General features: G+C 47.2%; 1 protein-coding gene across 1 annotated transcript; it reads left to right on the top strand.

The window, feature by feature from the left end:
- The first annotated feature begins 15,050 nt into the window (after positions 1 to 15,050).
- On the top strand, positions 15,051 to 43,593 carry MXRA5 (matrix remodeling associated 5). The gene is made up of 7 exons (XM_082680620.1): positions 15,051 to 15,164; positions 17,578 to 17,793; positions 23,108 to 23,237; positions 23,484 to 23,874; positions 27,610 to 32,601; positions 35,967 to 36,867; positions 40,551 to 43,593. Exons 1-7 carry the CDS (start codon positions 15,118 to 15,120, stop codon positions 42,457 to 42,459), a joined length of 8,586 nt encoding a protein of 2,861 aa, XP_082536746.1. The 5' UTR covers positions 15,051 to 15,117; the 3' UTR covers positions 42,460 to 43,593.
- The last annotated feature ends 28,496 nt before the right edge of the window (positions 43,594 to 72,089 follow it).

Here is a 72,089-nt window from a genome sequence, read left to right as displayed (position 1 = left end):
TCTGTCTGACTTACTTCACTTAGTATTGATCATCTCTAGGTCCATCCATGTGGCTGCAAATGGCATTATTTGATTCTTTTCATGGCTGAGTCGTATTCCATTGTGTATAGGCACCACATCTTCTTTATCCATCCCTCTGTCGGTGGACATTTAGGTTGCTTCCATGTCCTGGCTATTGTAAATAGTGCTGCTGTGAACATTGGAGTGCACGTATTCTTTCAAACCATGCTTTTCTCCAGATACATGCCCTGTAGTGGGATTGCTGGGTCATACGGTAGCTCTTCCTTCATACAGTATTACTTCTCTGCCCTTGAATGGTGTAGGTCATCGGGTGCAGACACTGGCTTCCTCTGTTTAGGGTCAGAACTCTTGCTGGCATCTCTTTGGGTACACCCTGATTTTCTAGGTGGCTTCTGGGAATTAAACAAGGCATTCCTTGGGATGGAATTACATGGAAAAAAAATATTTACTGTCCCTTTGGGAGCTAATAGGCAAACACTGCCTACACACTGTTTCTCTTTATAAATTTCAATTTACGTGCGTTCCCACAGACAATTAAAATTCTGTCAGTCCCCCTTATGTCTGGACCACAGCCAAAAAATGGGATTGGCTTCAAATCAGAGAAAATTACATTTTTTCCTCTAGGGCGCTGAGTATAAAACACTGTGAAATAAAACAATTTCAGAAATATAAATTGATAGTATAATGACTCAAGTCCTTAAGGGATAAACACACACACATGCACACACACGCACACACATTCTAACTCAGGTTAAAACTTGAGTTCTTTTTACCCTGTAGAAGGAAAACATGACCACCTTGATTTTTTAAAATTAATTTATTTATTTATTGGCTGCGCTGGGTCTTCGTTGCTGCGCACGGGCTTTCTCTAGTTGTGGCGAGCAGGGGCTACTTCCCTGCAGTGCATGGGCTTCTCATTGCAGTGGCTTGTCTTGTTGCAGAGCACGGGCTCTAGGCGTGCAGGCTTCAGAAGTTGTGGCTCGCGGGCTCAGTAGTTGTGGCTCGCGGGCTCTAGAGCGCAGGCTCAGTAGTTGTGGCGCACGGGCTTAGTTGCTCCACGGCACGTGGGATCTTCCCGGACCAGGGCTGGAACCCGTGTCCCCTGCACACATCTGGTATGTGGGTGTCCTCTGATTCTGGTTTCCAATGGATGTGCTTCTTCACCCTTCGTAAGAAACCCCATGGCTCTCTCAGTCCGTGATTAAACCTAATTTGTTTTCCCTCCTTCCTGAGACGATACTTTGTACTCATTTAGCACTCCACCCCCTAAACCTGGGCACGCCCATTTCTCCCTCCAATATAGACTGATGGTTCCAGGCACGTTCTTAGAAAAATGCAGTGAGAATGCTGACAATCCCGTTGACCTCGTGTTCCAGGGGGAGCGGTTAGAGACGATGCAATAAATACCAAATCCAAGTATTCACGACTGTTTCCAAAAGTCCATCAGGCCACAGGGAGGGGGGAAGCTTATTCTGGAACAAAGGGAAGCAGGAGAGCCACTCTGAAGAGACGGTATCTTTTTTGTTTGTTTGTTTGTTTTTGCGGTACGCGGGCCTCTCACTGTTGCAGCCTTTCCCGTTGCGGAGCACAGGCTCCGGACGCGCAGGCTCAGCGGCCATGGCTCACGGGCCCAGCCGCTCCGCGGCATGTGGGATCTTCCTGGACCGGGGCACGAACCCGTGTCCCCTGCATCGGCAGGCGGACTCTCAACCACTGCACCACCAGGGAAGCCCCAAGAGACGGTATCTTAATAAACCATTCAGCATTTGGAGAAAGAGGCTTCCAGTAGGTTTAAAGGGGCTGAAGGGATCTATCGTGTGCTGTAGCTTGACCGACAGGATTTAAGTCTATTGTCTCCTGGGGCTGCTGTAACAATACCGCCACCGCTTAGCAGCTCAGAACAACACAGATGTATTCTCTTCGTGCTCTGGACACAAAGTTCTGAAATCAAAGTGTGGGCAGGCTTGGTTCCTTTCGCAGGCACCGAGACAGAACCTGTTTCTTATCTTTCCAGCTTGTAAATCTGTCCAGGGACTTCCCTGCTGGTCCAGCTGTTAAGACCGCGCTTCCAAGGCAGGGGACACAGGGTCGATATCCGGTCGGGGAACTGAGATCCCACATGCTGCGCGGCCAAAAAAAAAAAAAACTCTGTCTGAAGTCCTTGGCTCACGGCCCCTTCGTCACATCAATCCAACCTGTTTCTCAGATCACATGTCCTTTTCAGGCTTTGAGTCTCTGGCCTCCCTTTTCCAAGGACCCCTGTGATGACGTAGGGCCCACCTGGAGAAGACACGTGCTCCCACTCTGCACAGCAGCACTTGTTATCTCCACACCCGATGCCCAGAGACTGAAGCTGAATCCAGCCTCTGTTACCCGGACACTGAATTAATTCTCGGAGACACAGCTTTGGGGTGAAGTAGAAGAGAATAGCTTTCTTGCTTTGCCAGGCAAAGGGGGCCACAGTGGGCTCATACCCTCAAAACTTTGTGTCCTGACCTGGAGGGGGTTAGGAAAGAGTGTAACAGTCATGGTTCAAAGGGGGCGTGGTCAGCTTGTGGACCTTCTTCTCATTGGTTGGTGGGGAGGTAGGTGGGAGTCGGCATCATCAACCTTCTGGTTCCAAGCGTCTGAGGTGTGCGTGCTGGTGGGCAGCATGCAGTTAACGTCTCTTGCCTGGTGGAGGTTTCAGTATCTGCAAGACGGCTCAAAGATATTGTTCTGTGTATCCCTGGAGGGGGAACCAGGACCTGCCCCAAGGCTGCACTGTTGTTTCTTCACTGCTCCTCCCTTGTCTCTGCATCCCCTCCCTTCCCTGATTAACATCTGTCTGAAGCTGCCCTTTGGAACTCAGGGAAGGCTGAATGAAGCCTACTTCCTGTAATCAAGAAACGGGGGACACAGAAAGGCTTTTATGCCCAAGAGCCCCCCAGGGCCCTGCTTAGTATCAAGATTTCTAAATGCCTCTGAAAGCTTTTACAAAAATCTACAACGGATTCAATGAGAATTGGTCATAAGAAACACCTTCCCAGATCAGATGATGTATTTTGGGTTGGCCAAAAAGTTTGGGTTTTTCCGTAAGATGTTACAGAAAAACCCGAATGAACTTTTTGGCCAACACGATACTATGACACTCAGCTCCATCCGCTGAAGTGTATAGATACAGCCCTCGCGTCCCTACCTAGCCCCACCTGGATACCCATGAGCGAAGAGTACTCTTAGTTTGAAAGAATATAGAAAAGCGAAGCCTGGTACAAGGGCTTTTAACCAGGACGTGCACGGACATGTATGTATTCTAAAGGAAATAAAACACAGGAAGCACAGGGGGTTTTTTTTGACTTTCAAAGGGCTGCCATGGAGATGAAGTACCACAGACATCTTAGATGTCCACTTGGGGCATACCTGTGACCCATGAAAGTTACAAAGAGATGGATTGGGGGCTGCATGTGATAGATTTTGGCATGCCTCTCACAGAATCAAGCCCCCACCATTGGAGGCAGTCAACTCATTCAGGAGCTTGGCGAGGATGGTGTGGAATTACTTTAGCCATTAACGGGGTGATAAAATCAGATGGGGACTATCTAAACAAATAGGAAACTGCCCTCCTTGAAGTTTTTCCTTTTGAAGTACACTTATCTGTTCTCTCACTTTTTTCTGAAATAGCCATCCTGAGTTAAGCCCATGGGCTATTATTTCCCTCTCTTTATAGGTTTCCTAACCACTAAAATTAAAGAAGAATCTGGGTCATCTGACTTCCGCTGGATCTGTACCCATTTCCCGCCCCGGTCAAGGTGGTACTTGGTATTGCAGCAGTGTATTCCTTTGCAATTAACTTAGCTCCCTAGATTATACACACAGACTATCATTTCCATACGTGGAAAGTATGTAAATTGTATCTATTCCTTCAAAAAATATACAGTGTGTGTGTGTGTGTATATATATATATATATATATATATATAATTTTCCAGGTGTTTAACAGGTGTGTTGGCCCCAGGGTTGAACTTTATGTATGAACATGTTAGTTGCTTTTTCCTTCCTTAACAGTCATGAAATGTTTTGTCTCTCTTGGAAACACTGTTATATAATATCACTGCACGGTGTGTGTCTCTTAAGGATACAGGATATTTGGCTAAGTAAACAAAAGTAGCTTCTCTCAGATACCTTGCAAGACGCGTGGGGAGAAGGTGGGTGGTCCATTTAGAACGCAGACCTCCTATTTCAAGATTCCAATTCACATGCGCTTAGCACTTTTTTCCAGGACGGGCTGAAGGAGGCACTCAAAGGATGTTCTTAAATTCATGTCGCATTTAACGGTTCAGTTGTCGAATCAAATTTGCAGTAGCGAGTGGCTCAGTAAGCACTTTTAAAGAAAGAAGGTTTGAGGGGAAACTTGGGAAACTGGAAAACTAGGATCATTAGATTGATGTTGTCCTCCTGACAGTGTGATCCTTAGCTTAGAAGAGTATCCAGGTGGTAAATCATCACCAGGGTTGATAAGTTGGTGTAATTGAATTATATGGGGAGAAGCAAGTCTAGGGCAAAGCTTTACAAAGCTAGATTTAGCAATGATTTCTTGGACAGCGTACCAAAGGCCCAGGCAACAAAAGGAAACATAGACAGAGTGGACCTCATGAGAATTAAGAAATTTTGTGCATCAAAAGGCAATATCAACAGATAAAAAGGCAACCCTCCCAGTGGGAGAAAACATTTGCAAATTAAATACTTGATAAGGGACGCACATCCACCGTACATATCAGACTTCTAAAACTCAACAACAGCAACAAAGCAATGGCAGAGGACGCCACATTGGTGATTTTGACTCAAAATACGCAATTAAAAAACAAGCCAAGGACTTGAATAGACATTTCTCCAAAGAAGATATACAGATGGCCAACAGGCACATGAAAAGATGCTCAACATCGCTAACCATCACGGAAATGCAAATCAAAACTACAATGAGGTATCGGCTCACACTCCCTAGGGTGGCTACTGTAAAAACAAACAAAAAAATACAAGCACACAAACAGAAAACGACAAGTGTTGGTGAAGATGTTAAACAATCAGCATTGTCGGTGGGAATGTAGAATAGTACAGTTGGTAGAGAACACACTATGGAAGTTTCACAAAAAATTAACCATAAAACCACCATATGAGCCAACAATTCCACTTCTGGGTGTATAGTCAAAAGAACTGAAAGCAGGATCTCATTTTTTTTTTTAATGTGGAATGCAGTTTATTATTATTTTATTTAAGAAGAAATCATCAGACTCAAAAATTTCAAGCAAACCTTTGGATAAGGCTATTTTTTGGGTCAAATGAATGGAAATTCGTTGCATTCGTTTATCTTAGGTGTACTAGGTATAGGCAGGTAGGTAGATGAGAGATAGACAGAAATGATGAATCGATTATCTTACTCCATTCAGAAAAAAAATAGACTACAGTGAGAAGTAGTAATAGACAAAGTCTGACAAAACCCACACTTGCTGGGGTAACGTTGTTTCTACGAGGCTTTCGTTATAACTTGACTACTTGATTCTGGGGGTAGACCAGTGACGTTGGGAGAACAGCCAACCGGGTGATGACTCTAAATGGGTGCTTCATTGGAGAGCTTCTCTGAGTCCTTTCCAGGAATGCGTCTTTCACATGTTAGGAAAGTGCAGAATACAGAGTCATCTGCTCGTCCACGACCTCTGCTTGACGGGGACTCCTGCCCTCGAAGGTCTTCTGGTAGAGGCTGGAAGGAGAAGCTTCCTGGGTATTCCTATGTCATCCTCGTGGGGCCGAGACTTCACCAAGTACCTGGGATTTCAGAGTCTGGTGTTTGGACTCGTTCAATGACAAGATATGTCTGGGATCCTTTTCTCCTCTTGCCAACGCGTACGGCAGCGCAGCGTGGCATCCCTTTGGGTCCAGAATCAGGTCTCAGAGCTCTGAGCTTTTTTGTTTGTTTGTTGCTTTATCATTTTGATGTATTTTATTTTATTTAAAAAAATTTTTTATTGGAGTGTAGTTGATTTACAGTGTTGTGTTAGTTTCAGGTGTACAGCAAAGTGAATCAGTTATACGTATACATATATCCACTCTTTTTTAGGTTCTTTTCCCATATAGGTCATTACAGAGTATTGAATAGAGTTCCCTGTGCTCTACAGTAGGTCCTTATTAGCTATCTATTTTATATACAGTAGTGTGTATATGTCAATCCCAATCTCCCAGTTTATCCCTCCGCCTCAGAGCTCTGAGTTGCATCGGGGTTATGTGAGTACGTATCCACCTCAGGACGGATTCTATCTTTATTCTACTGAGACCTTAAAGTCCTGACCATGGCTCATCGGTGTGAACCTTGGTGGTCAAGGCATCCACAGCCATAAAGTATACTTTTCCTTGAACAAGTTACATCTAACTTAAACTACTAGCAAGCAAAGGGATATCTGTGTGCTCTCATTCTCTGTTCTCTGATTTAGAAACTCCTAAAATGGGCAGAATTCCACCTAAGCTATAGAGAAAAGTCTTCATGCCAGACACACTTTGCCAGTTCTTCCTAAATATCGTTTTATCTATGCAAATTGTAAGTTGACATAACCCTTGCCCCTAGGCAGGAAATTCGGAGTCAAATGCCTGTAATTGAGTCAAGTCAGCGGCTAAGTACAAGTCAGCAAAATCCAACACAACTATGAGAATCTTAAAAATGATTTTGTCGTCAGTAATTCTATGGAATGATGCTGCACGTGGGATCCAGAGAGATTTCTCATGCATTCCATCCCTGTGGAGAGGAGAGACATTAGGAGCAAAGCTTGCCTTTCCCTGCAAAAAATACAAGAACTGTGGGTGCAAGGTGTGAATCGGAGTCTCTGCGTGTCACAGTCACCCGTGGTCATTTGCTGACCTGCAGAACCATGCCTGTTTCACTAGGTCTAAAGCAGAGTCCTACATCTTTGGCTCTTTTCTAAAAAGCATTTCACTGAATTCTACCTATCCACCCGTGCATGAGTGGATAAACAAAACGTGGTCCAGCCATACAGTGGAAAGGTATTCAACCCTAAAAATGAATGAAGTATGAATACAGGCTATAACATAGATGAACCTTGAGGACATTTTGCTGAGTGAAAGAAGCCACACAAAAAAAGACCACATACCCTATGATCCCACTTATATGAAATGTCCCAACTAGGTAAATCTAGGGAGACAGAAAGCAGATGAGCGGTTGCCAGGGGCTGGGGGTGGGAGGAGGTGTGAAAAATGAAGAGTGACCCCTTAATGGGTCTCCTCTGGGGATGACGTAAATGTTTTGGAAGCAGGTAGTGGTGACAGTTGCACAAGATGGTGGACGCTCTAAAGCCACTGAACTGTGCCCTTTAAAGTGGTTTAAAATGGTACATTTTGTTTGGTGTGACTTTTACCTTGATAAAATAAAAGTGGAAGTCAAAGAATGACTAAACGTTGGACACGTTTCATTTGAGCAAGAAACAGTCCTTCTTAAAAGATTATTCTAAGTTAAAAGAAAAAGGAATCCCCCAAATTAAAAGCATTATATGTCCTGGATCTTTTAATGGACTGGGCTTTGCCTGGGCTCGCATCTTTGACTGGGCTCACATCATAGTCCTTAATAGCTTTACATTTAAATTCCAAGACAATAAAACATTCCACTGTATTGTTATAAAAATCAGGAGACATTTCTAAACCAAACAAAGGCCCCTTTTGGTATAAAACTAAAAACTCATATTGCAAAAAAATAAAGAATACAAACCCTAAACGTTTTTTGTCTACCCCCCTTGTTTTTCGGTCTTAAATGTCAGAAGTAACAATTAACGATTTCTTTTAACTTCTTCAGAATTTTTATATACAGTCAAGCACGTATATATGGGTGTATGCCATTAAAAACACTGTAAAACATGAAAGGTAAACATTAATGCATACGCTTATATTCATAACGATTATGCCTGAGAAACAAATGGGGAAGGACCAGTTGTAAACCGTTACCTTAGGAATTATTTTCAGGAAATCCTGAAAACCCTTTTCAGGAAAAAAATGAAACTCATGGATAAATGACTATGTGTTCTAATAATAATAAAACATAGCATCATAATGAAAACAAAGCAAACATACATTTTTCTTTCAACCATACAGGTTTTGTTGATTCAGAAAGTGATGAATCTTACATTGTCATTTGTTCTAAGTGGTGCAATTTAAAAAAAAACAAAACTGGGTTAACATTTCAACGGTGATTGTTATATCACTGAGAACTTTTTTCACTGCAAGTAACAAAAACCCAACTCAAGTTAGGAAAGCAATAAAGGTGCCTGTTGGCTAAGTGTGTGCTGAAAGGTGATGGAAAGTTGCCTGAATCAAAGGGAAACTATGCAGTCCGTGGAGATCACAATGACCTTGAAACTCAAAGCTGCCACCCACTTCTATCTGCCTCTCCTCAGGTCCACCTGTCTCTTCTCAGCTCCAACCTGTGGAAGAATAAAGCTGGAAAGACGAGTGAAAAGTATAGGGGGGAGTGGTCAGAGGAGGACTTGCTGAAAGGGACCCCCCTGAGCAAAGACCAGGAGAAGGTCCAGAGGAAGGCATGGAGGAATCTGGGGAATGAGCACTCCAGGGAGCAGACACAGTCAGTGCAAAGGTCCTGAGGCAGCGTCTTTTGTGATAGTTAATCTGTAGTTCCCCACAAAAAACCAACGCATCTGAGGGCAGAACATCTGTCTTTATGGGGCTTGGAGTGGAACACCACCCATTGGGCATTTCTGCTTTGATCCATAACAGGAAAAGCTATCAACTCAGCTGAACCAACTCAGGCAAGACAGGGAGGTTACTGGAACCCACATGAACCTTGAGAAGGAAGCAAAGGTGAGAATTCCCTGGTGGTCCAGTGATGAGTACTCTGCGTTCTCACTGCCGAGGCTGTGGGTTCAGTCCCTGGTCGGGAAAGTTAGACCCCCCCCCCCAAGCTGCACAGCAAGGCCAAAAAAGAAAGAAAAGAAAAGAAAAAAAAAAGGCAAGTGCTCTCTGCTGCATCTCCCCTTTCTGGTTCTCCAAAATGTTGACCTCACTTTCTTAAACAGCCTTCCTCACCGGGACAAGAAATATGGCGGCCATGGGTCTTCACACGTGCCCACTGGGCATCACCAGGAACTGCATCTCCCTCTCTGTTTGAGAAATTCTGGGCATGGATCGTGACTGGCCTGGCCTGGGTCATGTGCTCACCTGTGCACCAATCGTTTGTATCCGGGAGCCAGGCATTTTGATTGGTGCAGAAGGTCCATCAGCGATTGCTCACCGTGGTGCCAGCCAATCATGGCCCAGCATTGTAGGATGACGTGAACCTGGCCAATCCCACTTGAACCCAGTTTAGGACTCAGCGAAGAGCAATGCCAGGAAGGACTGTGTTTCTGCTGGGTCTGGAGGTTCTAGATGCTGGAACAAGAAAAAAAAAATCCATCTTATATCAATGTGCCCCACACCAGGGACCTACATTTTCAGGTTGGCACTATGATAGGGTTCTAGTTCCTCTATCACGATATTTCTATCATTACTTTAAAAACATGACATTTTAAGGTTGTTAGGGGCTGATTTACTGCTTCCATGGTCGATGTCAATGTGACACATTTTACCCTCTTACAGGGCAAACAGGTAGTGCTGCAAGGCAAACAGTATCCCCTCAAAATTCATGTCCAACTGTGACCTCAGAACGGGACCTTATTTGGAAAGAGGGTCTCGCTCTGCAGATGTGGTGCAGGGAAGGGTCTGAGATGAGGTCCTCCTGGAGGAGGGTGGCCCTACATCCAATGGCAGGGTCCTTCTAAGACACAGAAGAGGAGGGACCCAGACACAGAGGAAAAGCCCTGGGAAGACAGAGGCAGAGACGGGAGGGACGCGGCCACAAGCCCAGGGATGCCTGGAGCCCCCAGGAGCTGGAGGGGACGGGAAGGACCCTCCCCTGGAGCCTCTGGAGGGAGCGCGGTCCTGGGACACCTTGACCTCAGACGTCTGGTCTTCAGAGCGGAGCACAGTCAGATTTCTGTTGTTTTAAACCACAAATTTTATGGTAGTTCATTACAGCAGCCACTGAAAACTCATATAGGTACGATCCAAGTTTGAAGGCTAATTAGGAGTCCTAACGATACCACGCAGTTTCTAAGTATTTTCTTTGCCGTGGTGTTCTTTGGAAAACCATGAACAGAACATGATTTTCTGCTTCACACTTTCTAATCGTTTTGAGTCATGTGTTCCTTCCACTTTATTCCTAAGTAAATTCTCTTTGCATCTTTAAAGACCATGTCCCAAAGCCTGTTGTAACTTCTTTGAACTCAGTTTGGGTTTGGGTGCCTGTCTAAGCTCTTCTGCTTACAACGCGTGCCTGTGTGTTGTCCGTGCCCACGCCACTGACAATTCGGCAAATCCGTGTTTCTCTTCCGCGATGTGCAGGGAGGACTGACGGTCACCAGACACAAGAATGTCTTCCTGCTTGTCTGTTTTCAGAATGACTTAAATTCTCTGCATAACTCATCTGTTGTCCGTAAGTGAGGCTGCCCGTCCTAGTTCATGAAAGAGGCATGTTCCCAAAGCAGAAGAGACCTTACCTGGTGTCTTGAATGCATCCACAGGTGAGAGAAATACCCTGGGATCTAGCCTTATGAGACCCACGGAAGGGCCAGGGATCCAACCCTCGCCCCCTGCAGTGGAAGCGCGGAGTCTTAACCACTGGACCGCCAGGGAAGTCCCAGAAGTAGCTTTTAGTGACCTTTCATTCCAGCCTTTCGTGCACCTGCCGTATGAAATCCCAGAGAAGCTACTTGATTTGTATTCCCAGAGGCAGGATGTAAAATCAGCGTAAATGCAGGTCAAAATGCTTTGTCAAAAAAAAACAAAAAAAACAAAAAAAACACCGAAAACCACAAGTCTTGACACTGCGTAGAAGGTTGAATAGTCGCCATCACAGGACATCTCTCCGGCATGAATAGTTTCACCTTGAGGTAGAGACCCCTGGTAACTTTTATTTCGAAACGGAAGCCCGATCTTGGTTTCTGCCGCGTTGCCATCCAGAGCTGAGGTCTTTGAACGGGTGCCGTGGCGTGGGCTGCTGACCCCAGTCTGCATGGGATCCCGTGGTATGGAGGAGAGAGCTGAAATTCCATTATCTTATCCCCCTGCACTTGGTTTCCTACCAAGCAGAATCTGGAGACCCAGAGTGGAAGAGCCTGTGTCTGTGACTTGTTCTAGATGCTTCCGGCTCAGATAAGGGGGAGGGATGGAGAAATAGCTTCCAGTTTGCCGAGCAGTCCCCTTCAGCGCGTCCCCCATGGTGGGTCGGACTGAGGTCACGTCTGTATCTGATGCTTTTTCTGTAGATTTCTACCCTCCCCGCTGAGCAGAATTTGCTCCAGCCCATTTTGCAGATATAATTCAACTGTGCTTGGGAGATCTGGGGAGTTCCTCTGAGGTGTACTTCTTATTTTTTTGTTCTAAAAATTCGCTGTTGAGAAAAATCTGGAAGCATTTTAGTAAATGCAGCAGAATGGGAGACTTCCACTGACTGTGGTATGAAGGAACGAGGTGAAACAAAAATACCCCCTCATTTTCAGAGAGGTTGCCAGTAGCTTGTATTCTCATTTAAGGCTTACCCTAGACAGACCGGGGGCAAGTTTCACATGCAACATTCCTGAAAGCCTCTTTCTGCTCAGATAAAGATACATCCCCACTAGCTATTAGTCTACCCCTGGGATTTCCCAGTTATGCAAGGAGACGTTTCCTGTGCAGACTTTTTTTTTTCCTTTCTCTCCAGTCATCCTAAAATATGTAGGGTCAGTCCTTCATCTGATTATGGAGGCTGGGTAGCAGCCGCTGACGCAGGATTTACTTTTACAATCCCTGTTAAGCAAAAAACCATATAATCCCGTGGTCATGCACAGCCCCCCCTGGAACATGAAACTCTCCCATTCAAGATTCAGAGCGCCTGCTCTAGCAAGAAACAGCCACTGTATCCCCAGAGACCCTGTCTTGGGGAGAAATCAGGTAAGAGGATGAAAGATATAAGAAAGGAGTAAAAAATAAAGGAGTGTGGGTTCCACAGATCCTGTGTATTAACCACGGGTACGACACAGGTACTGTGTTCGGGTCTTTGTCTACAGGATTGCATCCTGCGGTCACAGCAGCCCTGAAAGATGGGCATCATTGTTTTTATGCTACATTTGGGGAAGCTGATTTTAGGGAAGGTTTCTGCCCAGCCAAGGAAGAGTGGGAAGGAGGAAAGGGGGGCGTAAGCCCAGCTGTCTGTACTCTTTACCAGTGGCTCTGCTGTTAAGGGGGTCCAATGAGAAGAGTGGATGGGAGGGCTCTTACGGTGATGCAGACAGAATCCTTCAAGAAGACAGATGCCGCTAGAATGAGAAAGATGGAGAAGGAATTGCTGATAAAATCGTGGGGCGCACCGTGCAAGGAGCTGCCATCCCCCAAATCACATGGCGTTTGGTGACTCTGATGGACTCCAACCTCTTGTCGCTTTGGAGGTCAAATCACTCCTTGCCTCAGAAAGCACGTTCCGCGCTGTCCTAACTTACCGACCTGGCCCTTGTCCCCTCTACCCTCCGCAGCCTCCACCTTGTGGAATTGTGGGGAAACAGATACATTTAATCCAACCGATATGTATTTAAAACCCTCCGTATTCAAGGAATTTTGTTGGCACTTCTGGGGATCCAACAGTAAATCAAACATGGTTTCTGGAGCTAACCACCGAGGGAGCAGAATAAATGTCGAAACAAAAGGAATAAATACACCAAGCTATTTTTTTTTTAAATTATGGAATCATGGAAAAGCCGTAAGGCTATATTCATGGAGTTGTCATATCCGTTATGCACTGTGACTTTTTATATTTACACATTTCTTAGTAGAATTGAACCTCATTCATTCCCTCACTCACTTATTCATGCATTTGACTGAGCTCCTAGTGTGTGCTAAGCTCTGTGCTAGTTTCCGGGTTTCGAAACGTAACCGTATAATTAGACAAGGGCAAGTAACTGGCCATAAGACAAGCAAAGGGCCACATGGATGGGCAGGAATGTTGGAAAGTGCTATGAGATGGAGGCTGAAGAAGAGATCATCAAACAGCGGCAGGGAAGGGACACACGATGGACTGAAATACGTACCTCAAGATGAGAACGTGCATGGACGTCACAAGAAGGAGGAAGAGAAGAAGGGAGGGGTCTGCTACCATTTCTTCAAAGCCGGAACATCAGCAGATACAAGGTCCCTGGACAGGCTGGCAAGACCCTGCCATGTCATGTGTCACCGTGGACAACTTCAGAACTTGTTTTGAGGATGGGGCAGCCCTCCAGGTTGGTGTGGGACAAAGAAACAATGGATGAGGGAAGAGGCAGGCAGAAGCTAAGACTTGAGCACCAGACTACCGTACCGAGCGGGCAAGGCCGTTGGGCTCAGCAATTCTCAGGAGTCGCAATCCACTAGACTTGGCCACCAGTTGGCTTCAAGGTCCTAGAGGAGAGGCACATGGGGACCGTGACTTCGGTTTCCAGTTTAGCTGAGTAGGTGGATGGCAAAGCCACGCAAGAAAGCTAAGGAGATGTTCTGGGGACAGGTTTTTAATAAATGTAATTAAAGGGTTTGGGGCATGTCAAGAAAGAGGATCCCTAAAACCAGTCCCTGGAAATATGTCAACACACATTATTGCTAATGGACGCAGTGAATGGACCCACTTATGACCTGGCCCCTGATCTACCTGGTGGATGCCCGCCGCCTTGGGCAAGGGGCAGTGAGGAATTCCTAGACACTTTTTTGTTGTTGTTTCTGGTTGCAGTGGGTCTTAGTTGCGGCATGCGTGTGGAATCTAACCCAGGCCCCTTGCCCTGGGACCACAGAGTCTTATCCACGGTGCCACCAGGGAAGTCCCTCCTACACACTTTTCAGGAGAAACCAGGCCAGTCCATACTGGGTGCATCAGAAGCAGCTCATCTGAAGGTTCATTTCTGGACACCTCCTAGCAGCTCTTGGACAGGTACCAGGCATGCCGCAGGCTCACTCAGGACACCTGGCATGTTCCCCTCCTGGATGCCGGCCCTGGGACACCCCTGTTTCTTTCTCTTCACAGTGGGTGCTCTTCCTAGCTCTGCCCAGGGGGGCTCTGCTGATGAAAGTCCTCACCTGACCCCTTGGTCCCCTTGCCCAGATCTGATTCCTCCTGGGAACCAGGATACCTCCTTCTCTCCCTTTCCCTTCTGCGTTGGGGACGCAGGGTCCTCGCCAACCTCTGTTATTTCACCCTGTCCACAAGCGGTTCTCACTTGCCCCAGCAAGTACCACCGGGCTCCCCAGAATGCCGGCAGCGGCCCAGCCCCCCTCGGGCTCTCCAAACGGGACGAGAGCGTTCCACCTTTTTGGCAGGAAGATCCTGACAGGGGGAGGGAGGCTGGCGGCCAGGAGCCACAGCAGAGGCGGGAGGGCGTGGCCGCGGGGCTCACGTGGCAGCCGCGCCTGCCCCTCCGGGTCGTGGGGGCGGTGGGATGCCGGCGGGCGCAGTCGGCTCTTGCCAACCCCGGGGTTCGGAGGCGCGGCCAGAGAACACTCCGACCCGCCCGGAAGAGTGCAAACCCTGTTCCCTCTCTCCTCTGCGGAAAGAAGGAGACCCTATCCAACTCTGCTGGGAAGGGCGCTCCGGGTGCGGACTTCGAGCAGCAGTTCGCACCGCGCTCCGGACCTCTGCCCCTCCCGCGGGTCCCCAGAGTTCGTCTTGGACCCGCAGCCCTCCTTCCCAAAGCCGTGTGCGCTTGGCCCCTGCCGGTCCTCCCGGCGGCGTGGACGAGGCGTGCCCACTCGGGACGCGGCGCCATGAAGAGCCGAGAGGAGGGCTGAGCGCAGAGCGGCGCGGCCAGGGTCCCTGCGCCGGGGCCCGCGCCCCGTCTCCCCGGGGTGGGGCAGGGCGGGGGTGGGCCGAGGCGTGCACTCGGGGAAGTCTCTGGGCGACGCGCATAAAAGGGCGCCGGCTCGCCGCGCCGCGCTGGGAAGCCGCGCCGCCTCGCCCCCGGCCCCGGGAAGGGCATGGCCCCGGCGGACCCCCGGCGGTGACGCGCGCGCGCCGGCCCCGCGGATGCTCTGGGCGCAGCGCTCCCGTGTGCCGCGGCTTCCGAAGGACAGGTGAGGACCGAGGGCGGCCGGCTCTGTCTGCCAGGGGCGGGTGACGAGAGTGCGGGACGGACCTGTGCCGCGGGGGGCGAGGGCAAGCAGACGGGTTGAACTGTTTCCTGGCACTACAGTGGAGGGGCCGAGGGGCCGGCTTCCGTCCAGGCGAGAGGCTGACGGAATCCTCCGGGAAGATGCGCTGAGTAGGTCTAAGGAACCCCCGAGCCTTTCTTCTCTCCTCCCTCCCCCTCGCGACCTCTCATTCATCCCTCCCTGGTTTCCAGGGCGTCACCAAGGGGATCCCCCAGCGTAAGCGATTGCGCTGTTGCGTTGGCGGAGGACACCGCCGCTGCAGGGCCGCCTCGCTCCGGGGGCTGAGACTCTCGTCCTTCTCCCCCTTCGTCTTCCCCTGGAAAGGGGGAGACGCGAAGCCCCCCTCAGCCGGGGGCTGAGCCGCGCGGGAGCTGGGGAAGTCACCGTCTGGGAGAGACGTCCTTCGCTGCCCGGGTGCCAGGCCTCAGAGACCCGCGGGGCCACCCGAGCCGCGCTCGGGGAAGGCTCGGCGTTCACCGCGCCGCCTGCCCGCCGCGTGAGCGCGGGCGCTGGAAGCCGGCCAGGGGCGCAGGGCCGCGCGCCCGGCCCCTCCAGGTTGTCTATCGCCTGGTGTCCCGTGGCCAGCCTCCCGGGGTTCTCCGGGCGTGCCGGGAGGTCCTGCAGGCTCAGGGCGCTTTCCCTCGAGACCTCGGGACCAGGGTTCCCGGGGGAGCGTTCCTGCGGTCTTCCGGGGGGAGCCGGGTGGAAGACAGGATGCGGAGCGCGGCGGGGGAGGGGGCATCGGGAGGCCGTCGGCAGAAAACCAGGGCGGAGGTCAAGCGCGCAGGCGGGAGCGGGGGAGGCCTGGGCTCAGCAGAGCCAGCCGGCTGCTCTCCGCAAAGCGGCAGCGGAGGAAGCTGCGCTTGCCTGTTGCGCGGCCGCCTGCACCGACAGCTCTGGAGGGGCAGCTGAAAGGCGAGACGCGTCCGGATTTTAGAGAGCATCTCTTTGGAGGCCCTGTAACGGATGGAAGGGCTGCGGCCTCGGGGTGTCCCTACCGCGTGTCAGCGGAGGGAGAGTTTATGATCAGAAGTGAGGGCTTGCCCAGAGCAGGGACGAACCGACAGGCGCGTTTCTCTTCCGTGCCCTTTACTCTCCATGTGTGTTACTTATCTGCAAATAAACTTCATGCAAGAGTTGACAGAAATATGAGTCGATGAAGGAAGGCATGACCGATGCATGAAAAAATAATCACGGACATTCTAAATGAGGTAGCTGATGCAACCTAATTTTTTTTTTTTTTTTCCGGTACGCGGGCCTCTCACTGTTGTGGCCTCTCCCGTGGCGGAGCACAGGCTCCGCAGCCATGGCTCACGGGCCCAGCCGCTCCGCGGCATGTGGGATCTTCCCGGACCGGGGCACGAACCCACGTCCCCTGCATCGGCAGGCGTACTCTCAACCACTGTGCCACCAGGGAAGCCCACAACCTAACATTTATCTGACCGTTTCTTTCCTTCCCTCCCTTCCTTGCTTCCTTCCTTCCTTCTCTCTTTCTCCTTCTTCCTTTTTTTTTTCTTTTGTCTTACTGATCTTTTTTGTTTGCCTCAAGATTCTTCATCAGGAAATAATTCCTTTCCTCTTTCTCTAGTGGCAGATTTTTCAGAGGTTTGCCCCAAATTTCCTCTCCGGTAACTATGGTGCTGCACCATCTCAACATTTGGGCTCTTCCAAGGAAAAAACAATTAAGGGTCATAAACAAAACCACATATAATGGAACATATTTCGCTTTAGTGAATGCCTCTGTAAGCACTTGAAGAAGATATAATTAAAACTTTAAGGAATGGCATTAAAAGAAGGAAACCCTTCTGATAATAACGGCCTTCCTGAGAAGCTTTTTATTCCGATATATACAATAAGCAACGGCTCGGCAATAACGTTGGAGGCGGACGCATAACATTTACTTTTATTATTCATTTTATTATAGAAACATGAATGTATCTCTCCTCTCTCTGTATCTATAAGCACACACATATATACACATTTATACAAATATATATGTCTGTGTATGTATACCTTTATACACGCACATATGTATGTAAGTACATTTATGGGCGTGTATGTGGGCATGTGTATTCCGTACCCTCCTACACAGCATAGGGAGATCTCCAAGTCATCCCAAAGTCAGGAGGGAAGGTTATATTCTATAGCAACGATTAAAGTGAATGGCGGAAGATTTTAAAAAATAAATTTTCTGTTTCTTGATGCACATGTTTTGTGTCACTGACATATACTGTGTGATGTCTTGCGAAGCTTACCCCCATGGTGCACATTCAAGTAAGATCCGCTGGAAATACGGAAGCGCTACCTGACATCTGGTTTTGTGGTTCCACGACAGGTGTCCTGGGATGACCCACCCCGACAAGATGCCAACGCGGGCGCAGTGGCGAGCACTCTCCGTGGTGCTGATTCTGCTGTGGGGACATCCGCGCGCCGCGCTGGCCTGTCCGTATCCTTGCGCCTGCTATGTTCCCAGCGAGGTCCACTGCACGTTCCGCTCCTTGGCTTCCGTGCCCGCTGGGATTTCTAAACATGTGGAAAGAATCAATCTGGGGTTTGTACCACGTTCTTTCTGAGCCATCGCAGCCTCCTCGCATGCGTGTTGATTTGGTTTTTCGTTATGTGTGTGTGCGTTTACGTAACTGCGAATACATGCTCCTTTATGTGTCACTGTGTCTTGCGTTATGTGCTCCTATATGGGCTGAATCGAGGGGGCGTTTGTAACTATACTAAATGTGGTCCTTTGGGGGCTGTTACCTGAATTGATCCGTCACCGGAAGCTTCTGTCACAAGGCTGAATAACGAACCGTCTCGGACAGCTTCAGTTGCTTGCTAAGTCTCCGTTGATAAGAGTTCTTTAATGCAGATATGAAAGCATATGACACACACATAAATATACTAATAGTATTCTAAATGGACTTCAGGAACTATTACATAATAATAAGAGGAGTAAGTGAGGCATCTGTGACACTTTGTAGGTTATCTGCATGACGCAGTTGTGACATTGAGGAAATAAGAGTTCTTTCAGATTTTGCCTATTTAAAATATTAGTATCTTTTTTTTTTTTTTTTTTTTTTTCGGTACGCGGGCCTCTTACTGTTGTGGCCTCTCCCATTGCGGAGCACAGGCTCCGGACGCGCAGGCTCAGCGGCCATGGCTCACGGGCCCAGCCGCTGCGCGGCATGTGGGACCTTCCCGGACCGGGGCATGAACCCGTGTCCCCTGCATCGGCAGGCAGACTCTCAACCACTGCGCCACTAGGGAAGCCCAATATTAGTATCTTTTAAACAGATATTTTAATGCAGCATTTCAGGGTAGAATTTTTGTATTTTTAGTTTCCTTTTGTACCCATATATGCTTTCTGTACATTAGTGTACATTGCTATGAATTACAGGTACTCATGTGCAATTTTCATATTAAACAATGTACAACTTCAATAGTAAACAATCATTTGGACTGCTTCAACAAAACCTATTCGCTACTTTCTACCACCCATAAAACAACAAAATTAATTAGGGTTTGATGAATAGCCACTGTGGGGACATTTTCATAAGATGAAACAAAAAATTGTAAACCTGCCTAGACATCTCTGAGTACAGAGCTTCAACCGTTCTTGCATTTATCGATTATAAAGTCCAGTAGTAGAATAAAAGAACGGGAAGTTAAGACAATAAGAAAAAACACTGAATCCGTAGCAGTAGACCATTAAATAGCCTTCTCCAAAAAAGTTTGGCAAACTTTACGATTTGACACTCTGAAAAATCTAACACAGTGATGATGGTTCCATGGGGAAAACAATTTGGCTTTGCCAGCAGAGAGAACAGTAACAGTTTCCTTGTTGCCATCTTTAAATCATTTTACAATTTTAAAACCAGTTTCCTTTTCACAATCTTACAATTCATTCAGAAGGGGAACTGGGGCTGCTTTGAGTCAGGCCAGGATGGGCTGTGCTAGTTTGTGGAAAGGAAAATAGAGCTTATCTATGATTTCTCTTCTTTCTTACACCTCCTGGGGTGCAAAAGAGCTCTGTCTATAGGGGTCGCCCCTTTCATGAGGCATTTTCAGCATAGTGTCCCTCTTGCGGGTTAACCACCTAATCCCTCAAGGCTGACCCCTTGTCAGGGCACAGAATCGGGGCTACTGTTAGGCCTTAGGGGAGCCCCCTAGACAGTGTGGGATTGAAGGTGCAGGGGGACTGTCTTCTGCTGTGTTTCCTGTGTAGGAGCCCCGAATGCCTCACCTGTTGTGTGTTGAGGGTCTGGGCTGTCAGGTTGGCTGGGGGGTTGGGGAAGACACCGCATGCATCCTCTCCCAAAAGTTAGCTGTGTGATAGCTTGAGACTTGCAAGACCTATAAACTGTTTTTTTGTGGAGCTGTTTGCATCTCATTCACAGTTTCCAGGAGGGTTCTCTTCCGCCCATCTTTAAAATGACGTGTTTTGTAAGCGTGGAACCTACGTCACGTCTCAATGAGAACATAGTTCTTGGTGGTTTCATTTTAAACAATTAATGCTGAAGATAGTGAATTACAGTGTCCTAAAGACTTTGCCACTCGAATGAAAGACAGATATCAAAATTATTCTTTTTCCTACCATCTCCAATAAGATCTTGAGATGGTTTTGTGTGATATTAAAGATAAAGGAAAAAAAAAAGGAATAGCTTCACTGCACCCACATATATTACTTCCATCTGGCTTAATTTGTAACATTATTCAATGTGCCACATTTTAAAAATCACTCTTATAATATCACAGCACTATTTCTGGAAACCAGTCTCAAAGCAGATAAGGAGGCTGGCATTGTGCCTTTTGTTGGGGAAAAAAAAAAAACAAACGAAAAAACAATAGCAACGTCTAATACAGATAGAACTCAGGGTCTGAGTTGTCTGTTCGCGGTCTGGAAAGGGTTTAAAACTCTCAAGGAATGAGGGATTATTGGCAGAGCAGTAATGAAAAATTTTCATTCCCACACAGATGTTTTTAGGGTTCTCACTCAGCACTGAAAGAAAGATCTGCTGTCTCCTGTTTGGACAGCCCCAAAGCTTTTTCAGAAATCACTTTCCAAAGATTTCTGAGTAAGAACATATCATGCAGTTAAATGTCTGATTTATAGACCTTTAAAGATTTTCCCCCCTTTGATTGAAAGATGAGTTTTGATGACATCTTGCTGAAATTTCTCCCATGCCCATTAGCTCTTTTTCATTTAAAATTTTGCTTGGGATCCTAACGGGTATCCGTGAAGCAATTTTACATATATTTGTTTTTTTCTTTTTTATTGGCGACATCATTGACACCCTTATATGAGTTTCGGGTGTAGAACATGATGATTTGATATGTGTATATATTGCAAAACGGTTCTGTGTTTCTGATATAAAAATCATTCCAGTTAGCTGGTTATGTAGTCAGTTATTGCCTGTCAACAGATGAGGAAGACGCTTTGGAGAGAAGGATGGGTAGCTGACCAGTTAAAGGATGGGACTGTACACCAGGTCCTTTCAGTCTGCCGGTCAAATTGTTTTCCTGACTGCCACGTGAGTTTCCCCGTCTCTCTGCCGGCTTTTAGACAGATGCGGAGAGAATTCACCCACACCCCTTGGGTGTGCAGAGAGAATACAATGCTTCCTGCATTTGCCATTCACGTGATTCCCTTGTCTTTTGTCTGTCCTGGAAATGTCCCCCCCCCGCTCCCCCCCACCCCGCATTCGTAACCTTGACACCAGCAGCTCTTGCATCTGTCACTCTCTTAAAAGGAAGCACCAGGAAGGTGATGCAGGAAGGAGGATTCCTGAGCTGACATGCCCCCCATCCAGGACTTTGAGGGGATTTACTCAGGTGGGGAGGGAATCCAAACAAGGTGACCTTCTGCACCCAAACATCTTCCTCCCCTTTATCTTCCGCCCACCGCGGCATCCACCGTTGTAGCTGGACGTCAAGTTGGAAGTGAGGCTCTGGGGAGACAAAAAAATTCCAGGAGAGGAATAGCACAGCCTTGAACGAAAATGTGCTGCGGAACATCAGACTCTTTCTGACCCACCTGAGAGATGGAGCCTTTGACTTGCACCCCCGCTGCCTCCGAGTCCAGACCTGCCTCTTCCCTCTGGCCTCTCTACTCTTCTTTACCTCTGGGGTCTTCGCAGGTGGTGTCACCTCCCCCCAAGCCCTTAGTGCATGCGTCCGTTCGGGAATGCTTCCTGCATGTGCACATCTCAGGTCTTGACGTGCCTGCTGGGTCCCACCCTCACCGTGGCGTCTGCCAAGCCTCTTCAACATCCCATGGCAAATAGAACTTGCAAGTGTTTCCGCTGCAAGCCTTTCCTTATCTGCAGTTCCACCCCTCAGCCATGCCTGTGGCCTCTTGCTCTAAGCACGTCTGGAAACTTCCCACGTACGTTGATCTCCACGGCGGCCACCCTGCCCGCGGACACCGGCGTCCCTCCCCGGGATTCACGTGGTCTCCTCGTTCCCCTCTTGTCTGTCTCTGACCCATTCTGCACAGATTGGAGCTTTGCTGTTTTACCACGTGACTTTCTTCATGCCACAGCCTTCCTGAAAACCCTCTAGTGACTTCCCGGTGGACTTGGAACAAAGGAAGCTCTTTCCTCTCTACATCCTCCCAATTCTGAGATTACCTGGTCCCTGCCAGCCTCACCGACTTCCCCTGAGAATATTCTCCCACAAACTGTTTCCAGACGAGCGTCAGGCAACAAGGAATGGAAAAGGGTTTACGGGCTGATACTCATCCCCTCTTGGGTGTTCACCCTCTCGGGCAGGTTTCTTGGTAGCGTCCAAATAATGATGAACAAATGAGGCAGCACACCAACCCCCCATCCTGTCCCAACCTGGGTTAAGGCAGGGACTCTCCACTTCAGCACATGACGTTTGGGGCCCACTTACCGTTTGGGACACCACGGTTCCTTGTCATGGGGGCTGGCCAGTGCATTGCAGGATGTTGAGCTCTGGGGTGGACCTCACCTCCCTAGAGGCTGTGATCACCGAGGTGTGGGGCACGTATGTGTCTCAGGAGGAAACTGGACCTGGCCATCACCTGCCGAGTTAGCTCTGAGCTGTTACCGGCCTCCTCTACAGACGCATTTCCTTTTGTTGAGGCGATAAGGGGAAGTACAGAAATCATGTCAGGATAGATGTGTTGGATTTCCACAGAAGCCCTGACCCCAGGTTCCTGCCCTACAACACAGCAAGGTACAGGATTCTCTGTTCATCTTATAATTGGTTCTCCAGGGATTCACTTTGGGGATTCCCTGGTGTCACTAACCATGGAGCAGTGAGGGATTTCCAGACCGGTCGAGGAAGCGTCTTTACCAATCTCTCTGCAAAAACAACACCCCAAACGCATCAGAATGTTTACAGATAACTTCCATCACCCATCAGAAATGGGAGCTTGTCTTCGCGAAATAAGGGTGTCTGTTTCATTTGGTCCTTTATTTCAGAGAACGTCCTTGTCTTACTATATGCAAAGCCACTTCCAAAGCTGTGTTTTGGTTTTTTGGTTTCCATGCGTGCTGGCCACGTGTCTTTGTTATGATTTCCAATGAGGGGCCCTTTCGACCAGCTGTGTTTAAAGGTCTAAGTCTTATGTATCTCCCCAAATAGCCTGTGACCACGTAAGTGTACTCCCAGTCAGAATTCCCAGCGATCATGCCTTCACTGAACGAAGGCTAATAAAAATGTGTGGGTTTCTTTGCAACCTTAGAAATAGACAAGGACACGGAGAGAGAGGATTATGCTTTGCGAGTGGCACCAGTACAACCTTAGAATCAACATTTTGCTTAGTCGCCCCTGGGTGGGCTGGGAAATCCTCCCCAGCTGGGATTTAACTTCACTGCTCCTCATTCCAGTTACTTATTTTCCAGGTTCAATAGCATCCAGGCTTTGTCGGAAACCTCGTTTGCGGGACTGACCAAGTTGGAGCTGCTTATGATTCACGGCAATGACATTCCCAGCATCCCCGACGGGGCTCTGAGAGACCTCGTTTCTCTCCAGGTAAACCCAGGCATTTATGAACAGCGCGACTAGCAGCCTCTAGGACCCGTCGTGAAGAGGGGAGCTGTAGCATGTTCCCTCACAATGATTTAAATGGCCTTTTTTTTTTTTAACGTAAGAGACGAGCTTAATGTCATTACTTTCCTGCCCTTTGTTCTGGTTTCTCTTCCTGGTTGTGGGTTGGTTGGTTTTCAGGTTTTTTTATTTAATCTTAGACAGGATTTCCCGTCCTCCCTGTCTTTGTAGGTTTTCAAGTTCAGCTACAATAAGCTTCGAGTGATCACAGGAGAGACCCTGCGGGGGCTCTGGAACCTAATAAGGCTACACATGGACCACAACAAGATCGAGTTTATCCACCCACAAGCGTTCAGCGGCTTAACGTCCCTAAGGCTACTCCACTTAGAGGGAAACATGCTTCACCAGCTGCACCCCGCCACGTTCTCCACGTTCACGTTTCTGGATTATTTCAGACTCTCCACCGTGAGACACCTCTACTTAGCCGAGAACATGATTACAACCCTTCCCCCCGGCGTGCTTCAGAGCATGCCGCTTCTGGAGAACCTTTACCTGCACGGGAATCCGTGGTCCTGTGGTTGTGACATGAAGTGGTTTCTGGAATGGGATGCAAAATCGAGAGGTAAGGACAGGAGAGCGGCTGCGTGACCCTTAGCTGTCCAACCTTCACCTCTCTGGACAAATTACGTTCTGCGCCATTGCTTCATCTTAGGTCGGGTGAAATCACGTCCTCAAACCAGTGAGGCAGGAGATGATATAACTGAAATGTCAAGACAGCTCCGTGGCATAATTCAAACGCATGGATCCTTTATCGAAATGTAGAGCGATTATCATTTAATGAGTGATCGACAGGTGACTCTGGTTGGCATAGCAAGCACGTTTGGAGGATTCTTTTCGACCTTGGGTTACAGCTAAAGGTTGGATTTTCCGTGCGTCCTCGTCCTACAGGAAGTGTTCAGGGATGCTCGGAAAAGAGAACACTGGGCTGGCTATGTGATTATTCTTCTGTGATGGGGGATACAGGCGTTCTGTACTGAACCAGAGGGGGGAAAAAAAACCAGGATTGATAGGTAGAAGTTGCAAGAAAGTAGATTTTGCATCAAAATAAGAAAGATTTTTTTTCCTTTTTCTTTTACACCCCCTTCCCCAAGCCCCACGTTGGAACCCATCCTCAGAGCCCGTTGAGCTTATCCTACCTGAGTCTCGTGGCTCATCTCCAACCTCACAGCCACCAGCCTGGGTCTAACTCCTTTCTCCTGTCTCTAAGGAGGCAAATGGAGTGCTCTGAGTAGGTCTTTTTCTTTTCTTTTTTTAAAAACATTTCTTACTTTATTATTTTATTTATTTATTTATGTTTGGCTGTGTTGGGTCTTTGTTGCTGCGCGTGGGCTTTTCTCTAGTTGTGATGAGTGGGGGCTACTCTTTGTTGCGGTGCGCGGGCTTCTCATTGCGGTGGCTTCTCTTGTTGCGGAGCACGGACCCTAGCCGTGCAGGCTTCAGTAGTTGTGGCGCGTGGGCTCTAGAGCGCAGGCTCAGTAGTTGTGGCTCGCGGGCTCAGTAGTTGTGGCGCGTGGGCTCTAGAGCGCAGGCTCAGTGGTTGTGGCTCGCGGGCTCAGTAGTTGTGGCGCGTGGGCTCTAGAGCGCAGGCTCAGTGGTTGTGGCTCGCGGGCTCAGTAGTTGTGGCGCGTGGGCTCTAGAGTGCAGGCTAGCGCAGTGCCTACCCTCCTGCGATGGGCTGGTCCCACTGTTCCCTGTACTCACTCTGCTCTAGCCACACTGCGCTGCTTTCTGTTCCAGGCACCGTCTGAACCGATTTGTAGCTCAGCGTCATTGGACCTGGTCATCATCTACCAAGAAAACTCTTCTGTTAGATGTTCAAGGGTCTGGCTTCTTTTCAGCGTTCAGATTTTCACTGAAAGCTCTCCTCCTCTGAGAGGTCTTGCTACCCTTAATTTCAGCTTAGCCTCTCAGCCTGTGGCCATCGAGGAACTTCCAGCCCACACACCTTAGGTCACAATTTTGTTTTCATTTATACATGTCACAATTTTGTTTTCACATATATATATATATATATATATATATATATATATATATATATAACATGTATGTATATATATTCTTTTTCAGATTCTTTTCCGTTGTAGGTTATTTACTGAGTAGAGTTCCCTGTGCTATACAGTAGGTCCTTGCTGTTTATCTATTTTATATATGGTCCTGTGCATGTGTTAATCCCAAACTCCTAATGTACCCTCTCCCCCCTTTCCCCTTTGGTAACCGTAAGTTTGTTCTCTATGTCTGTGAGTCTGTTTCTGTTTTATAAATAAGTTCTTTTGTATCATTTTTTTAGACTCCATATACAAGCGATATCATGTGATATTTGTCTTTCTCCTTCTGACTTGCTTCACTCAGTATGATCATCTCTAGATCCCTCCATGTTGCTGCAAATGGCATTATTTCATTCTTTTTCATGGCCGAGTAATATTCCATTGTATATATGTGTCACATCTTCTTTATCCATTCATCTGTTGATGGGCCTTTGGGTTGTTTCCATGTCTTGGCTGTTGTAAATAGTGCTGCAGTGAACACTGGGGTGCATGTGTCTTTTTGAATTATGGTTTTCTCCAGATATATGCCCAGAAGCGGGATTGCTGGGTCATATAGTAGCTCTCTTTTTAGTTTTTTAAGGAACCTCCATCCTGTTCTCCACAGTGGCTGTATCGATTTACATTCCCACCAGCAGGGCAGGAGGGTTCCCTTTTCTGCACACCCTCTCCAGCGTTTATTGTTGGTAGGCTTTCTAACGATGGCCGTTCTGACTGGTGTGAGTTGGTGCCTCCCTGTCGTTTTGGTTTCATGGGCCGCAGTTTCCTTTGGGCGCGTGCAGTGGCCAGGTGTCTTTCCTCCACCTGGAGATGCTGAGATTCAGGTTCTTTCATGGAGGGTTCCACTTCATGTTTGATACCAGATTTGCTAAATCAGGCAAAGGATGAGGAAGGACAGGTATACTGACCTCTTAATTTTCTTAATCAGAAAAGACACACGTCACCTCTGTTCGTATTTCAGTGCCCAGACCCCACTGGGTCCAGGACAGGCTGAAAACCGTCATTTCCCAGCAGGAACACTACACGCTGGTGGTGGAATCATGAAGCTTCTGGGAGGTAGAGAGCCGCAGCCATTCTGGAGATACACGCCTGTGCCTTTGTGTGCCCATATGTATGCATTATGTCTGCATATGTTTGAGTGTGTCCATATGTGTGTCTGTGTGGTATGTCTTGTATCTGTGTGTATGTGTGTTGGGGGGGGTATGTGAAACCATCCTCTTTGCATCTCGAGATGTTTATTTTGAAACTCAAATAGAAAACTGCATTCAGAGAAGCAAAAGTAGACATAGTGACATTGGTTGGAAGGTTTGTAATGCTCCGGGTGACGGCAGTTTGGCTGTTTTATTCCCAGCGTGGACGGAAAGCAGTGGACACGTGCCACGAAGACTGTCAGAAAGCATCCTAGTTTTCTAGACTCCCCAGTTACGACTACAGAAAAGCCCCGAGACGTCTAGCAGGGAGAAAACATAATGTGGTCCTATAGGTGTCAGTTCGAGGAACCCTTGTGCCCTTTAATAGACGTGTCAAGTAGGGCGTTGGGTGTGGGACTCATAAGAATGAGTCTGGGCTGGAGAAGCACAGCTGGAACTCATCACTGGCGAGTGAACGGTAACTGAAACCATGCACGTGGGCGAGGCCATCTGAGACCTCGGCACAAGAAGGGAAAGGGCCGAGGCCGACTCAAGGAGCACATCATCCGTAACGAGTTGGGCAGAGAAGGAGGAAACAGTGAAAGAGTCAGTGTTGACCAGAGAAGGAGAAAATTCTGGAGGACTTAATGTCTGGGAAGCCAAGAGTAGAATGTGCGTCCAAGAAGTAAACTCTGCCTGAAATGAATAATTCTAGCAAGAGAAAACCTAATTATAAAAGGTAGACACGATACGATCCATGCCGACGGTCGATCCTATAACCTGGAAATATATTCACGGGTTGCAGTGACTTCACGTAGATTCTCCTGGGCCCTCATAAAAGGTTACTTGTATAACACGTATGAATAGCCATTCTTTTTTAACTTAAAAATACCTTTTAGAAAAGTACTCATCACTCACCGTCCAGAAGTTCCAAAACCCCGGTGAGGTACCACGCACTGTGCTAAACTGACTTCAAGTCAGAGGTGACGTCACAGAGCGAGGTGGGTGAGGTCCTAAGTCGTGGTGGAAGTGCATCCGGGTGATAAAGATGCAGAGGCGTTAACCCTCTGGCCGTTCTTTGCGTCACTGACTTACAGCATGTTTGTGTGTGATTGCGTGTTTCAGGGATTCTGAAGTGCAAGAAGGACAAAACCTACGAAGGGGGTCAGCTGTGCTCCACGTGCTTCAGTCCCAGGAAGCTGCACAAACAAGAGCTTCAGAGGCTGCAGGACATCGCCTGTGAGAAGCCTTCTATCGAGTCCCCTCTGAGACAGAACGGGAGCGGGAGTAGCGAGGAAAATCAGAGTCAAGAGCAGGACGGCGACAGCCCGTCCTCCCTGCAGGGCTTCCAGTATCCTGCGTGGAACGTCTCTCTGAATATGAGCGACGAACACGGGAACACAGTGAACTTGGTCTGTGACATCAAGAAGCCCGTGGACGTGTACCAGCTACACTTGAACCAGACAGACCCTCAAGAGATAGAGATAAACGCCACGGTCGCCTTGGATTTTGAGTGTCCGATGACGCGAGAAAACTATGAGAAACTCTGGAAGCTGATTGCCTATTACAGCGAGGTCCCTGTGACGCTACACCGGGAGCTCACACTCAGCAAAGACCCCAGACTCGGCTACCAGTACAGGCAAGACGCCGACGACGAGACCCTCTACTACACGGGCGTCAGAGCCCACATCCTGGCAGAGCCGGAGTGGGTTACGCAGCCGTCCATACACCTCCAGCTCAACCGGCGTCAGAGCACGGCCCAAACAGTGCTGCTGTCCTATTCCTCTCAACATGCTGTCACTGTGTCCGCCAAAGACGCGAGGCCGTCTCGGAGCAGAAGCTGGGTAATGATTGAGCCTAGCAGAGCGGTGCAGAGAGCCCAGACCGTCTTGGAAGGGAGTCCATGCCAGCTGAGCTGCAACGTGAAGGCTTCTGAGAGCCCGTCCATCTCCTGGGTGCTCCCAGATGGCTCTGTCCTGAAGGCACCCATGGAAGACGAGGACGGGAGATTCTCCATCCTCACCAGCGGCTGGCTGAAGATCAAATCCACGGAGCAGTCAGACGCTGGTTTGTACCAGTGCATCGCGCAGGTGAGGGATGAAATGGATCGAATGGTCTATAGGGTCCTTGTGCAACCACCTGTCACTCAGCCCCCTGACGGACATACCGTGACCATTCAGAAGAGCCCAGGGGAGCCGGTGACGCTGCCTTGCAATGCTCTGGCCATACCTGAAGCCGAGATCAGCTGGATCCTTCCAAACAGAAGGATAATTAACGCTATGGCTAACACGTCACACGCATACATGTTGGCCGATGGAACTCTTTACATCCCAAAGGTCCAAGGAAGCGACAGTGGTTACTACAGATGCGTGGCTGTCAACCAGCAAGGGGCAGATCATTTTACGGTGGGGATCACGGTGAGTAAGAAGGGATTTGCCAGGTCATCGAAAAGAGGCAGACGCCCAGGTGGGAAGACCCTTTCCAGAGGAAGAGGAGATGTCGTGGAGGATGAAGGGGGATCTGGCCTAGGAGATGAAGGTAACACCATGAGGAGAGTTCTCCATCCAAAGGACCAAGAGATGTTCATCAAAGCAAAGGACGATGCCATCGCTGGAGGTCAGAAAACCAAGAAAGGGCGCAGAAAACTGAAACACTGGAAGACTTCCGAAAAGGAACCAGACACAAACATCGCAGAAGGTCGCAGAGTGTTTGAGTCCAGACGAAGGATAAACGTGGCAAACAAACAGATCAGTCCAGAGCAGTGGGCAGATATTCTCGCCAGAGTGCGTGGGAGAAATCTCCCTAAGGGAACAGAAGTACCCCAGGTCGTTAGAACCAGCACTCCTCCATCGGAGAGTCTAGAAGTGACACCCCTTTTGCCTGCAGCTGCTTCCCGCTCAGTATCACCTGTGCAGACCACAACCAGTGCAGAAGAGTCCTCAGGAGATGTCTCTTTATTTGGCAAGGAAGAGCAGGTTTCCGGCACTGTTTCTTCCACCAGGATGGCTCTGGTCCAGTCTGGCCACGACGGAGTGATTCTTGCTGACCCCGAAGTGACAAGCGCACACCTGGAAGAATTGATTGATGAAGAGTTTTCTGAGAAGACCAAGCCTGCAGCTCCCACTGCAGTTGACTCGAATTGGGCTACAGCCACGACACCGCTACCTGTGCCTTACGAATCTTCTACTCTACAGACCCTGGATATGGTCCGTGAAGAGCCCACTGACAGAAACATGGCCACAGAGGGCTGGTCTACACTAGACGCTGGGTCCATGCCAGGGTCTCCGTCCAGTGAGTATGAGTCGCCACTGGATGCCATCTCCCTGGCAGAGTCCGAGACCCTGCCATACTTTTACCAAGATCTGGAGACAGATTCACAACCAGGTGAAAGTACGACGAAAGGACACACCTCCGCACACGTTACTCCAGTGCCTGCCTCATGGGTTGCTGACACCAGGACCTCTGAGCCATTTGAAGATCCCATTTTAGGGGACCCCGAAGTCCCAGCACACACAGCTCTGCAAGAGCAAACAGAGAGCCCCGAGCTTGTGGAAAGTGGTTTAAGCACTCAGGGCCACCCACGGATTCCCAAGGGCACAGAGGAGAATTCTCAGACACTGCAGGAAGGAGGTCTGCGAGAGAGAGACCCCAAACGCTCCAGAATTCCTGAGAGTAAGAGGCAAGGCATCGAATCCACCACTCTGCTGGACTCAGCCCTGGAAGCCGTGACAAGCATCACTGCCGTGAAGCACCCCAAGGGAACCACGCTTGGCGTTCTGCTCGACAGGGACACCAGCACGGTAGCCATGATGAGGCCAACCCCAAAGGCCACATCCCCGTCAGCGCTGACCACTCATCCTTCCCGAAGGAGACCCAGTGGGAGGAGGCGATTACGCCCCCACCGATTCCGGCACCGGCATAAACAAACCCCGCCCACGACGTTCGCCCCAGCGGCCACGTTCTTGGCACCACTGACTCAGGCACCTGAAGTGAAGACTTCAAGCCAAGCGGAAAGCTTGCTGGTTCCTACATCTTGGGTTGACAGCACCGTTGGTACCCCAAAACTGATGGACGTGGAGAAGCATGCAGAACCGGTATCCAGGGGCACCCCACGCAGGAAACATGGGAAGAGGCCAAAGAAACAGCGATACCTCACCTCTACCCTGAGCTCTATAGCGTCTGAGTCCAAGCCCAACCCTTCCCCAGAAAATAAATATACAAACACTGTTACCTCCAGTTCGGAAGTTGTACTTTCACCCACCGCCGTTTCTCTCACAACTGGAGACCCACGTGAGATAACCAGAGTGGAAGATTACAGGACAGCCGCCACCGAAACACATTTATCTCGTGATAAATTCCAAGAGACAATTCCAGTCACAGACGAGCCTGTATCGGACGGAAAGGAAATTAAGAATTACGATGTCACAAACATCAAGGACTCTAAAACCGACGGTCTGGTCCCTGGCGAGTCAGTCACTCATGTGGCCTCACCTTCTGGGGCCGAGGTCTCCAGTGTGGGAGTATTTAAGGAGGCATCCCCTCCTTCTGGCTTTCCAGGAAGTGCAAGGTGGACTCCTCCAAGGGCAGCCCAGCCTGGGCGGCTACAGACAGACCCACCTGTTACCAGCTCTTCAGAAGCTCTTACAGACTCACCCTTCTTAAAAGAGTCGGAGGACCTAGGTTTTCCTTCTGAGTTTTCACCTTCTGCCGCCGTCTCTATGCTCTCGCAACGGGAAGAAGCGGTCCCTTCAACTACTCTCGCCATCCTAAAAGTAGAGGCATCTTCAAGTCAGGTGGAAACCACCATCAGTGGTCAGAGTCATCGTGAAACCACTCCAGCCACTCTCCGCTCTGAAATCAGACACCGGAATGAAGTCTCCACACGTGCCCCGGTGGGGGAACCAGCAACCCCACTCCCACCCACGACTCGTGTGTCTCTGGCTGAAACCACCGCAAAGCCCACACCTCTTACGTCAGAAACACTGCCAACGTCAGACGCTTCCAAACAAAACATTTTCTTCCATTATGCCGGGGGGACCCCAGCCACCGGAACACCTTCAGTGAATAACGAAGGAACTCAGCATGGATCGAAGCCAAACGAATTATCCACTCCCTCTTCCCACCAGGACAAATTTACCTTCGCTCCAAAGCAGGAGTTGCGAAAGGAAGCCTTGGACGGTACGACCAAAAACGGCCTTCCAGGGCGTCCAGATACTCACCACGAGGCTGGGAGGGTCCAAGGTTTCCACCAACCAGCCAGAGTCGCTGCCACAGCGGTCCCCCAGAGAGGAACCGTGAGGCGGCCACACACGGCCACAGAAAGCTCCTTCAGATACGTGGTCACTCGCCAGCCCCACCTGACCAGCAGACCGGAAATCACTGCATATCCGTCCAGGGATCCGCCGGAGAATAGGCACTTTACGGCTCCGGTATTACCAAGTTCAACGACTCCTGTGGTTCCGTTGCCGAGGTCCAATCCTAGCATTCCTAGTAAGTCGACTGACCGGGGAACTGACCCAGTCAACGGCAGCCCCACATTGTTTGGAGACAACAGCATCCCTGACTCAAGAGACCCAGCTGGCAAGCTTCCAGATTCCAGAGTCCCTTATTATCCCGATGGAAGAGTCCCTTTCTTTTTCAACAGGACCCTCTCTTTTCCACAGTTGACAGTTACTCCGAAGCCTCAGGTCCCCACCTCTCCTGCCCCAGGGACGAGAGGGAGAAAAGTCAACCCAGGTCCCTACAACAGGATACATTCTCAGAGCGTCACCCACGTGGACTTTGGTCCCCCAGCACCTCCTGTACTGCACCTTCCCCGGACCGTGACACCACCCTCAACAAACTTAAGAAACATCCCTCTGGTCTACTCCACCCGGAGCTCCATCCCTTTCCTAACATCTTCTGCCCAGCCTTCCAGAAGCTTCCATCCGAGCAGCTCAAAGCTCTTCTCTTCCAGAGGACCACCTGCATCCAAATTCTGGACGCTCGGGGAAAAGCCCCAGATTGTCACCAAATCCCCCCAGACCGTGTCCGTCACTGCCGAGACAGATGTCATGTTCCCGTGTGAGGCTATGGGGAAACCCAAGCCTTTCGTGACTTGGACAAAGCCGTCCACAGGTAGGGCGTTTAAACACCTGCATTTTAACCAGGGCTTGTGTAGGGGAAGGGCTTACTGGAGTCCGTGAGTGCAGGTAGAACCAGAGATTCCGGGCAGAGGGACAGGCAGATGGGATGGCAAAGGACATCTGAGAATCCGCCGACAGGTGTATTCCTTTACGGGCACGGGAAGTGAGGAATTAAAATGGGTGTCGGGTTTTAATGGAGTCATGGAAACACGTGCGAGCTTCTCTGGGTAGGGCATTCCTAACCGAGGCTCAGGGCCGTGCCACTCTTGCCTCCTCCCAGTGAGGTCCAGCACAGAAGTCCTCCACGAGCCATGTCGGGGTGCAGAGGGGCATGAGGGGAACTGTGCCAACCCCTCTTGTCCTCGCGCTGGCCTGAAAGGTCAGTGAAGCTTGGTGTGAGCTCATCAGGCATTGCTTTGACTTGAACCTAGAGATAGGATCAGATGAGTCCGCTCGGGCTGCCGTCGCGAAGCGCCGGAACAGATGGTGCGGCTGGAACAGCACATGTATTTCCTTTCAGTGTGGGGAGGTTGAAATCCAAGATCAAGGTGTCACTAAGGCTGGTCCCTCCCGAGGCCTCTCTCCTTGGTGTGTAGACAGCCATCTCCTCCCTGTGTCCTCATAGGGTCGCCCCTTTGTGTGCGTCTGTGTCCTAATCCCCTCTTCTTACAAGGACACCAGTCCTGTGGGATCAGGACCCACCCTAATGACTTCATTGTACCTCCATCCCCTCTTTAAAGACCCCCAACTCCAAATACAGCCACATTCTGAGGTCCTGGGGGGTCAGGGCGTTCACATATGAATTGTGGTGGGAACGCAGTTCAGTCCGTAACAAGGCTCTATACAGTGGTCTCTACTTAGCAGGCTGGGACGCCCAAAGACCACTGTGCTTCATAAAATGACCGTCGGCTTTCCCGATGGCGAAAGAGATTCTAGGAGACGGAAGAAAGTAATAGCGGAGGGCCTACAGCCTCCACGAACGGACCTCCCTTTTCCCCTTTCTCTTCCCTTCTCTCTCAACATGGCTGAGTCCGTCAGGCTCGCATCCTGTTCAGAGGGTTGGGTTTTCTTCGGTTGCCATTTAGATAATCCAGGAATGACAAGTGCTGCTATCACTAGAGAGAACTGTACATTCCCTGCTTATCTCACACACGTTGGCTGTGCCCCAGTGGTGAGCAGAGAGCACTGAGCACGGGGAACTTACCAGCATCTTGATCAGCTCCGCATTTGACAGCAAACGCTTTCGTAATGATCTAATAAGGAACCTGCTTGAAATAGCAAATGGGGAACACCACGGGGTTTTCATTCTAGAAGGACTGTGCCTTCGAAGGAAGGCGTGTTCCTCCCCTGGGAGATCCCATTTGCATTCGTCCTTAGGGTCTACCATACCCTGTGCCATTTAGAGCATCCCTGGACCACGCCCCCTCCCTAGACAGTCACGCACCTTCCTCTACCTGACCAGGAATCTGTTTCTGCTGCTGGCTTCTCCTTTGTTAGCTAGCTCCAGTTTTCAGAAAGTTCCTCCTCATTTCATGCCCAAACCAGACAGTCTCCCATCCAGCCAGCGTTGTTTTCTGGAGCTGCACGATGTCTCTTATTGTATTGAACCTTTTCTACCCAGTAAACCAAATCATCTCATCGAGTGCTAACAGGAGGCCACCTTCTACCTGTCCATCGTGATCTGCAGGCGGTTTTAGTGGGCCTTCTCTCCCACCTGAAACCCAGTGAAATAGACAAGCGCTTTGGGGTCTCTGCATCATAAAATCCCTCAATGGGGAAGTGGTTGAGGGGCAGCAGGAGGCCTTCCACGCCCACAGTCACCTGTCATCCAGGAGGGCTTGGACCCAGACCAGAAGGACCTGCATCTCCTCGAAGGCAGGGAGGTTATACTGTCGTCAACCAACACCTGTTTCCCTATGAGCAGGTGGGCTGGGAAGACTCACCTGCCATACCCCGTGCACAGCAGAAAGCCTTGTCGTGGGAAGTTTCAGGTAACTTAGGAGGTCGAGGACATGAATCCGCAGCACTAGGGCTGGGAACAGCGTCCAGGGTTCCAGGGTTCCATGCAAAGGCAGGACTCCCAGCTTAGAGAAAATGACTAGGAAAAGAAGCAGAGGAGTTTGTCAAAACTAAAATGAATAGCCCACTGACGGGCGCATGGACCCGGGAACCGAGCAGCGTGGGATAGGGTGGGAGGATTGAAACTCAATGTTTGCTGGGGCTTTTCCCAGTCTTTCAATATAGGATTTGTTATTATTCAGGTATAGCGAGGCTAACAGGTCAGGAGGTGACTGCCACTGAAGAGACACTTGGTCGCTCACGGTTGCCAAGAGGAAGGGGCACAGCACACCAAGCAGGGTTACACGGGGAAGCACCAGGGTCGGTCAGGAGGCAGGGGGAAAGGGGGAAACCAGACGAGAGCCTTTACTGTGATTTTCGCAGGAAGGAACAGGTGAGGCAGGGCGAGCGGGTTTAGGACGGCCTGGTGTGAATAATTCCAGCAGGTCCTGGGTGCACGGGCTGCCCTAGTTGTCTGGTACCTGTCCTGGGGGGATGAGGGCAGGTGGATGGTGGCCCAGAGTATGGGAGCCTCTCAGAGCAGGGAGTGGGGGGCAGGCTCTGGATGGGTGAGTTTGCATTTGGAAGGGGGTTCCTCTGCTATATCTCTAGGAATTGGCCGTCCCTGGAAGGTCAGCAAGGCCCCAACACGTCAAAACATCAGAAACTCTTGATTATTACAGACCCCGACCGTGGCAGAGTCCTGAGGGATGGGCTATGAAATACAGGGAGTGTAGGCGGTGGGGAGGAGGACGGGTGTGTGCCCTCTGTCTGTAGAGGTGGGGCTGTCGGGCACCGGCAGGAAGCCTGCGTCAGCCTGCAACTCAACCAGGCGGGGCACAGCACGACCAGCCCCATGTCGCGCTCAGGACCCTGGCCGGACAGAGGCGGGCGGTGACTGAGAACCTGGGGCATCCCTGCAGCCGACCTGGGACCTCAGGAGGACAGCCTCCACGTGGCGAGGCAGAGGCTGAGCGAAGTGGGGCTGCCTCTCCAGTACCTAAAGTAAATGAAGAGGCCACCCTGGGAGACCCTGGGCTTCATGACGGGTTCTGGCGGCTTCCAGAACCCTCTCTGAAAACCACGCCTGCTGCCTTGGCCTGAAGGTGGCATATGCCCTGATCTGGGGATCAGTGTAACATCCAAGACGAATATCAGAGGCACTGGGGGGTGGGTCTTTTTTTGCTTTCACTGTCTGGACATAAAGAGGAGAATCAGATTAACTCATAATCCTTGTTTCGCCCCTTTGGCAAGACCGTGTTTGCACTGAACCTGACGGTGCCTGTGTTTGGTTTCCAGGGGCTCTCATGACCCCCAACACCAGAGTGCAGCGGTTTGAAGTCCTGAAGAACGGCACGTTCGTCATCCGAAACGTACAGGTGCAGGACCGCGGCCAGTACCTGTGCACAGCCACAAACCTGCACGGAGCAGACAGGATGCTAGTCCTGCTGTCAGTCACGGTGCAACAGCCTCAGATCCTAGCCGCCCACTACAAGGATGTCACCGTCTACCTGGGCGACACCATCGCCATGGAGTGCCTGGCCAAGGGGACCCCGGCTCCCCAGATCTCCTGGATCTTCCCCGACAGGAGGGTGTGGCAGACCGTCTCCCCCGTCGAGGGCAGGATCACGCTGCACGAAAACCGGACCCTGTCCATCAAGGAGGCGTCCTTCTCAGACAGGGGCGTGTACAAGTGCGTGGCCAGCAACGCCGCCGGCGCGGACAGCCTCGCCATCCGCCTGCACGTGGCGGCCCTCCCACCCGTCATCCACCAGGAGGAGCTGGAGAACATCTCGCTGCCCCCTGGCCTCAGCATTCACATCCACTGCACCGCCAAGGCCGCGCCCCTGCCCAGCGTGCGCTGGGCGCTGGGGGACGGGACGCAGATCCGCCCTTCGCAGTTCATCCACGACAACCTCTTCGTCTTCCCCAACGGGACCCTCTACATCCGCAACCTGGCGCCCAAGGACAGCGGACGCTACGAGTGCGTGGCCGCCAACCTGGTGGGCTCGGCGCGCAGGACCGTGCAGCTCACCGTGCAGCGCGCCGCCGCCAACGCGCGCATCACGGGCACCTCCCCGCAGAGGACCGACGTCCGCTACGGGGGGACCCTCCGGCTGGACTGCAGCGCCTCCGGAGAGCCCTGGCCGCGCATCCTCTGGAGGCTGCCGTCCAAGAGGATGATAGACGCGCTCTTCAGGTACGTGGTGCTCCTGCCTCGCCAGCAGTCCCGGGGCTCCTGAGCCTGTCTCCCCTCTGGGGGCTGGGGAAACCTCCTCATGGGGTCGGGCGGAAAAAGGAATGACTCCTTGTCGGCAGTGCTGACGCGCAGATGTTGCTTCCTGTGTGGGCCGGGTGGGGGGCATTTCTTTCTCACACGATGCAATCTTGTCTTTTTTCTTTGTTTCCCGCCCCGCCCGGGGCGGCATGTGGGATCTTCCTTCCCCGCCCGGGGATCGAACCCTTGCCCCCGGCACTGGGAGCGCAGAGTGTTGACCACTGGACCGCCAGGGAAGTCCCAATCTTGTCTTTATCAGTTGAGATGCAGAGCAAACACCTAGCCCTTAGCCCTGCTTTTCTACTCCCCGCCTCCAAAGAAAGATAAAGCAATAGCTTTTGTTTTCATGCTCGTAGTTTTAACTGTATTTAAATAATTAGATAAAACAATTTCTTGTCTTATTCTAATCTCAACAAAACACATAGGAGCTTCAGATCGTATCTCAAAATGTGTTAGCAATAGAAGGAAAGGAGATAAAACAAAGAAATTAAAGGCAAATGGCAGCACAAAGGTAGCACATCTGCAATTCTAAGAGTTCATCTTGGCTAGGAAAAAAAGCACCTTGCCCTGCCCCGTCTTCAATTCGCAGATGTATGACTCTAGAGCAGTGGGTCTCAACCAAGCGGGATTTTGTCCCCCAGGGACATTGAGCCATGTTTGGAGACATTTTTGGTTGATGAGACTTGGGGAGCAAGGAGGGGATGCCACTGGCACGTGGTGTGTACAGACCAGAGATGCTGCTGAACACCCCACAGTGCACAGCACAGCCCCACGTCAGAGAGTCGTCTAGCCCCAAATATCAGTAGTGCTGACGCTGAGAAATGCTGTCTTAGCAAGGAAAACTATCATCTATCTATTTATCTATCTATCGTTTATTTTTATCTGTCATCACCTATCTGATATCTATCGTTTATCTATCTAGTACCTTTCCATCTGCCTATCTATCCTCTATTCTATGTATCTGTCTGGCATCCCTCACCTTTGCATATCTAGCTCAAACCCTTTACCTATTTACCAATCATCTGTTTTTATATATCTAGCATCACCTATCTGATATCTATCGTTTATCTAGTATCTTTGCATCTGCCTGTCATCTATTCTATGTATCTATATATATCATCTGTCATTTATCTTATCATCTATCTTCATCTGTCTCTAGCTCTATCTACCTACCTAGCCATCCATCTTACCTCTCTATCATCTGTGTCTATCTGTCTATCATTTATTTTTATCTATCTGTCATCACCTATGTGATATGCATTATTTATCTCTATAGTATCTTTCCATGTGTCTCTATCATGTATTCTCTGTATATCATCTGTCATTTATCTCTTCTGTGATCTTTCTCTATCTGTAACCCTCTGTCGCCTGTCTGTCTATGGAAGTGGTTCTCAACTAGACGGTTCTGTCTACCAGGCCTGCACTCATCCATGTCTGGACACATTTTCAGTAGTCACAGCTCGTGGGGAAGGGTTGATACTCTTTGATTAGTGGAGACCCAGGAGGCTGCTCGAAACCCCACCATGCACAGGACGCCTCACCACGGAGAGTCATCCAGCCCCTGCTATCAGTAGTGCCGAGGCTGAGAAACCCTGAGGTAGACCCCAAAAGCCACTGTCTCTTTAATAAGTGTTTCAAGATGCAGAGGAAAGAGACAGTGATTGGCAACAGGAAGCAAAGACACATCCGTGGCGTCATGTTGGAAACCCCCTGGCTTGTGGTGCGTCTCCAGCCCACACAGCCTGGCAGCTCAGACAGGAACCCACCTCGGCGCGGGTTCCTCCCTGGGACGTGACCCAAAGCAGCGCCCAAGGCTCTGCGCAGCTGTGTCTGGTCTGCCCAGTCTCCTTCCAGCGCAGGAGAAGGGCCAAGTCGCCGTATTTTAACTTCAGATGGCTGGGTGGTGCCTAGTGAGCCCTGCACCGTCGATCCGGAATACCACATGCCCGATTTTCCCCGCAGTATCTTCCAGCTGAGCCGGTGTCCTGCCGCGCAGAGGGTTGTTTTCCATCGACACTGGCGAGGCTGAGGCAGTGCTGCCTGAACGCTGAAGGGAAAGAATGTAGTTCCGGTGTGCATTGGGGCCATGCTACTGGCATCTCGCTATAAACCAGAAGCCACAGTCTCTGTAGCTTCATTATTCCTAGCTTCTGGCTAATGACATTCTCAGAAAAGTGTAATGAAACAGCCCATGTGAGTTTTTTAAAAGAACGGGCTGTTTGCCCTGCCTACACACCGGGACTGCTGTAAAACAGGGCTACTGGACTTTCCTGTCTCGAAGCTACGTCTCCTGTAGTGTGTAGCCATGCATCTTTTTCAGAGTCGCTCTGCTGATTCAGATAATGACCAAGGTTAGGATTTGCTGCTATAGAAGTTTCTACATGTTTACAGACATGTGCTACTGTATACATTTTTGGATTCTAACTCCAAGACTCATTATAATACCTCTGTCTGCTCCACGCCTATCGAACGACCTGCTGATTCAGGTTGACTGGACTCTCGCTCGTGGCCAACAAAACACGTTACGTGGTCCTTGTTGGTAGGTGCTTTGATGAACGATAATCAGGCTTGAATTCCATCATAGGCAGACACTTCTCTTTTTTTAAATCAGTGACACGGTTCCAGACGTGCTATTAGAATGACACAGTGTGCAGGAAATATTTAGGAATAATATTCAAGCTCTCCCTGCAGATGCCAGAATTATAAGTAATTGAGATTTTCAATCTGGACACGTTTAAAGTAGGAACCTCCCAAATCTCTTCGCCCCGTTATTCAAAACATTAGTTCTGCGTTGCTGGAGGACATACCGATGTATATTTATAAAAAGGTCACACCCCTAGTGAAGATATTTCTGTCTTTCTTTCCATGTTGCCTTTTTAAACTGAAAATTCTTTCTCGAATACTAACTCAGCAGTGTGTGAGTTTAGGTCTGCCACGTGGAGAAACGGAAAGTCAGCAGGAGGGTACGAGCTGGTGAGGGTCATGACGCTTTCGTTACAGATTCTAGGGAAGAAGCTTGTACACCAGTAGCACCAAGTTCTGAAGAATCCAATCGTAGCCTCGAAACTCTGGGTATAACCACAACTACGCGATCCATACTGTAGCTGCTTTGCTGCCTGTTTGCCTCATAATGGGATACAACATCATAAAAATTGTCAAGAGTAAACATCGTCTCTAAAACTTTTAGGAAAAATGTCACCTCTTCCTAAGGTTAATGCACATTCATTCTGTCCAGGACGCTAGAATTTTATCTGCTTTTATCATTACAACAAGCTCCACGCTGACAACAGGCAAATATTTGATCCACACACGCCCACACAAACCGGGCTGATGTCTTAGACTGCGTTTCACATCTTCGAATCAGAGGCCAGGCCAGCCAAAGGTCAGGCTCCACCGGGGAGTTCTTAACTGGTAAATAAATCACTTCTACGTTTGGATGGCCGTCCCCTCCGGGCTGCAAAATCCATCCAACGTTTTTGAGCGGCAGCCCTGTGCGCCCAGAGTTCTGAGATCCACACGTTTTTGTTTCGTTCCGGTGACCTCAAGCCGGGAGAGACAGCGTTCGGGAGACTGACATCTCATTCTGTTTTCTTTCTCTCGGTCAGCTTTGACACCAGGATCAAGGCGTTTGCCAACGGGACCCTGGTGGTGAAATCCGTCACGGACAAAGATGCGGGGGATTACCTGTGCGTCGCCCGGAATAAGGTGGGCGATGACTTCGTCATGCTTAAGGTCAACGTGGTCATGAAAGCAGCCAAGATCCAGCACAAAGAGGAGAACGACCACAGGGTCTTCTATGGGGGCGACCTCAAAGTGGACTGCATGGCCACCGGGCTCCCCAACCCCGAGATCTCCTGGGGCCTCCCGGACGGCAGCCTGGTCAACTCTTTCATGCAGTCCGACGACAGCGGTGGACGGACCAAGCGCTACGTCGTTTTCAACAACGGAACCCTCTACTTCAACGAGGTCGGGTTGCGAGAGGAAGGTGACTATACCTGCTTTGCCGAAAATCAGGTTGGCAAGGATGAGATGAGGGTGCGCGTCAAGGTGGTGACCGAGCCCGCCGTCATCCGGAATAAGACGTACTCCGTGGTCCAGGTCCCCTACGGGGACGTGGTCACCGTGGCTTGTGAGGCCAAAGGGGAACCCACGCCCAGGGTGACCTGGCTTTCTCCAACCAGCAGGCAGATCCCCACCTCCTCCGACAAGTACCAGATATATCAGGACGGCACTCTCCTTATCCAGAAAGCCCAGCGCTCGGACAGCGGCAACTACACCTGCGTGGTCAGGAACAGCGCCGGGGAGGACAGGAAGACGGTCTGGATTCACGTCAACGTCCAGTCGCCCAAGATCAACGGGCACCCCAATGCCATCACCACGGTGCGGGAGATTGCCCCGGGAGGGAGTCGCAAACTCATCGACTGCAAGGCGGAAGGCATCCCCACGCCGAGAGTGCTGTGGGCCTTTCCCGAGGGCGTGGTCCTGCCGGCCCCTTACTATGGCAACCGCATCACCATCCATCGCAATGGTACCCTGGACATCAAGAGTCTGAGGAAGAGCGACTCTGTCCAGCTGGCGTGCATTGGGCGTAACGAGGGCGGGGAAGCCAGACTCATCGTGCAACTTACAGTCTTGGAGCCCGTGGAGAAGCCCATCTTCCACGACCCGGTCAGCGAGAAGATCACCGCCATGGCCGGCCACACCATCAGTCTCAACTGCTCCGCAGCCGGGACCCCGACGCCCACCCTGCTGTGGGTCCTTCCCAACGGGACGGAGCTGCAGAGCGGCCACCAGCTGCAGAGGTTCTACCACAAGGGCGACGGGATGCTCCACATCAGCGGCCTTTCCTCCGTGGACGCCGGGGCGTACCGCTGCGTGGCCAGGAACTCGGCGGGCTACACGGAGAGGCTGGTGTCTCTGAAGGTGGGGCTGAAACCCGAAACGAGCAACCAGTACCACAACCTGGTCAGCATCATCAACGGGGAGACCCTGCAGCTGCCCTGCATCCTCCCGGGGGCCCGGCAGACCCACTCCTCCTGGACGCTGCCCAACGGCATGGTGTTGGAGGGTCCCCAGGTCCGAGGACGCTTCACCCTTTGGGAAAACGGTACCCTCACCGTGCGCGACGCGTCCGTCTTCGACAGGGGCACCTACGTGTGCAAGGCGGACACGGAGTACGGACCCTCCGTCGTGAACGTCCCGGTGATCGTGATTGCCTATCCTCCCCGGATCACCAGTGAACCCACACCTGTCATCTACACGCGGCCCGGGAGCACCGTGAAGATGAACTGCTTGGCCGTGGGCATTCCCAAAGCCGAGATAAGCTGGGAGCTGCCGGACAAATCGCACCTGACCGTGGGGACGCAGCCCCGTCTCTACGGGAACAGGTTTCTTCACCCACAGGGGTCGTTAATCATCCAACAAGCCACCCAGAGGGACGCGGGCTTCTACAAGTGCACCGCCAAAAACCTCCTGGGCCGGGACTCAAAAACAACCTACGTCCACGTCTACTGAAACCCCGGGAGCACACCCTGGACTCCACGGCCGCTGCTTCCGAAGTTAGAACAAAGCCTCCTCTGGGTTCACAGCGGGGGCCGGAGAGTCAGGGCCCTAAAAGGATTTGTCCCGGGGCACGGTGGCCCCCTCCGGCTTGGGTTCGAGGCCCACTGTCGACCTTGACCTGTGCTCGTTGACGAAAGGAAGCAATGCAGACACGGGAAGCGGGTGTCGGCCTCTCTGGGGGACTTCCTTTCATGTTTACAGGATGCTGTATGCTCTTGCCTTCCATTTCACAGGACTTGGGCGCAAATTACAAATTCTGCGTTGCTGGTACCATCTTGATGCTTGAACGGGCGTCCGTAGGATATCTAAGGAGCCTTCACTGCAAAGAAGCTGTAGAGGTTCACAGTGCCTTGCTACCCCCGCGGAAGATGCATTCCCTAGTTAACCCGCTGCCGTTGTAACATGATAGAACGTTCTAGAATGAGTATCCGTCTTTCCGTTACTCCTTCTGTCACTTCAGAACTCCAGTGTGCCCGACAAGGGCTGAGAACCAGAGGGCTTGTTTGTTTGTTTGTGTCTCACGTACAAGTGTCCTACAGTACAGCTCCCATTTTATAGGAAAGGACGCTTTCTCCCTGGAACTCACTTTTTATATAGTGTTTTATATATATATTTTTTTTCTTTCTAATCAGACGATGAGAGTAGAAAGAGAAAGACATCCTTTCTGTCTCGTTAAAAATAATAAATTATTGGTGTTTACAAGGCTTGTATACATTAGAGCAGGCACGGAAATGCAATTAAAACCAGGTTCCTTCCCGACTTCCGTCAGATTCATAAACCACTGTTACATTACCTTTCCCAGCGACCCTCCGGTAGGGGATGCTGAGATATTGGATTTCCCTGTTGATAATAAAATTTATCCGGAGAGAGCCGTGCGGGACCGGGGAGACGACAGGAGAGGGAGGACAGAGCGAAGTTGTGACCGCACGGAATAAACCCAGAGCCTTCCAGAGGAGCCCAGAAATATCTTTCCTCCTGTCAATTTGTGTCCTCGAAAAATAGATCTGTTACTTCCACGACTGCTTTGCTGTATTTTTAAAGTCAAACTAATGTACATTGGATAATAAAATAATATTTTCCAAAGAACCAGGCAGTCATGACAGTGATATTTTCAAGGGCAAAAGCCACTTCAAGTGAGTCTGCGCTTAGATCAGATTGGTTGAAAAACTGCTTTTATCCACCACGTTGGAATTATTCTCTTCTCTGTGAGTATTTCACCAGCAAGGAAACTAAGTCCAAGGTGCCAGCTCCAGCCGAGTCTCTGACAGGAAGGTAAGGTGGGACCAGCTCCAGTGTGAATCAGGATTACTGGAGGCTGAAGAAAGAGCGCCACAGCAGTCCTGCAGCCAGTTTTCTTTAGGGAGGAGACATCTCGGGTGCCTATAGCAGTATTCCTCAAATATGCACTCTTTGGCTTCCCGCGAGAGGAAGGAAGAAAGCAAATGCAAGATAAATATTGGGCAAGCATGTGACTTTTGTCCGTGCTGCCAATCTGGAAAGAGTGGCAGTCACTGAAGGGAAAGAGAGCTTGGGTTTTCAAGACTGTGGGAAGCACGGACACTGTCTCACTCATGAATCCGTTTATTTGCTTAAGGGTGACTACACAGCCCCTTGGGGTGTGCCAGGTAGCGGGATGGGCATCAGGGTACCCTGATGTGTAGGAAACACATCCTGCTTGAAGAGTTCATCCTCCATAGACAAACCCTTCATCCAGGACAGGGTTTCTCAACAGTAGGACTACAGACATTTGGGGCTGGATCATTTTCTGGGGTGAGGGCTGTCCTGTGCACGGTAGCGTTTTTAGTGGCATCTGTAGGCTGTATCCACGAGATGCCACTAGCATCCTCCCCTCCAGGGCTGACAATCAAAGAATGGCTCCGGATATTTTCAATGTCCCCTCATCACCCTTAGTTGAGAACCACCACCGTAGATCTAGATACAATTTGATAGATAGATAGGAAGAAAATAGGTAGATGATATGATAGATAGGTAAGAAAATAGATAGGTAAGAAAATAGGTAGATGATATGATAGATAAGACAGATGAATGATAGATAGATGAGATAGATAAATAGGTGTGTGGATGGATGGATAGATGATTGATAGCTATGTACATAAATATAGATGATATGATTGATAGGTAGACAATAGATGATAAGATACATGAGATAGATGATAGAGATAAGTAGATGATATATATGTGGATGGATGGATGGATAGAGATGATTGATATGTAAATATATAGTAGATAATAATAGCTAGATGATGAAGATAGATTGTAGACAGATACATGACGTACATGATACATAGATGGATGATAGGTGACTGATAGATACATCAGTAGGTAGTAGATAGATAATAGCTAGATGATGATGGTGGTGATGATAGATTAGATAGATGATAGATATATAGATAGGGAAGGTAGATGACAAATGGATGAATGGACAGGCGCGTAGAGAGAGACAGAGAGAGAGACCAACAGACTGAGTCTTTCATGCGAAGGCAGTCTCGTCACTCTTTCTGGGACTGAGTCACCCTCCATGGTGGGGACCGTCCTTCACTGTGGGACGTGGCTTCCACCCACTACGTGCCAATATCACATTGCACCCTCCTCTCCCCCAGCTGGACAACCAGAAATGTCTCCAGACGTTGCCAGATGCCCTCTGAGTTGCAGAATCACTCCTGGTTGGAAACCACTGTGCTAGAGAAATAAATGCAGCAAGGCATTTTAGGAACAGACTCATTTGGACTGACTGCCTCAGAAAAGGAGACCCAGGATGGTACAGAAACCAAGACATAGGCTGCTACATACACGTCACCTAGAAAAACATGGTAAAGCGTCTCACTGTCCCATCATTCTGGGTTCATGTAAGGTTAAGAACTGGTGGTAAACTTCTGTGGGTGAACTCAACATACATTCTTTTTTTTTTTTTTTTTTTTTTGGCCACGCTGTGTGGCTGGCGAGATCTTAGTTCCCCAACCAGGGATGGAACCTGTGCCCCCTGCGGTGGAAGCATGAAGTCCTAACCACTGGACCGCCAGGGAAGTCCTTCAACATACATTCTTAAGGGCTTGCCTTGTCCTGATGTAGGTGAGGTAGCATGACATGAAGAGGTATATGGTGGTCTACACGCTCCATCTTCTCAAAAGACATAAGACTACAAGTCAGGTTGCTACAAGGCTGAGACACTCAGAAGCATTAATGGTGGTTCTAGGGGGTGTTCCTGTCCCAGGGGACTCAAAGGCCACGTCATATGGAAGTCTAAGGGCTAGTTATTTGTGGAGAAGCCATTTTTACTGGGCTAAGAAAGAGGGCTGTCTGGGCAGGATAACATGCATAGGAGGGAAGCACTGCTCTCCCTGCAGCAAAAACATTTCTAAGAAAGTTCTAGCCTCCAGCAAGGTGACCTCGGGTCAAGCAACAGATAAAAAGTAATAGGTATATTTGGGCTAGAGTTTAAATAAGTGTTTACTTTTTGGTTGAAAATGCTATGATATCATAGTTGGTTGAATAATGTTCTCCAAAAATCCATGTCTACCTGAAATGTCAGAAAGGGACCTTACATGGAAATAGGGTCTCTGCAGACGTGATGAAGTGAAGGATCTGAGCTGAGGTCCTCCTGGATGAGGGTGGCCCTACATCCAGTGACAGGGTCCTTATAAGACACAGAAGAGGAGAGATACACAGAGGAGAAGCCCTGTGAAGACAGAGGCAGAGACGGGAGGGATGAGGCCACAAGCCCAGAGACGCCCGGAGCCCCCAGAAGCTGGAAGAGGCAGGAAGGACCCTCCCCTGGAGCCTCCGGAAGGAACCGACCCTGATGACTCCTTGATCTTAGACTTTTGGTCTCCAGGACTGAGAGAGAATGAATCCCTTTTGTTTTAAGACAACCCGTTTGATATAATTGGTTATAGCATCCGTGGAAAACAAACACAAATCTTAAAAATTTTCTGGTGGATTCAGTCACAATGACAGGTACTCGAGTACTTTGAGATTTCGTCATCCTGAGTCTTTTAAAATAGTTTGCTCAGAATGGGGGTGTATGTGGTTTGAGATCATTCATTGCAATCACATACGGTTCTGTTGTGATTTGTAAATAATATACTAACTAAAAGATAGGAGGTTTTTTTTCCTCCCAAACGTCTCACATCTGGTATATGTGCTTGTGAATCTGTGTGCCCAAGCACACATCCTCGCTTAGCCGTCAACGGTCACTCTTCGACTGCTCCCAGGTCCTCACGGAAAAACGAAACCCAAACCAGGCTTTCAAACCCACTCTTTAAGATTTGGTGTGTAATTGCAGACGCAGCTCTCATTCTGAAGAATCTGGACAGGACTTCAGTCCTCGTGAGGGGTGACCTGCTACTGAATTCACGCCGCAAGATGCCGAGCCCTGCAGGAGACTTTGCGGCACTTCTAATCGTGTAAGACCAGACTAAGGATGGGCAGCGTGGTGAGTTCCTGGTGCTATTTCCATGATCCTTGCTACTTTTCTCCAGGGTTTAAAATATATAACTATGGTTTCCAGAACACGTTCACACACTGTATTCGACTGCAGCTTCCCCACTGCTCTTGGAAGAGGTGATTTCTGGGGAAGGGCGCATAGAGATGATATGGTTCGATCCTACACCATGCGACATTGGCTGTGACTTGTCCATCCAAAGCCATGTTGCAGAACCAGAATCAGAATCAGAACCAACCTGCGTACTGTGCTGGGCTCCGCTCAACCATGAGGCTGATTAGAAGTTTATGGCAGAACCAACGAAGGCTTGAGTAGCTGAGAAGTGGGCTGGAATTTAGGTTCTGCCCCTTAACAGCCGTGGGAACCTTGGTGTCATCTACATCAACTTCCGTTTCTGTATGTGTCCGATGGCACTGATACCACTCACTTTATAGGATTACTGGGAAAACCACTGAGATAACATAAGGATGGTGGAACAAAGGTCAAAAGTCATATTTTTAAAAATCCAACAGTTGTGCCCCCCCCCAAGTAGGGTAGCATAAATCATCGGAAAGATATGTTTTTGTTTTAGAAAACTCGCTAGGACACTTTTAGATTATGTAAAAAGTTTCCCATGGCTGAACTGTCAGAAGGAAGTTGAGATAGAGGGCAAAGTAGTGAGGACACAAACGGGAAATCAGAATAGATAGAGATAGATAGACGATAAATAGATAGATGATAGTTACATTGATAGATAGATAATAGACGATAGATACATAGATAGAGATAGTTACACAGATACGTACGTACATACATAGACACAGATAGATACATTGATAGATAGGTGACAGATAGATATAGATAGACAGGTATAGTATATAATATATAAATGTATACAAATTAATATAAAATTGTATATGTGAATATGTATTGGAGTTCAAGGACTCACATGTAAGCATGCTATACAATCAATTTTAAATGACTGGCCGAATTGTTTACTACACAAAATATTTACATAAATCTCACACTCTGCTCACCACTGCCCGCCTGGGCCTGGTCCACACACCGTAAAAATATCATACAGGATCCATTTGTCCCAGTTACAGCTTCTCATCTGTTTACAAAAACTCTTCCATCCATAGAAGAGAATGTCACAATCCTTCATGGTATCCAGGTCCTTTCTCACGTCCTAACATCACCTTAAAAGTTATTTCTTATTTTAAATGTCTTTTCTCTTTGTCTTTGGAGTGTCTGTAGTGACACATGGAGAAGTAAACAGATGGGATTCCAGCTGTAGAGTCGGATAACCCAAAAAGTCACACAGAGGAGGGAACACATAACTTAGGGGACATTTTCAACCCCAAAAAATGAATTTTAAAAATCTTGGTCCAATTTTTTTGGTATGCCACTCACATTTTAGTGCCCAGAAGACATATTTTTCAGAAGCAATCCTACCACATTGTAGCCTGGGTCTAAATCTGGCTCCTAATTATCTCAATTCCTTCACTGCTAAAATGTTAAGAGCAATGCAAGCTCCCTGAGGCAGAGGTGCTTGGTTACCCGTCCCCCAAGCCTCAAGCACCAGCTGCCGGATGGCAGAATGTTGGTGGGAGTACAGCATCCCAGGCAGAGTCTATATTTCCCAGGATCCCTTGCTTGGAGGTGGGGTCACGTGACTAATTCTCACCAATGACGTGTGTCCCTTCCAGGCTGAGAAGGTGAGGATGCAGAGATGCCCTTCTGGCTCTTTTCCCATGCCCCAACTGAGTAAAGGGGTTACAAGGGACCAGGGAATGGAGGAGCCACAAGATAGGAAGGACCTGAGTTCCTGAATCACCATGGGCACAAACACCTGGCATGGGCTGCCCTGTGGGTTCTGTTGGGCTCTGGTCTCCATCACCTTTCCTCTTATGGCCACCATGGCTCTCGAGGACCATCCTTGCTCTTGAAAGTGGAAAACCGTGCTTATTGTGTTACGCGTCTGCAAGCCTGGGGTTTATCTCAGCCGTACCATCGTCCCACGTGAAACATTAAGCCATTTATTTATCTTACCTATAGCATTGTCCCACGTGACACGTTAAGCCATAAAAACGCTGTGATGTTTAAATAAGATAACATTTCTCAAGGGCGTGCCATGGAAATTGTTTTTTAAAAAGTCATTAGTATTATTGTTATTATCATCTTGATGGATTGATAGTGGAACTCAAATTGGCACAAGAGTGGCAATTTTCAAAATCTTTCATATACACTGTGACTTTAGCAACGGAACTTCCACTATTATGTCTTTATTCTAGTTCATGGGATTCCGTGGCCAGCCCCAATTCTTGCCGTCTGCGAGCGGCAGAGAAAGACTGTCTGAAGTCCAGCTCAACATTTCAGTTGTATTATTAAACGTGGCATACGTTAAAATTTTGTACAATGTTGCAGTGAAGACATCTGGACTCTGAGGACCCCTTTATCATTTAAGAGACAGAACGAGTAAAGTATATTTTAATTCTTACAAAGTCCTAGAAAGATTGGGAGTCATGATGCATTGTTAGTGAAAAACCCAATTCAGCGTTTTGTTATTAAAAAAAAGTGTGGACGTGCTGCTTTTGGAAGGAAAAAACAAGACTATTTTCCATTAATGTCTGGCGACGTGCATTGAAAAACAATGACAAAAAAAACACCAACAAGCACATCTAAGAGAACTCATGTGTACCATGGACGTTCCTGCAGTCTCTTTTTACTATTTTGTGTTGTATAGCATCTATGAAATATGTCAAAACAATTCAGTGATACATTTTCTGGGTCTGGGTGAAGAATTGGAGTTTATGGACTTCCTTGGCTCTGAATAATTATAAAAATAGATTCTGAATAAAAGCTCTCTTTCTATTTTCTTTCTGAACGATGGCAGGAGCTGGAGGTCTATTTTAAATCAATAGTTAAAGGAAGAGACTAAAAACACAGTTTTCAGAGAACTGGATTAGTATCCACTGCCTTTTCATTTTCTTATTGTTGATTCTGGAAAGTGAGACATTTTGTCAAAGCTGGGATTTAAGCTAATAATTAAAAAAAAATAACCACTGAGATTTTTCCTGCAGAAAATACCACATTGAGTACATTTCAAAATGGAGGAAAATCATCTTTCTTGACATCTGTCCAGCAGAAACCAGAAAAGTGCACACAAGACCACCCACCATGAGGCCAGGTTGCTCAAGGGACAGAAGGAATTGGCCGGAAGGAAGGTGGATCTGGGAGTTGGGGGCCTTTGGGGAGGAAAAGACCAAGTTTCTAATGTTGTCACATAGCAAGCTTGTACTCTACTGAGATTTAAACCCTTATTTCACAGTATACATTTTATAAATAACTAAAAATAATATAGAAATATAGGAACAAATGGAAATGATTCATACACAAAAATTCACAATCCCATTACCCAAGGATAAACTCTCTGAACATGTTCAGATTTTGTGAAAATATATACATATATATATTCTATTTATAAGCTTAACTATATGGTTTTAAGTCCATTTATTTTCCATGTAACAATATGATTTGCATCTCCCCATGTCATTAGTCAGGCTAATACCCCATTCAGCGGATGTGCCGTTAAGTATCTCATCCTATCTTGGTGGAGATCTACATTGTTTTCCATTTTGGGCTGTCTCTGCAAGGACTGTCCCATAAATCTCTGAATTCTGAGACATATCATTGCAACAGTGAAGGGTGTGAACATTTTTAAGGCCCTTGCAAACCGTTTTGGAAGTGCTGTCGAAAACCTTAAAAGGCTTTCCCCTTCCCACGGCCACCGAACTGGCATGTAAGGATGCTACCTTTCCACCCTTTATGCCTCAGAACTGCTCTCGCTTTAACAATTCCTAATTTTATACTCAAAGGTGGCTCTGTGTTTTCCTTCTTTCATACTTTTGAATTAATGGTCAAAATACATAAGTTGGCCATTTCATGGAGGAATTAGTTATTAGTTTTTGAGCTGTTTATGCCTTCTTGCTTGAGCAATGGAATAATTTACATAACAAGGCCTTAACGCACCCTAAGTGCAGCAAATACACAAGGCATCAATACTTGTTCTAAATATAGCACATGTTTTTTTTTCCACTCATCATTTTTTTTTTCAGTTGTTTGGAGAACTGCAATCATTGGAAGTACAGACCTTTTGAAATTGTTTGTAGCTGTATCTCTCTTTTTTTCCCTCTATTTTTTTTAATCCTTTTGTATGTTTAGAAAGTCCTCCTTCATTCTGAGATTAGGTATTCTCCTACATACTTTAAAAATATTTCTCATTTTTAAATATCAAAACTCAAAACATTTGTAACTCACTTGGCTCTACGGTATGAGATGAAAAAAACTAACTTTTTTGACTCATTAAGCCAGTTTTTCTAACGTCATGTATTGATGTGTTATTTTCCCAGTAATAAGAAGTTTCCCTCACATTAAATACCCCTGCGGGTTTTAGTTCTCTCGCTTATTGGAGGGTATTTTATATCATATTTTAACATGACAGGGCAAGTTTCTTAGTATTTCCCATATTTTTTTTTTTTTTCGGTACGTGGGCCTCTCACTGTTGTGGCCTCTCCCGTTGCGGAGCACAGGCTCCGGACGCGCAGGCTCAGCGGCCATGGCTCACGGGCCCAGCCGCTCCGCGTCATGTGGGATCCTCCCGGACCGGGGCACGAACCCGTGTCCCCTGCATCGGCAGGCGGACTCTCAACCACTGCGCCACCTGGGAAGCCCAGTATTTCCCTTATTGCCATCTGCATTCTGGCTCAATTTTGCCTTGAGATAAATTTTATTTTCCAAGATTTCATAACAAAAAGTCATCAATATTTCAGTTGGAATTTTTAGAAAATATGAAGTAGTTTTGCAATATTTGTATTTTATGAGATTGAGTCTTCCCACACAAGGACATGAATTGTTCCTATTAATAAGCTGATTTTATATCTGCCAGAAACGCTGTGATCTTTTTTTCATGGAAGCCTTGAATCCTTTTGCTAAATCTTCTCATGGAGGTCTTTTTTACATACATCATTTTCAGCAGAGCTACTTAATTGATCTCATTGTCTGTGAAAAATATAGCTTATTCTCTTCCCCAATTGTTAGATCTCGTATTTATGTTTCTTGTGCTGTTCTATTGACTCTACGTCCTAAAGCCACCGGTTGACAACATTTCTGATTGTTAACAGAAGGACAGTGTGTCTGGAGCAGCATTTCTTAGGTAGAGCTCAAAACTCTGGTTCTGACAGATGCCCTAAAAAAGAAACAAGGGCTTTTCTACCTGAGAAAATCTGCATCAGGCAACACAAAGCAAATATTTATTTAAGAAGAATCTTTCTAGAGATACAAATGGCCAATAGGCACATGAAAAGATGCTCAGCATCACTAATTATTAGAGGAATGCAAGTCAAAACCACAATGAGGTGTCACCTCACACCGGTCAGAATGGCCATCCTTAAAAAGTCTACAGATAACAAATGCCGGAGAGGGTGTGGATAAAATGGAACCTCCTGCACTGTTGGTGGGAATGTAAGCTGGTGGAGAACAGTATAAAGGGTCCTCAAAAAACTAAAAATATAACTACCATATAATCCAGCACTCCCACTCCTGGGCATATATCCAGACAAAACACTAATTCAAAAAGATAAATGCACCCCTATTTTCATAGCAGCATTATTTACAATAGCCAAGACATGGAAGCCACCTAAATGTCCATCCACAGATAAATGGATAAAGAACATGTGAGATATATATATATATAATGGAATATTACTCAGTCATAAAAATGAATGAAATCATGTCATTTGCAGCAACATGATGCAACTAGAGATTATCGTATTGAGTGAAGTAAGTCAGAAAGAGAAAGATAAATATTATATGATATAACTTGTACGTGGAATCTAAAATATGACACAAAGGAACTGATCTACGAAAGAGAAACAGACTCAAAGACATAGAGAACAGACTTGTGGTTGCCAAGGGGGAGGGGGAAGGGAGGGATGGATTGGGAGTTTGGGGTTAGCAGATGCAAAGTATCTATAGGATGGATAAACAGCAAGGTCCTACTGTGGAGCACAGGGAACTATATTCAATATCCTGTGATAAACCATCATGGAAAAGAATATTTTTAAAAAGAATGCTTATATATGTATACCTGAATCACCTTGCTCTACAGCAGAAATTAACACAACATTGTAAATCTACTATACTTCAGTAAAAAAATTAAATCGAGAAGAATCCTTCTGATCCTAAGTTACTAACCATGTTCTTTTGTTGAGAAGGGGTGTTTCCATGCACCAAAGACCTTTCTCACACACGGTGGATGAACTGCGTATGCAGTGGCTCACCTTGGCTCTAAGAAGCCAAGTCAAACAGCCAGGAATTCTGAGAGCCATCTGGTCAACCATGGATAGCTTGGCCTCAACTCTAGTGGAGTATTTACACCATGGAAATTGTCAAGCTCTACAAATCTGAGTGCATGTGTTTGAAAGACAGTCCACGTCACACACCACTTATTATATAGCTTATCTCCTTCATGCATTCATTAACTGCATACTTTTGAGCATATCCTATGTGCCAAACAAGGTGAAAAGAGCATAATAAAAACGTCAAAAATGGAGGCGAAAATTTAATGAATAACTACACAGTAATCCATGGATAAACACAGTCGTGATACATCTCATAAAGAAGAACAGGACGCGATCAGAGTTTGGAAAGCAGGTATCTCGCCAAAACTGAGCTCCCAAGTGTTCCCCGAGGACATGACGCCTCGGCTTTGACCGAGTTACTCACCAGGACTCTGGACCTTATAAATATATAAACAGTTCTTTTCTGACTGGAATTCCCTACATCAAACACAGAGAGACAACTTTCTTAAAAAACAGCTCACCACAATAAACAGAACCCGCCTCAGTATGCAATCCAAGCCTCAGAATTGAATAATAAAGACTCACTCATATGGGAGAGATCTGAGATCAAAGGACGGGACAGAGCATTTATAGTGGACTCTACAGGAGCTCCTCAGAACCCACCATGTTTCCTGAAAGATTCTCCAGGTCAAAGCTTCCCAGGTCTAATTCTCACACATCAACCTACCACCAATTTTGGTCCTTTTGGTTCCCAGTTACATTATTGTCTCTGTGTAGCAGAGTGCTGCATGGAAAAGAAATCTAATGAGTTCCACATGGTTTGAAAAGAAGCAAAATAATAAAAGCATAACTTGGAATACTTCATATTCTCTCACTTACTGCCCAAATTCTGCATGTGTCTGTGTTTAGGAACTTGGAAACGTGTCTTTCCCCCCTGACTCTGTGTCTTGGGTTTATAAGCAGTACAAGGTGGCAATAGGTTTCGCCCTATCGAGTGTTGTTTACGTTAGCTTTATGTGACAGAAGTGCCATTTGTATTGTGTTTGCTATTAAAATAGCCGATAAAACGGTGTGCCAACTTCTTTACGAATTGAGTTTCCTTTTGAGATCCAACCTTTATTCTTAGCTGTAGAGGTCCACGGGCAGTCAGATTCACATGGACTTCTGAGAGAGAGATGATAATTCCATGTCCTTACGTATGTATCCGTGACATTGCTTTACGTCTTCTCATATTTAGGGAAGACCTACTATTGATCATCGATTCACAATTCGGTGGAGAAAAACGAGTGAGATAACCCAATGACCCCAAGGACAGAATGGACCACCAACTAAACGCTCATTAACAGGGGTAGTTGAAAGAGTTTTAAAGAGGGTATACAATTGGATGAGAAAAGGGTCTTAGAAGAAGCGTCAGTCAAGGAGGGTTATGATTTGATCAAGCACAGATGGCAGACAAACATCCTTGGAAGAAAATGATCTTAAGGAAGACACAAGGATGTGGATTCCTGGGTCTCTGAGAAAAGTGAATGGCTCGGTTTAGCTTAGGGCTGCGGTTCACGGAGTGTGGGGTATAAGAGGAAGCTGAGTATGCCCGTTGTGCTGTGTTATGATGAATTGTCCGTGATGAGATGAATGGCACAGTCGATATGGAACAGTTCTAGGGGTTTTGTTTGTTTTTTGACGACATACCATAGATTCTTTGACTTCTGAGAAACTTCAAGAAAGTTAATGGGGACATGGTAAATTGGCATGATTCCCATTGGGAAAAATTAATGGGGCTCCTGGTAAGATTCGTTGGGAGGAGATTGTCACCATCCAGACAAGAATTAATGAAGGCTTGATTGAAGGGGGTCGACCAAAAAGAGAAAGGAGAAAAGGTGGTTGTGAAATACGACAGGAAGATTCTCTAAGAGGTGGTGATTGCTTGCATGTCAAAGAGGAAATATCCCCACCTAAAAATAGTTGGATGAGTGCCTAACAGGAATGTATCTCCTTCAGCAAGAAGGGCTAAGTCCAAAGGTGAAGCTGCCTTTTTCCAGATGGTGAATTGAAGTTATCTGGCCAATAATTAGAAATTAACTAGACTCTATTCAATATCACCAGATTCAGAAATAATTACATTTTTTAAAATGTATCCCATTATTTCGAAGTTTAACGTTTTTGACTGTTAGACGCTCATTGATAGGATCTGAGCTAAAGATACCAAAAGAAGAATGGATAAACAACAGGACCTACTGCACAGCACAGAGAACTATATTCAGTATCCTATGATAAACCATAATGGAAAATAATATAAAAAAAAAGAATGTGTGTGTGTGTGTGTGTGTATGTATATATATATATATATATATATGCAAAAGTGAGTCACTTTGCTGTACAGTGGTAATTAACATAGCATTGTAAATCAAGTATAATTCAATTAAAAATATATATATACCAAAAGAAGGAACATAGAGGTAGTGGGGCAAAAATCCAACCCTAGCTGGCACGGTAGGAATGCGGAGCGTCGGCCCGAGGCATACAAGGGGGTAAACTGGAGATTTTCATTTTGATTTAAAGCTGCATCGTCATACCCCCAAGTGCGTGCCGGTCGGAGATTGGTGAAAGGTTTCTTAGCCTCCTATAAAGCCTTTGTTACTTGGCCCAAGTGGGGGCAATAAAGACCCAACCCAGAAAACCTACGCAAAGTTGCTGCAAAGCCCAGTAAAATCCACTCAGAGCACAGTCCCAGCTGGCCTGCAGGGCTGTGTGCCTGGACGTAGAGGACCCAGGGTGATTGGTTGCATATGGGGCTGGCAGGTAGGACCGGCTCTCCACCAGGAGGCCCAGACGCAGACCCCCTCCCCATTCTTTCTTTTCCTGTCGGCAAGAAGGAATCGCAGACGCACAAAGACAGCTCTGGAGCTCGGACTTCCCTCTCAGCACATGGCAGCCATGTGCTGACTGCTGCCGCCACTGCCCCCAGCCACAGAAGCCAGCAAGAGAAAACACGCGGGGAGGGGGGCGGCTCACAAGTTTCCTTTGCCCAGCCAGGGACACGAGCAAAAGCGAGAAGACCCAGTAGGTACAGGTTTAAGAATCACAAAGGACCATGAATTCCATCCATGGTCAATGAATGGAATTCTCATTAGGCTAAACGCCGAAGTGACCTGATATGGTCTCCGTGCCAACTAAATAGCCAACTGCCAACCAATTTGCCAGGATAAATAAAGCAGGCTGGGCCCGTCCAGGTTTGGTGAATGGCTTTCGTCCTAAGGGTGGTACCTAGGAAAGCTTGGGCTTCTACCAAGAGCTCATTAAAGCTCGGTCCACATGCCTATAGGATGAATCAGGCTGAAGCCAAACCTGCAGTAAACGCACCAGCAGACCAGGAAACAGGATGACTTACATGCGTGGGCCGTGGCGGGCCTGGCAGATTTTTATTTTATTTTTCGGGGACTGTCCCCATGGGATCACAAAGGAAGGGTCAGGCGGAACAACGAATACTGCCGTAAGTTTTGGAAAACCCTCCATTATAATTTTCTTATCTTACTACGAGAGTAAAACGATGCATAATTTCAGAAGCCACAGACACCAGGGATACAGAAACATGTAAACAGAAGTCGTGCAACAGAGCACGGGGAGACGTCAGTAACTCAGGAGAAAGGAGACGTGCGTTCCGAGCGACAGCAGGGAACGCTGTGATTAGGGGATAGACCGGCATTATTCAGACAAAAACTTGCATCAGAATCATACCTGTAAATACTGCAAATCGTTACCTTCATGAAGCTAAGATTGCCGTGTGCATAGCTGACTAATGAGAGGCTTGAATGGCCATGGACATGGCTGACATTAACAAAATGTTTGAAACCTAGGTGAATGCTGTGACGTTTTACCACAAATCAAATCATCAATATATTCTTTGGACAACAAAGGGGTGAAGCTTTTCTTCATTTGTAAATTGTGTAATTTATAAGGGGCATTGACAACAAAAGATCGTGCCGCACCATGGAGTGCTTTTGGTCAGAGGTCATTAAAAAAACGACTACAATATTCACAGGAAAAGCAGGGTCGTCAGATTAAGACAGTCGAAGGTAACTCAGGTGTCCGGAGGGGCCAAGGCTGGCTCAACCCCAGGCTCACCCTTTCTCTAGATTCTCAGGAACGCCTGGTACAAGAGATATTATTTCCCTGTTTGCCAGGTGGAGACTGGGGCTTTCAGAGGCCAGGTGATACTCATAACGGTCAAACCTGGACCTCTGGAGTCAGAGCTGGGACACCTAAGCTCTGCCACTCCCCACGTCGGTGACATGGTCCATTGTCGAGGAACGTGCACAGCCGTGAGCTGCAGATCTTGAATCAGAAATGAGGTCACACCAAGTGCAGACACTCTGCTCTGTCCACTGTACCGTGATGTCCCTGCAGAGGGTCTGAAATGGAAACGGGAGAGTTAAGGTCTGTACGTACCTCTGCATTTTAGTGCCATCTACCATCAATGCCTACCGGGTTTCCCAAGACTTAAAGCCTAAAGAAGGCTTCTAACCCTTGCCAATGAAATAGAATGGGCACATTCTGCAATTTTCCTTAATTCCCTCTCTCTCTTTCCCTCTCTCTCCCTCCTTCTCTCCCTCTGTATATTTTTAGGAAGGATTTACAGTCCTACAATATTATTCCAACTTCTCACTGCAGCTCCACTTCTTGCCTGCACATACGATCATTCACTATGGAAAATGTACGTAGAACTGACCTATGTACCGCCTGTCCAGAGAACCACACAGGCATTTCTTATAAACTGTCCAGCTTCAGCTCACCTTCCCCAGGATTGCCTTTTCACTAAGTAGCCAGGAGAGCTCCCATGAATCCCTGACTACACAAATCCCCACAGGCACAGCTGCTCTGTGGTCTTTATTTGCTGCGTCCCACGTAACCTCTTCTTCTGCTCAAAATATAAACCCCGGGCTACTTCAGCCAGATGGCAGGGATGACAAGCTTCAACACGCAGGGCGCTGTCAGTTCAGGGGCTGATTTTACCGCGGGGACGTTTGATTGTGCGGTGATTCAGGGCCGCTGAAGAGACACCACGGGAAGACAGAAGGTCACCTTAGAATGAACGTTCCTTCAGGGATTATCTGGGTGAGGGCACACTGGGAAGGGCTGTGTCACCATTCAGTTAAGCATCCTTCTTGCATGGCTCTAACACCAGCTAATGGGCAGAACTCGGGGCTTCTCTAGCAAACCAAAGGGACAGCGAATTAAAGACATTGCCAGAGATGTTGGGGAAAGCCTCAAGAAGAAGCATGTATCTGGAGAAAACCATAATTCAAAAGGATGCATGCACCCTGGTGTTCACAGCAACACTACTCACAATAACCAGGACAGGGAAGCAACGTCAGCGTCCATCGACAGAGGAATGGAGAAAGATGTGGTACATATACGCAATGGAATATTACTCAGCCATAAAAAAGAATGGAATAATGCCATTTGCAACAACACGGATAGACCTAGAGATTGTCACACTGAGTGAAGTAAGCCTGACAGACAAAGGCAAATATCATAAGATATCACTTCTATGTGGAATCTAAAAAAAGGGTACAAATGAACCTGTTTGCAAGATAGAAATAGAGTCGCAGATGGAGAAAACAAACTTACCGTTACCAAAGGGGAAAGGGGGTGGGGGAGGGATAAACTGGGAGATGGGGACTGACATATACACACTACTATATATGAAATAGATCACTAATAAGGACCTACTGAATAGCACAGACAGCTCTACTCAATACTCTGTAATGACCTATATGGGAACGGAAACTAAAAAAAGAATAGATATATGTGTATATATAACTGATTCACTTTGTTGTACAGCAGAAACTAACACAACATTGTAAATCAACGATACTCCAATAAAAAAAACTAATTAAAAAAAGAAGCAAACCTGTCCAGGGATGCCTGTAGGAAGGTGCTGACAATGTCAGCTTCCCATCTTCACCCACTAGGGCGGGGCACGAACACCAGGCTTGTGACTGGACCTATAATTCATCTCGGGGTTTGACTGTGTTACTCGAGCAGGTTCTAAGTGACAGCGTCCAACTTACGAACGGTCTAGTTTCAACAGAAAAGTTCTAATTACAAACAGGATGACACTGGGTTCGCACGCTGGGAAAAACATGGCACAAAAAAGGCTGCAAATAGGACACTTGTTTTCAGTAGGAGACCTGATACAAGAAGGTAGGGTGTCACCCCATTCAAACTCAACTGGGAACAACAACACCCACTTGGGGAGACAGACAACAGACAGGGCGTGTATCAAAACAAAAACAAAAGCCAATAGCACAGGGAGATCAGCTTGGTGCTCTGTGACCACCTGGAGGGGTGGGATAGGGAGGGTGGGAGGGAGGGAGACGCAAGAAGGAGGGGATATGGGGATATATGTATATGTATAGCTGATACTAACACACCATTGTAAAGCAATTATACTCCAATAAAGATGTTAAAAAAAAAAAGAAACTAACACACCACTGTAAAGCAATTATACTCCAATAAAGATGTTAAAAAAAAAAGAAACGAACACACCATTGTAAAGCAATTATACTCCAATAAAGATGTTAAAAAAAAAAGAAACTAACACACCATTGTAAAGCAGTTATACTCCAATAAAGATGTTAAAAAAGAAGGCGAAGACCAATAAAATATGTTAAGCACATAAAAAAGAATGAGGTAGTTGCAGCTGTATGGTGATGACACTGCACAGACCGAGATCGGTTTGGAAAGGGACAACTTATGTGTACTTTCTTTACTAATAAGATGGTGCAACTGTCATACTTATTGAAACAGAGCAGGACCCTGTGGTCCTTGCCCCCCATGTCCTTGGCCTGCCTTCTGTCTGTGGAAAAAATTTTAGCCAAAGAAAAGGTTTAATCAGAGAAGCGAGAAAATGCAGGGACAAAGGAAAACAGTCCAACAGGACAAAATAGTAACAGTTTAGTCAGTCAAGGACCTTTAGTTCCTCCTCAAGGGCTATAGATCATGTTCTGAGCCACATCCTGTGAGCTGTCTTGTAGACACCGAAACACCCACCACGTGGAAGGAGTGAACTGCATGATGACCAGGCTGTAGCCATGATATAACCTGCCACAATTCCGAGAACTGGCCTCGAAGAAGTGGAAACAAACCAACCCTGGAACTGAAGATTAACTGTGCTTAAAACAGTCAAGATGACGCAGGTCAGACCACCGCAGGGCCGATTTCAAGACGACGGTCAGAGCTGACTGTGCTGTTTCTGCCTGGGGCCCCGTCCGTCCGCCTATAAAAGCCCTTGCCCCCTGATTGTCGGGGAGGAGAGGGGGAATCGGCCTCTGGACTGGCGTCCACGCTGCCCCCCCGCCCCGATCGCCGGCCTCCAAAATAAAGCAAGCTTTCCTTTCCCCCAACCTGGCCTTTTATTGGCTTTGGAGTGGCAACCAGCCAGACCCGACTTTCGGTAACATTATAACAACAAAATCTTAAGTTTTTACCTTATCCAGATGTTTAGTATGCTAGAAATAAGGCACCTTAATTGATTATTCAATCAATCCATTCACTTTCGGGCAAAAGACTCAGTTTAGTGAGTGGGGATACCATACGATACCCCAACCCTAAGCCTAACTATATTATATGGTATCCTGACAATGCTTCTTCTATGGGTTCGGTCACCTGGATGAAGGAGGCTATGAGCTCCAAGGAGGAATTTCCATCCTGAAAAGTGCTCTGCTGCAAAGACCACTATTCCCCGGAAGACGCCCAAACCCCACCCTCTTGGACAAACAGAAAAGGGGGAGCTATGAGTCCAAACCCTCCCAACCTCGTCTGAAGCTTAACTTTTAATCTGATATTTTGAGTGAAGACAGGTCTTTGTTCCCGTAGAACTGGTCTACCTGCCCTTTGCAGGACTCTGGGGCTGTACTCAGACACAGAAATCCCTTCACCAATCCCATGAATACACCTGCCAACGTCAAGATTCTTTTCACTGTGTAGAGAACAGTCTATACGTGAGTCTTCTTGGGAAACACAGGACACTGGGAGGACTATTTAAATTTGGTCTTGACAGATCAGTAGGTAATTCAAGTAGGTTCTCAAGCCTTCTTCCCTCACTTTTACCTGTCTCTTCTGCATCGTCCTCTGCAAACTCCCAAACTAGGCAAGACAGTCCTTAGGAGGGAGAGTCCAAGTTGAAACTCACTATTAGTTCTCTCCAAAACTCACACACATACACGCACACACACACACACACAGTCCATCCTCATTATTCATGGATTCCATATTTGTTTTTTTTTTTGTAGGGGGGAGACTTATTTTTTTTGGTCACACCATGCAGCTTGTGGGATCTTACTTCCCCAGCCAGGGATTGAACCCAGGTCTACCGCAGTGAGAGTGCAGAATCCTAACCACTGGACTGCCAGGGAATTCCTGGGGTAGACTTTTTTTTTAAGAAATAAACATACTTACCTTATTTATTCCCACAGAAGTTCACAGGAACATTTGCAAATTTTAAGAAGAGAAATATAAAAGTTTATATTGAAAAGAATATACAATTATTTCCCTGATTGACTATTTAGACCTAGCTATCCTTCTTTTGTTTTCATTGAAGTGTAGTTGATTTACAAGGTTGTGTTAGTTTCCAGTGTATAGTAAAGTGATTCGGATATATATATTTTTTCAGATTATCTTCCATTATAGGTTATTACAAGCTATTGAATATTGTTCTCTGTGCTCTACAGTAAAAAAGAAATCAATATTTGTGCGTTCACTTATTCTCTAAAATCCGTTTGTAATGCCCAAATCAATACTATTGATTGCACAGCTGTTTGTGGCCACATGCTGCGTAGTGAAAAGCTTGTGTGGCCAAAGCTGAGGTTAAATGGTGACACTGTCTTCTTGTGTCATCTCTCTTACCGAAAACAAGTGTCCCTGTTGCAGCCTATGGAGTGCATTGTTTTTTCCATGTTTTGGTGCTTTTTTTTGGTGAGTTTTGCTGTTTAAAGTGGGCCCCAAGCATAGCACTAAATACCTGCCCAGTGGTCATGAAGCATGAGAAGGTCGTGATGTGTCTTAGGGAAAAAAATGCTTGTGTTAGAAAAGCTTCCTTCAGGCATACGTTTCAGCGCTGTTGGCTGTGAGTTCAATATGAATGAATGAAAATATGTACTCTACACAGTGTCTTTAAAAAGAAAAACACATAAAACCAGGGTGTGTTACGGATCGGCTGATGAAAATATTGTAACTGGAGACTCACAAGACCCTAGCTCTGTATTTCCCCAGAAGCCATGGTTTACTATGCACTAATTCAGAGTTTGCAGTGATCTCACTGAACATAACTACTGTGAATAATGAGAAAAATATACATATTCTCTCATTTATATTCTCATATATATGCTCATCTATATGTTGTAATATATATTCTCATATATGTGTTTTAAATTATATGTTGTCATACATGTTCTCATATATATTTTCTCACATATTCTTTTATATCTTTCTCATATATATATTCATGTATATATTCTCATACATATTTTATATATATTCTCATATATATTTTATATATATTGTTATATATATTGTCATATATTCTCATACATATTTGCGTATATATTTCCTCATATTTTCTTATACATATTCTCATATGTATTTTCTCATATATTCTTGCATATATTGTCATATATTCTCATATATATTTCCTCATATATTCTTATACATATCCTCATATATATATGCTGATGATATAGGCTCATGTATATTCTTACATGTATGTATATGCACACACCATTTCATACACAGATGAACGGCTCTGAAGCCCCACCGTGATCGTGATCTTCACAGCCATTCCCCGCTGACATGTCTCCCGATTTTGTAACAATAACACAACCGTCACATCTTGGGTGGCCCCCTGCTGACTAAGGATAAGTTCCCAGCGCTCACCCCTGGGGCTGGCACGCCCTGGCCCCCAGCTCACCTCTTCTCGTCCTCCCAGCTGCCTCCTGTCTGCCCACTGCCCCGAGCACACTGCAGCTCTCCCTGTGTTCTGAACAACTCAGGGTCACTCCCAGCTGCAAATCTCACACGTTCCTCTGTCCCGGACCTTCTCGCCCAATGGCTCCATCTCGTAAGCTCCAGTTCATCCTCTGAGGTCTGGTAGCAGCAGGGCCTCTTCCGTAAGCTCGCATCACACCCACCCTGCTCGGTTTCCCCTTGACGATGTCCCTCTTACCTGTGGAACGAGTCAAGGGTTCCTGCTGTTCTCCCACTGTTGTGTTCCCAGCACTTAGCAGAGTTCCCTCTAGGTATTTTATGGCCACACTCATTCTAGGTACATTTATGGTCGTCTCCTCTTGGACCGGCTATGAAGCACACATCGCAAAGGTTGCTTTCAAGGGTCTAAGACCCAAGAGAGTCCTCAGAATATGGTACCAGCAATGGTCCTATTATGGGACCACATCACCTGGTTTACTAAAATCAAAGACAAGGTCTTTGGGGAAAATATTAAATGCTATACGTAGGAGTGTAAGGTAAGACCAGGAAAAAGTACTGTGTCACCAAATGTATCACATCACGTCGAATGTACACCATCTGGGACCTAAGACAGTGGGTATGTTAAGGAAACTGTATTTGAAATATCTTCGGATGCGGCCCAAATTCCAGTAACTTTGCTTCCCTTGTGAATCACACGGCCTTCGTAATCCGTGTTGACCATTTTTCACATTACAAGACGTTTCGTGTGTTTGGATCTTATATCCTAGGCCAACCTCTAAGCCACCAGAATACACCACCCCAAAACAGGCCAGTTTAGTTTAAGGATTATTTTGAGCTGAAAACAATTGAGAAACAGCAGATGCAAGACAGACAAACAAAAACAAACCAAAACAAAAAAAAAAAACAATAAAACAACTGTCTGCCTTCCCCCTGTATGCCAAAAAGGAAGGCATTAATTTCCCTTTGTGTGAGAGCAGAATGAGAAGATTATAGACTTTCATCACCCGCAGAGCCAGCACCGAAAGGAGTCTGTATAACAAACCTTACTAAGATAACCCGTATCTCCTATTCATGTCCCCCGTATACTTACCTTCCCACATCTTGCTGCCCCTAGAGCTCTAAACTTCTTCCCCTTTGCCTTGTGACTTCTCTACAAATGTATGGTTCTTTGTCAAAATGGTATATTATCTCTCAAGCCTAACTGCTTCTCTGGGGTTCTCACTTCTTTCTAGAGAGGTCTCCGTGCCACCTAAGAATATTAATATCAAATGAAATGGGTATGCCTTTTCTCCTGCTAATCTGCCTTTTGTCAGTTTCATTTACAGGGTCCCAGAAATAGAACCTAAGAAGGTAGGGTAAGTGTTTTTCCTTCCCCTAATAGGCCTCTAAAGGATGAACATTGTCATGAATGTGTGTTATGTGTTACGAACAACGTGTTATGAACATTGTTATGTACGTGTGTTATGTGTTACGAACAATGTGTTATGAACATCGTTATGTACGTGTGTTATGTGTTACGAACAATGTGTTATGAACATTGCTATGTACGTGTGCACACATGTATATCTGTGTGTTTTCATGCCCTTCACAATCTTCAACAATTTACACAAACTTTTACACTCTTTTTGTAATCAGACCCAATAATCAAATGTTGGAGTGATCTGAGAATGTTTTTCTGGAACTCTGGAAATGTGCTTTACTTATATGGTGTGTTTCTGCAGTCTTATTTTATACAATTATGTACTATTTTTTTAAAAACCCTCTTGATCTATTGTATGCTTAGATATTTTGGAAACCTCAGCATTTTTTTATAGATTATCAAGAATATTGGTCCTATCTTCCACTTCTCTGAGACCTCGCTATATGCCAAGGGGGATGAGAGCTTGAACAAGCATTTGAATATTTTTCTCTCCATCAGAGCTTAGGGGGTGTCTATTTGAAGTAATTTTGGTGGGTAAGCTGGCTTTTGTAACTTCTGCTAGGTTAAGGGTAAAGGTTATACAAGGTTTCCAGCTAGAAGGTCAGGAGAATGTCCATAAATGTTTTCACGTTGGCGTGTACAGAATTAGACTGACTCAGAGAATATGATTCATCCCTTGGTCCAACCCTTTTTCGCCCTTCCTCTTCCCTGCCTTGTCCTAGCTATCACCCCGTTCTTGAATTAGAGTTTAATAAGCAACTTTGTCTTCCTTGTAGCCTACAGATACACACCCACATCTCCTTGACAGGGGTAACTATGCCATCTTCTGCTTTTGAATCTTTGTGGAATGTCACACGTGAGGTAGACCAGTATTTTAACACAGCATTTGGTGGACGTGTGTGGCATTTTAGAGTACGCAGCCCCTACCGGCAATGCCCACATTTATACTCTGAGCGGTATATACCGCGTGTCTAAGGAGCAAACGCTTCTTTCTGGAAAGTTATTAAAAATAATTCTTTTCACTTTTTAAGGAGCAAGCATACATTTAGAAGTAAATTGCAAAGGGGGAGGAGGGATAGATTAGGAGCTTGAGATTAACATATACACACTACTATATGTAAAATAAGTAAGCAACAAGGACCTACGGTAGAGCACAGGCAACTACATTCAATATCTTGTAATAACGTAGAATTGAAAAGAATCTGAAAAAGAATATATCTACATATAGATACAGATGTATACATCTGACTCACTTTGCTGTAAGGCTGAAACTAACACAACATTGTAAATCAACTATACTTCAATAAAAAAATTAAAATAAAAAAAATGTGAAAATGAAAGCAAATGGCATGTGTGGGTATAGAGTTTCATGTTTGCAAGAGGACACATGTATGGATTGGCCGTTAACAGTACAATACTGAACAGTACATATAAAAATGGTTCAGAGGGTACATTGTATGTTGTGTGTGTTTTACCACAATTTAAAAAATGGGCAACCCTGAAAAAACATGACACATTGTAACAAAACTAAACTAAACTAAAAATGTCCTCCCTCTGGCTCCCCCCCACACACAAGATAATAGCAGATATATGTTGCTGTGTGCATTTTGCTGTCAACGCCCCTTGGAAGATTGCCCACCAAATGCTTTAAATCCCCCTTTTCTCGTTCAGTGAGAGACAGAGAAAACAATCCCGTGCTTCTGTCAGAGCCAAGGAGACGGTGATCAACGCAGGTGTGTGTCACGGGTCAGAACCAGCAGAGACACCTGGATCTCACTTACCTGAGCACATAGATGTTCCATTTGAGAGACTCCAATGAAAAGCCAATTTTGAAAACCACATTCATTTCTTTTAGCCTAGCAGTTGAAATCAGAACCTCCTTTCCGATAAGATAAGACAGCTTTAAAATACGTGCCCCCCAGGCAAACGATCACCGTTAATATGATACTCACGGCTGCGTCAGCCAACATGGGCAGAGTGCTCGTAATACAAAAGGCAGTGTAGGCGTGTGATGCTTACCTGTTCTCTTTAAGTCTTACGGTCAACGGTGAGGTAGGGGTTCTCGCTACCTCTCTTTTTTGGTTCTGAGACTGTTCTAAGTAGCCCCGAGTCACCCAGTCAGAAAATGTGCCGTCAGAATTCCAACGCAAGGAGCTCGTGTTCCATCCCAGGGTCTGTAACAACTCCAGCAACATCCTGGCCTTCACGTCTCCAGGTGGAAAAACAGTCCTTTGGTGGTGTTTTCCCAGGATGCATAATCATACCCTTCTTCCTCGTAGATTAGGTGACTTCACATATGTGAAACCTGGAATTAAGTGTTTTAAGCCCATGTTGTGTGTTTCTGTCTTTACGATGTTAGGTTTCAATCGGTGCAACAAGTATGCGGGACTGCACGTATATTGTGATATGTGAAGAGCTTATCCAAGCATGCACAACACAATCGTTGCCTCTGCAATGGAGTCACCTGCACACAGGTAACTGACACAAGGGAGACTGGGGAGGACCGTGTAACGTGTGAGTGAAGCGTGTGGAAGAAGGAAAGAGGACAAGTTTATCTGGGGTGGAGGAACTTGGTAAGGTTTCAGGGGCAAAATGATTTTTGGAAGCTGGGACTTCCAATTGTAGGAGTCGGTCCTCGAGAGAAGAGGGTGTGGTCCGAGAGAAGGGTCAGGGAATGGGCAAAGCAAATGGACCCCAGGAGGGCTTGCAGAAGTGAGACTGGGGGAAAACCAACAGGAAACCTAGAAAAACAGACGGAGGTCGGGGACCCTTTCATCCCTAATAGTAACTTCTGGGTGTTTGTCTGACCTGGGATCGAGTCCCAGAGCAACCGCTTTCAAGGTTAGCCAAGTTTCCTAATTCCTTCCGGTGTCATCTTTAAAAACCAAAAAAAAAACAGTAGCGACTATTTCACAGAGTTTGTGTGGAGTAAATAAAAACAAGCAAACAAACAAAAAATGGCATGTAAAACGCTTAACACCATGGCTCTCACACAACACGCTTTTCACAGAATAGCTCAACACAGCAAAACTCCGAAGGCATAGAATTGACTAACGGCCCAAACAGTTAATGATGTGTATTAAAAAAAAAAGTTGACGGACCTGAGCTTTATGGCTGTTCTCTAGTTGCTTTCTAAACACAACGCATCCTTATTATTCACAGATCCCATGTTCGTGAATTCACCTACTTGTTAAAGTGGATTTGTAATCCCCAGATCAATACCCCTGGTGCTTTTGCTGTCCTTGGCCGACACACAGAGAGCAGCCCCCCCCCCAAAAAAAGAAGGCTGCCATGTGCCCAGTGGAGAAAATCCACACGTTGCATAAGCTTGGTTCGGGCTTGAGTGATTATCTAGCACTGTTGGCCATGAAAGCAACATGGATGAATCACTAATATCTATTCAATACGCTGTCTTTAAACAAAAACACACGTCAAACAAGGTTAGGTATTGGGGCGTTCCCTGGCGGTCCAGTGGTTAGGACTCAGCACTTTCACTGCCGTGGCCTGGGTTCAATCCCTGGTCGGGGAACTGAGATCCCACAACACCACAGACAAAATTAAAAAAAAAAAAAAAAAAGTTAGGTATTGATCATTGATGAAAATGTAATCAGAGGCTGTAGGAACCTAATCTTGCATTTCCCTTAAGGACACCGGTGGTAGCTTTTTAGGACTTAACTACTGCAAATAACAAGAATTGACTGAAATCCTAGTTTTTCTTTCTCCTGAACGGTGACCTCCAACGTGGGACGTGCGGAGTCTGCACATCCTTGCAATTCCGGTGCCCAAGCTGGGCTCGTTGTAGGCACTTGTTAAATATTGGGTGACACGGTGAAATTAATGGTCTACATGCAGTCTTACGAGAAGCATTTACTAGCATGCAAAAGGCGTCGCATTTGTTGAAGAAGCGGGATGCGGAGAAACAAAATGCATGGAATTTCTGTACTAAATCATGGCTGAATATCACGTGAACTAGCCATGACAGGAAAAGAATGGTCCTTTGTGCACCGACATCATGACAAACGATGCTTGAGGGAAGCAGTCACGTTATTCCTATTGACTTTCACCAAACGTCTGTTTCAGACAGAAGAATGCATGACATCATCACAACCTAAAGAATGCAATCACCTCCCGTGTTAGTTTCCTGCTGCTGTGGTAACAAATGACCACAAACAGGGTGATGTAAGACAGCAGGAATTTATCCTCTCACAGCTCTGGGGGCCAGACGTCTTCAATCAAGCTGTGGGTAGGAATGCACCGGCCCCTGGGGACCCCAGAAGTAGAATCTCTTCTTTGCCTCCTACAGCTTCTGAGACCTGCTGGCATGTATTTTGACTTGTGACCGTGTCTCTCCACCATCTGCCTTCACGGCCACATGGCCTTGTCCCGTCTGTCTTGTCCTCTGTGCCTGTCATATAAAGACGTTTGTCATTGAATTTAGAGCCACTTGGACAAACCACAATGATTTGTTTGTCTAAAGAGCTTTAGCTGAATTACACCTGCAAAGACTGTTTTGTCCTAAAGTCCCATTCACCAGTTCCGGGGATTAGGAGAGAAACATCCTTTTAGGGACCGTCATTCAACCCACTACACCCCCTATGCAGAGAAACACAAAATTATAGGAAAGGAGCACATAACATGTATTGGTTTTTTTTAATTGAGATACGTTGACACAAAACATTATGCAGATGACATTTCTCTTTTTAAAGCTGAGATACAATTGACATAAAACATTGTATGAGTTTCTGGTGTACAACGGGATGATTTGAAATTTGTATGTGCAGTTGACGTTTATGATTCAACCCAAGAGTAGAGAGAACAGCCACACAAATGCCCAGAGAAGTAAAAGAAAATAAACCCAAGCCCTTCCAGCAGGCAACATGGGAGGATCCCATTGCAGTACCGTACCAAATTCCTACCCTCGTGTGTTCCCAGAATCTAGTTACAACGGCACTCATTCCACAAAAACTCATTCAACGGCAGTGTGTTAGAGCGAAAAGGAACGGGGTGGAATGTAGAAATCTGCATTCAGTGGAAACTGTACCAGAAACACATGCGGACCAGTTCTTATCATCGGCGTTTCAGAATCGTGGCAGACAGACGGCGTGCATAAATCCCGTCCTTTTTCTCGAAGACAATAAATGTAGAAGCCCAGCTAACACACAGTGAAGACGACAAGCCAGAAGGGTCTGGAAAGGATAAAGGTAAAATCTGGACTTGTCCTCAGGGGTGGGAACTATCGATATATTTAGAGAGAGTGCCTGGTGATCACTTTCACATGTTTGGTTTCTGGCAAGGAACATGTTTACACATTGGGTTGACGTGTGTGAACGCTGAACGCCCTGTTTGGAACTCTCTGCAATGCCTTGAAGGGTTTGGGTTATGTGATGCCAAGTGCATTCATTCGTTGTTGGTTTGACTCATTTTATAGGAGCTCCTGGAGTATGTGAGATACACCAGCATCATGCTGGACAGCTCAGACAGACATGGATAAACACCACGAAAGAGTTCCATGCCCAGATCAACTAAGTCTTAACTCTGTGCTCCATCCAAGGTACGTGGACTCCTTGACCTTCTGTCCCCCAGGGGATGGAGGAGGGTAGAATCATTTTTTTTATTTTAATTTTTTACTATTTTTTAAAAGCTTTTATTGGAGTAGAATTGGCTTACAATGTTGTGTTAGTTTCAGGTGTACAGCAAAGTGAGTCAGTTATACACACACACAGATCCACTCTTTCTTAGATTCTTTTCCCATATAGGTCATTACAGAGCATTGAATAGAGGTCCCTGTGCTATATGGTAGGTCCTTATTAGTTATCTATTTTATATATAGTAGTGTGTATGTGTCAGTCCCAATCTCCCAATTTATCCCTCCACACCCCTTCCCCCGGTAATAATAAGTTTGTTTTCTACATCTGTAGCTCTATTTCTGTTTTGTAGATAAGTTCATTTGTGTCATATTTTAGATTCCACATACAAGTGATAGCATGTGATATTTGTCTTTCTCTGTCTGACTTACTTCACTCAGTATGATCATCTCTAGGTCCATCCATGTTGCTACAAATGGCATTGTTTCATTCTTCTTTATGGCCGAGTAATATTCCATTGTATATATGCACCACATCTTCTTTATCCATTCATCTGTCGATGGACACTTAGGTTGCTTCCATGACCTGGCTATTGTAAATGGTGCTGCAGTGAACATAGGGGTGCATGACTCTTTTTGAATTATGGTTTTCTCAGGGTATATGTCCAGGAGTGGAATTGCTGGGTCGTATGGTAGTTCTAGTTTTCGTTTTTTTAAGGAACCTCATACTGTTCTCCATACTGGCTGCACCAACTTATAGAGGGTAGAATCATTCCTAAGCACAGAATTGGACAACCACCCAGAGACCACGCACGGAGAAACACAAGGGCTCGCGGAACGTGCCACGGCCCTACGCAGCCCCACCACAGGCAGAGGTGTTGCTGGAGGAGCACGTGGTAACGCTCCTGTGTTTTCTGGGGGAAATTCCTCTCCTGAACAGCATCCAGATTGGCGAAAACGTCTCCCTCTTCCACCACCTTAGGAAGAGCTAGGACTCCTTATAAGAACTGGGCAATTATTTGGGCCTTCCCAGCTCTGAAATTTAGATCTATGGTCCTTCAGTTGAATTACTTTATACTCTGGGCAAATATCTAGTGCTACCAAGGTGCAAATCTTTATAAAAACTCTTAGACACCCATTTCCTACTCTAACCTTGCAGTGACCGTAAGTGGATGATTTTGGCAAGTGGGGAACGTCATCTAGATTTAAGACAAGCTGACATGTCATCGTTGCTTGTGCTGCTGTTATTATTGTTTGGTTTCAGTACAAGGGCATTGGTGAAAAACCAGTGCTGGTGGTGATATAATCGACTCTGACAATGTGTGACCTACTCCTCGGGGAATTAGCAATGGTATAGACGCCCCAGTGTGAGAAAAAGGAAAGAAAGCAGGAATAATAAGACTTCACGTCATTTAAACACATCCTTGGGAGAAGATCAAAGGAGAGAGTTCAGTAAGAGCTAAGTTCCTTAGAACGGGTGGAGCTTTGAATGGGAAGATGCCCTCGCAACCTGTCAAAGCACCGGGCAGCCGGTATGCACCTCCCTTAGTGAGCAACCAGAGTACAGTGGGTTGAATGGTGGCCACAGAGAGACATATGAACACCCTGACACCAGGGACCTGGGAACGGGACCTTTTTAGGAACCAGAGTCTCTGCAGAGGTGATGAAGGGAAGGATCTGAGATGAGGTCCTCCTGGAGGAAGGCGGCCCTACATCCAGTGACAGGGTCCTTCTAAGACACAGAAGAGGAGAGACACAGACACAGAGGAGAAGCCCCGGGAAGACGGAGGC

The sequence above is a fragment of the Grampus griseus genome (assembly GCF_964374135.1).
Source record: "Grampus griseus genome assembly, chromosome: X".
Taxonomy (NCBI): Eukaryota; Metazoa; Chordata; class Mammalia; order Artiodactyla; family Delphinidae; genus Grampus; species Grampus griseus.
Note: the sequence above shows the minus strand (reverse complement) of the source record. Positions and strands in the feature narration are given on the sequence as shown.

Excerpts from the sequence above, each read along its gene's own strand:
- MXRA5 (XM_082680620.1), top strand. The coding sequence starts at position 15,118 with ATGCTCTGGGCGCAGCGCTCCCGTGTGCCGCGGCTTCCGAAGGACAG. Across the intron at positions 23,238-23,483 it reads GAGACCTCGTTTCTCTCCAG|GTTTTCAAGTTCAGCTACAA; the intron begins GTAAACCCAGGC and ends CTGTCTTTGTAG. Across the intron at positions 23,875-27,609 it reads ATGGGATGCAAAATCGAGAG|GGATTCTGAAGTGCAAGAAG; the intron begins GTAAGGACAGGA and ends TGCGTGTTTCAG.